The following is a 71258-nucleotide window of genomic DNA, read 5'->3' on the forward strand; positions in this document are numbered from 1 at the left end:
CCAACCAGGACTGAGAGACTGGTTGATTGATTGATTGACTGATTGACTGATTTGGTGACTCCTTGAAGCCTTAGGAAAAAGGACCCACTGTCCATCAGAATATACCACAGAACACAGGTACACACCCAGCCCCGCACCTCGTGTCTGCCTCAACATACCAGTGTTTCATCCGCTCGTTCATTCACTATTCACGCATTCATTCATTCATTCATTCATTCAAACAGTGGGCTCTTCATCCCTGCCTGACGGCCACCTTGAGCTCAGATCCAGGCACCCCAAAGTGAGCCTAGCCCAGTTTCTGCTCGGAGGAGTTCTCAGCTGGGCCTGCAGCTCTCATCACAAGCTTTCTGTTCCTTGTAGAATCACAGCTGAGGATGAGACCCCTCCCTGCTCCTCCTTCCTGCTCTTCCTCCTTCTGAGCCCCTTCTGAGACTACCTCAGGTGAGCCCTATTTTATGTTCCCTGGAGGTGTGTCCACCCCTCAGCACAGCACAGCCAGCTTGGCAAAAGGGTTTTTCCTTTGCCCGTAACTGAGCAGATGGGCTCATCAAGCCCTCTGCCATCAGACCATCACCTGCCTTGGAACACAAAACACTCGACTCTCCCCCCAGTCTCTCTGACCCGGGGAGCAGTGGGCTGACTGCCGGTTCTAATGAGTGCACAGTTTCAAGTTCACATTTGGGGAACACTCACCTATTACCAGGTGCTGGGGATAAGCACCGAAATAGGACACAATCCCGGTGGGAAAGGAGAGGAGGGTTGTGAATGAGGTCTGTATAAAGTGCCCTGGGAGCTCAGAAGAGGGAGTGGAGCGTAGAGACAATGAGATCTGGGTGGCTCTGCCAGGGCTCTGCGCACAGGCGAGGAAGGAGAGAGAAGGAAACACACAAGGTGGAACAGCATGGGCAAAGTCCTGAGGCGTGAGGCTGCAGGGCTTCACCACGACCACTCCTGCCAAGCTGATGGCATCGTTTTCCTGCCCCATCCTTGGGTGTCTCACGCTGTGGGGAGGAAGGAAAAGGAAGTCTCATTTGGGGAACCCCTGCTGTGTCCCGACTCAATTACAGCAGGGCAGGAAAGCTCCCTGGGTAAGGAGCTGGGCTCTGGAAACAGAAGCGTTGCTCGGAATTTCCACCCCACCACTGACAAACTCTGATCTCAGAAAGGCTTTCACTCCCAGCCTCTGTTTTCCCATGTGTAAAATGGGCCTAACAGTAGTACCACCCCCGCAGGGTTGTCCTGAGGTTTGAATGAGGAGTCCCAAGGAGAGCTTAGTGCATTAGCAGCAGACACAAAGGCTGTGGTCCTCAAGTGTAACAACACAAACACGTTTCCTGGGGAGCTACAAACACATAAGTCCTGGGATTCTATCACCAGCCATTCTGACCCCATCAGCCTGGAGTGGGGCCCAAGAAATCTGCATATTCACTCCCCCTTTCCCAGGATGGATGGCTTGAAGACCACACTTTGAGAAACAGCCACTCGATAAAGCTTGCTGGTCCTGTCATTTATTTTCATTGTCTCATTTCATCTTCCAAATGGCCTGCAAAGTCTGAACAGATAACTCATTTCACAGGTGAGGAAAGAAGCTCAGAGAGGCAAGTCGGCTGCCCAGGTCATGCAGGCAGCAATGGGTCATGCTAGGATCCAAACCTGGGTCTGCAACCCCCACACCTGTACCTCCCCAAGCAGCGCTCCCTGTCGGGTCAGGCTTCCTCCTGCCAGAGGCCAGGTGGGCGTCCCCAGGCCTTGTCGTCCCACCCGCCATCCCACCCCCACTGCCTCCACTGTTGCTTCCTCCTCTGCTACTAATCTGGTCTCACAGACCATCCCATTTCCTGCTAGCCCACCGGCCGCCTTCCTTGCTCCCAATGACACTTCCTGGCCTTGTGCCCTCCTGTTACCTCCTTTGCCTCCAGAGAGGTTGGAGCAGAGGCTGGGCAGTGCCAGAAATCAGGCATGAAATCCTCAGGGGGACCAAGGAGGCACCAGCCTCCCTCCCACAGTCTCAGCTACCTCTGCTATGGTGACCCCCAGCCCCACCCCTGGGGCCCACAGCTCATGCCTGGCTCACCATTCCTTTGTTTATGGACCACAGGAGCAGTCGTTTTCAGGGCAGAGTCAACTTCCTCATGGACTGGGAGTACAAAGAGAATTGGCAGATGGTGCCAGGACAGGCCCTGTCCCCATCTGCCACAGCCCCGAGTCTGAGACCCAGCAGGAAGCAATGCGCAGGCCAGTGTATCCCCATGGGCACGTAGACCATGAGGACAGGCGGGGGTGAGGGGGATGTGGACTGGAACACAGGGGACAGAGCACTGTCCTGGCTCCTCTGCGGCCAACCCACCCTCTGGGCAGGAGAAAGCAGAGTTAATCCCATTGGAGAAGGAAGCGCTGACCTGTTGTTTGTTCATTCCACAATCGGCTGTTGAATGTGTTGGATCCCACTCAGAATTCCGCCCCAAGGACTGTTCTCCTTCCAGCAGGTCGCTCCTCCGTCTCCAGCATCATCTGTCTTCCTGTCTGCTGGATGCTCCCTGGGGACATGAGCGTGCTGCCATAGTTAAAAAAAAAAAACCCTCCCACTTCTCTGCTCCCATTCACTGTAAGACTTGGGGAAGGAGCTACAGTCACTCGTGACTCCACATCCCCGTCCCCCTTTCTCTAGCCCCTCCAATCTGTCTTGTCTACCTTTTCCTGTTTAACCTGTTCTGGTCACAGTCATTGATGACCTCATCTTCCAAATCCAAAGTCAAGTCTCAGCCCTCATGCTCCCCAGGCTGACCCACTGACTACTCCCCTGCCCTCCTCCTCTGCCCTCTCCTGGCATTCCTCCTTCATCGTGGGACCCTCTTCTAATGGATCCCCAAATGTCAGAGGGTCCGAGTCCTCCCTCCCTCCAAGCTCATCCATGCCCATGGCCTCAGATGCCAGCCATAAGCTGATTGGTTCCAAACCTCGACTCCAGGCTGGACTCACCCTTGTCTCCCCCACCAGCCTGACACCTCCACCTGGGTATCTAACGAGCATCTCAAACTCAACCTGCCTGAGACAGAGGAATCACTATCCCCTCCTCCTCCAAAAATATCCTTCCATCACACTCCCCATCTTGTGCTCTGATTTACTAAACGGCCCTGGGCCCTCTCTTTCTCAGGGTGTCTGCTTGCCCAGCTATATAATAAAACAAGTTTGGGACTTCCCAACCATTCACCCATGGAAAAACAGAAGCAACTCTTCAAAGGACAGATTCCCAGGATCTGCCCTAGGAGATTCCAAATCAGTTGATCTGGGGTGAGCCCAGTCCTCTGTAGTTTTTAGAAGCTCCTCCTATGTCTCTCCTGGTCAGCAGAATCTTGGCCCCTCCCTTCCCCCCAGCCTCTTGGTTCTTCTGGGCTCTGATCCAGCCTCAGCGTCACTGTCTTCCACGCCCCTGTTTGATTCTCGTTTATGTCAAAAGCCTTGTGAGGATGAGGCTTTTGTAAATTTATCCCCATTTTACAGATGAGGAAACTGTGGCTCCAGGATGACACAACTGGCCAGAGGTCACATCAGAAGCAGAGCTGGGTCACTTGACTCCACCCAATATCTCTAAATGCAAACATCCCCTACAGACCGAGGTTGGCGCCTTAGAGCTGGAGTCCATGCCCGCTCCAACCAGGAGAAGCCAACCTGGTCCTCCAGAGCCAAGAGCTGCTGTCCCTTTCCCATCTCCTGAAGCCTCCCTGTCACCTTTAAAGTCCATTCCCACAAAGACATCATGGGATCACCACAGAAAATCAAGCTCTGGGGCTAGGCTGACCCCAGCTAGATTTTTGGCTCTGTTATACCCCAGCTGGGTGGACAAGCACCTTAAACCCGCTGAGCCTCAGCTTCCCGGGCTATAAAATGGGGGTGATGACACCTGCCTGTAGCATTCCAAGGAGGGTTAAATGTGATGCTGCAGCCAAGGGTCCCCACAGCCAGGCTCTTTGCAGGTGCTGGGTTCAGAGTCCCAGAGCTGAGGCCGGGAGTAGGGGTTCAAGTGGGGTGCCCCAGGCAGGGTCCAGTGCCAGCCCTCTGTGGAGACAGCCATCCGGGGCCGAGGCAGCCGCCCACCGCGGGGCCTGCCTATCTGCAGCCAGCCCAGCCCTCACAAAGGAACAATAACAGGAAACCATCCCGGGGGGAAGTGGGCCAGGGCCAGCTGGAAAACCTGAAGGGGAGGCAGCCAGGCCTCCCTCGCCAGCGGGGTGTGGCTCCCCTCCAGAGACGGTCGGCTGACAGGCTCCACAGAGCTCCACTCACGCTCAGCCCTGGACGGACAGGCAGTCCAACGGAACAGAAACATCCCTCAGCCCACAGGCACGGTGAGTGGGGGCTCCCACACTCCCCTCCACCCCAAACCCGCCACCCTGCGCCCAAGATGGGAGTGTCCTCAGCTTCCCCATCTGTAGAATGGGCATCGTCCCACTCCCATGACAGAGAGGCTCCTCGAGGGCACGCTGGGCCTCCTCGTGGCTCAGAGCAGGGTCGGGGAAGGTGCACCCAGAGGTAGTGCCAAGGGCACAAATGGGCATCTCGGGGCTGAGGGGGGCAGGGCAAGGGCTTGGCTCTCCCAGAAGTGTATTCTCCAACTCAAAAAGGCCCACTGGCCTTCATCAGTGCCAGGCTCAGAGAGGGCAGGATTCTGCCCCAGTTGCCCAGCATGCCGGGGCAGAGGACTGGCACCCAGGCCTTGGCCTCCCCTCGGTGCCCTTACCCTTACTGGAGAGGATTTACCAAGGCCTGACACCAGCCTCCTCAGCCCCCTACCCATACGCCACTAAAGCTCTATGCTGGGATCTGGGGAGGGGCCCTGAAAAGGGAGCTCCGAGCCTTGGCCCCTCTCAGTCAGCCAGTGCCCCCATTTCAGGATAGGCAAGCTGAGGCTTGGCTCTGGGCACTTGAGGTCTTGCCTTTCCCTCTGGGCCTTTCCCTGCCCAAACACCATCGGGGCCCACTATGTGTCAAGGGAGCTGTAGTCTGGACAGTGGTCCACCATTCCTCCCGCCAGCGCCCTTTCAAAGGCTACAGCATAAGAGCCCCAAGGCCCCCACAGCCCAGGAAGTCCCCCAGAAGCAGGAGGTCTGGGCCAAGAGCCTGGCCTGGAGACAGCTGCCCTGGGTACAGATCCCAGCTCTCCCATTTGCTCTGGGGTGACCTTGGGAAAGTTACCCAGAGTTTCCAAACCACAGTGGGGAACAAGGGATGGTGTGGGGCTCATTATTTTACCATTAACAACTCCACAAGGTAGATACATTCTTTCTTTACATCTCAGTGAAAGCAACTGAGCTTTGGAAACATATGAGCTGGTGTGGAGATTTGAACCAGGATCTCGTACTCCAAAGCCCCAGCTCTCCCCAGGTCTCAAGTGTCTCGTCTGTGAAATGCGGAAACAGTGTTTCCTCAGTCAATTGAGTGAGGTGAGCTACATCCCTGGTGCTGGGAATGGCACATAACATGAGATCTTTAAGGAATAGTGGCTGGATTTACCAGCTAGCACAGAGCCGATCCTGGCTGTGAATGTCATAAAGATTTTGACCCTTGAGGTATGGTCAAACCCCATCATGGAGGGGTCCTCAGGTGCCCAGCAGGTACGAGGAAGGGGGTGCAAGTGAGAGGACACCATGAGCACCTCTGGGCCCCTGCTCCATGTCAGGCTCCCTCCCCAGCGTGGACGTTTCTCATGTGTGATGGGCAGATAGGATTCTGACAAGAGAGGAAGGGCATTCCCAGGGAGGCAGTTTTGAGGAGTCAAGGGTGTACCTGGAAGGCTCTTTTGCCACAGGCCACTGGAGCCAGGGCCAGAAGCCCTGGTCCATCCTCAGGTGGTGGGAAGCCTGGGACTCTCCTCTGCCTGCCCTAGAGAGCAGTAGGTATCCACCAAGGGGCCCAAGAGCTGCTGAGCCCCTGAGCAGCCCTACCAATTTCAGCTTATGGTGGTGAGGGGTAGGGGAGGTGTATACTGGCCTGGAAGGGGTTAAGCTGCCTGCCTGCAGCCTCAGCCTGAGCTATTGTGTTGCCAAACAAGGGCCGGACATGAGGGCAGGAAGCCAGAGGGGGCCACACATTTTCTGCAAAGTTGGATGATTCACTGCTGACTTGGGGACACCCAGGGGACAGAGGGGACACCATCCCAGGAAGAATCTTAGGCCCATTTTGCCCACATGGACCCATGACTGTTCCCTGCATCCTCTCTCTGCACCCCCTCAGTCACACTGAAGTGACTATGAGAATTCCCATTTGACAGATGGGACCATCAAGGAATGAGGGAAGCTGTGCAGCCAGTCCAAGGTCACACAACCAACACAAGGTAGAAGCAGGGTGAGTGTGGTCCCTTCTGACCCACAGTCCATGCCACACTCCACAGTGAAGCTCAGAGAGGGGGAAAGCAGAGCAGTCCAGGCCACAGAGGTAGGCACAGGGACAAGCCAGGAGCCCAGTGATACCAGGGAAAGGAATGTTCTAGGAGGCAGGGCCTCAGGAGCTTCACCTCTGGCTGAGGAGATACTAAAAAGTCTGTCCTGATCCAGGTTCAAGCTGGTGTTAAGTGGGTAAATCATGGAGGGCTTGCTGGAGGAAGAGTGGGAATCCCAGATGCTAGGAGGCCTTGGGCAGCCCCTCTGCAGCCTGCACCTCAGTCTTCCCATCTCTTGAGAGGAGGGGATGGTCCCTAAACTAATTCAGGGATTTCCAGGTTGTCTGCCTTGGACCATAGCAAAACAGTCAGATCCTGGCAGGTCCAGATACTAGAAGGAGGAGGAAGTGGGACCCAGGGGCAGGCCGGGCTGGTGGTGAATAAGATTTCCTTCTGCAGAGGAACAGAAAGAGTAGGAGGTGGGCCCAGAGTAGAGCCAGGAAATGAGGTCAAGCGTAAGTTGGCCAGTCAAAGCCACACCCACCAGGCTGGAGAGGGCGGGTAGATAGGAGTCAAGACACCTGCACCCTTACTGAGCACCTACTGTGTGCCAGGCTTTGCACCCATGATCTCATTTAATCCTCCTGCCCAGGGAGGCAGCTATTGTTGCCTCCATTACAGATAAGGAAGCTGAGGCTCAGCAAGCAAGAGATGAACCCAAGGTCACACAGCTCCCGAGCAGCTGGGCAGGCTCAAATAGGCAGGTGCAAGGGCCTCATTCTGTTCCCCGCACTGCCCTGACAGTCCCAGACAAAGTCAGGAAGCCCAGAGGAGTCTGGAAGCCTCCTTAGCATGGGTGTTCTCTCCTTGAAGTTTGGAGCTGTCCCTTTAGAAGGCAAGGGGATAGACTAGATGACCCGGAGCCCAGAGATTCCAGCACAAATTTGTTTCACATCACAAAATAGGTCTGGTCAGTTGGTACCCTCTACCTTCATTCAGTGGGAATGAACTTGAACTCAGCCCCTGAATCCTCAGTACAGTCTATGAGGATCCTCAATACAGTCTTTGAGTGATTGATTCGTGATGTCTGCCATAGGTGTGGAAAGGGGCATGTGGCAAGCTGAGTTCTGTTTTGCCAGCCCTCTCTTAAGAGGTGCCCTGCTCAGGGGTGTTTGCATATTCATTGGAGACTCTTTTTTTGTTGTTGTTTTTTGTTTTTGAGACAGAGTTTTGCTCTTGTTGTCCAGGCTGGAGTGCAATGGCGCAATCTTGGCTCACTGCAACCTCCACCTCCCAGATTCAAGCGATTCTCCTGCCTCAATCTCCCAAGTAGCTAGGATTACAGGCATGTGCTACCATGCCTAGCTAATTTTGTATTTTTAGTAGAGACAGGGTTTCACCATGTTGGCCAGGCTGGTTTCGAACTCCTGACCTCAGGTGATCCACTGGTCTCGGCCTCCCAAAGTGTTGGGATTTACAGGTGTGAGCCACCACGCCTGGCCAGGGACTCTTAAGAAGGATAATTTTGTTGTCAGTAAAGGATCAAAATCCTATCGGTGGTCTTTTGGGCAGTCCCATGGCAGCCTATCCCATAAGCCATCAGAGGAGCTATTTGGGAACAACGAGGAGCTTCTTTAAGTTATACCAACAATTGTACCTACTCTGACCACCCTACGTGTTGTCTGAAAATATACAGATTTGTTTCTAAATCCTGTGAGTGGGGAAGGAGTGGGTGACAAGACCAGAACTGGAGCTGGCACCAGGCTGACAGGCAGCACGTCCAGGTCTAGGGCCTTGAGTTCATGCACCCAGGTATGGCATGAAGTGAACTCTTAGGCCCAGAACCTGCCTGGGCAGATAGGCCAGGAGGCAGAGGCTGTGCTGGTGGCAGGTGGCAATCAGAAGACCTCATGGAGTAGGCAGTGTGGGCCTTGAGAAGAAGTAAAGCGTTAACCCAGGAAACACAGCAAAGAAGGGCATTCCAGGCAGAAGGAACAGCCTGGGCAAAAAGCCTGCTGCTGAGAGGAAGGGCATTGTGCATTTCAGAAACTCCTAGCTCTCCTCGAGGCTGGAAGGGGCAGGGAAGTGGAGGAGAGGAGAGCTGGCAGGGTGGGCAGGGGACAACCATGCTAGGCCTTAAGGGCTGGCTGAGGAGCTAGACTTCCTCCAGCAGGGAGTGGGGAGGCTGTTGGCAGAACCTGCAGGGAGAGGAACAGGTCTGGAACCCACAGGAGCCTATCCCAGGGCCAAACTGAGCCACAAACCAGGAGGAAGCAGAAGGGGCCAGGTCATAGCTGCCTGGCCAAACCCCATTCCCGAGCTCCCAGGGCCTCACCCTTCATCCTCCCAAAGTCTGTGGCCGCCAATACGCAGCTTTAAATGCCTGAGCTCAAGTAGACCATCTGAGAGTCCCCACAGAGTTTGGGGGTCACTGGGTCCCAGCCCCAACCTGGACTGAGATTTGAGCTGTGGAATGGGAAGGCGGTGGGGAGAGCTGCCCAGGGCCACACACGGAGCTGGGTCTTCAGTGCCCCCACTCCAGCAGGCACACCTCCTGCATGTTCTAGGCCGGCTCCTCCCAGCGCCCTGCCCCTCATCCCTGACCCCAGGCCTCTGGGCTGGAGTCCAGAGCCTGCAGGAGGCTGGGCTGGGATCCTAGCTGAAAGCGGGTGTGCTGGGGGTCAGGGAGGAGAGCAGCCAGGCCTGCAAAGAGGAGCCCTGCAGGAGTTGGCCTGGGCAGGTGCCTGTGGTCAGGGGTGTGCACTTGTGAAGGCATGTTTGAGGGTGTCACAGGTCCATGAGGCCTGCAGATGTCATGTGTGTGTCCTGGACCTGGAGCCTTCCTCTGCCCCACCCCTGAGGCCCTCCAGCCTATTGAAAACCCCCTATACTGCAAAGCCCAGACTTGGCCCCTGGAATCTAAGGCTTGAGTGGGGCTCTGGTCAGGTCGAGGGGCAGGGGTCTTCCTGGTGCTCAGGGGCAGGACCAGCCCAGGGGCTGAGGGGCTGGACCAGCCCACTGAGGGGCCCCCAGCTGGGTCCAGACTTCCTATGTCTTATTTAGCTACAAAGCCAGGGGTCCCAGGCAGTCCCAAGAAGAGCAGCTCTAGCCCTTCCCCTCCCCGCCCTTCCCTTCCCTTCCTCTTCTCTTGTATCCCTAGCCTCTCTTTTTGACACTGTAACTCAGCACAGAGCTGAGCCGATCTCACAGCCCCTTGGAGGCAGAACCCCAGAGAGATGGACGCCCACAAAGGGAAAGGGACCAAAGGGAGCTTTGTGTGATGTCCCACAGTGGCTCAGTGAGAGGCAGGACTCACTCCTGGGACTGTGGTCCTCAGACCCATCAGGGCCCTCCCAGTCTGTATGCTCCCACAGCCTCCTCGATTTGTCCATCAAAGCACATGTCACAATTTCAAACTGCATTTTTCACCACATGACCGGCATCCCTCTCTCCCATGGAAGTGGAGCCTGTGTTTATTCCTGCATGGAATTAAGTGCCTGGCACATAGTAGATGCTCAATAAATGTTTGCTGCATGACTGTATAACCCCAGGACTCTAGAGAGAGCTTCAGAGAAGTGGTGACATGTGTCCTAAATCCAGGCAGAGGAGAGAGGACAGCAAGTGCACGGGCAGGGAGGATGCAACCAAACCTGGTGGGGTGGGGAGCTTCCCAGAGAGTTAATGTCCTGTGGGCCGGAGCTATGCCTGAAGGCTCACCAGGCACCTGCAGACCCAGACAGGCAGCTGGAGAGGAGCAGAAAGAGCCGCAGGAGCCCCAACCTTTTCTCAGGCTGCCCAGGTGACTCAGCCTTCGGAGGACCCCTCGGTCACCAGGCTTGGCCTAGGTGTCTAGGTTCTGATCCCAGTGGCCCCACCCACGGTAGATACAGACCTGGACCCCAGAGGCCTCTGCGGTCCCAACCTCCCATGGGAGCATGGTGGAGCCCAGTCGTCCCCCTTATTTTCCAAGGCTCCCCTGCTGTTTAATCCTGGGCTCCACGCCCACTCACCAGGGGATTCAGGCCACTGACTCCGTCCTCTCATTTTGGGCCCTCCAGACCTCCCCAGACTGAGGGAGGGTACAGAGGGCCCATCCTCCTCCATTTGGAACTGCCCCCAAACCCTCTCACATGGCTCTGGGGACAGCAGCATCGACAAGCATCCTGGATGCCTGGGACACGGCAGGTACCTGGCCTCGGCGTGCTCAGAACCTACATCTGAGTTGCCAAGCGTGGCCCCTCCCTGCTCACCACTGTGATCAGGCAGTTGCTGGGCTGCTCAGCTGGGAATTTCTGAACTGGGAATTTCTGAACATGGAAATCACTTCCAAAATCCTCAGACCCTCTGAATGTCTGGGGTGCCCCAAATCTACCTGGCAACAGCTTGAGTCTCTCTGGAAACTGCTGAGAACGACCGAGAGATGTGACTCTTACCTGCCGAAAGGAAACAGGCTAAAATGAAAAAAGGGCTATGACCACATCTCCAGAGGCTGCAGCAAAGAGAAATTCAGTTTTCAGCTGTGGCTGCAGCAGATCTGACTGGCCCGGTTTCCTCTGCATCATGGTGGGGAGGAACATCTGTCCAACAAGACCCTTCCCTGCAGCCCCCATTTTGGTTAGCCAATTTTTTGTTTGTTTGTTTGTTTTGAGATGAAGTCTTGCTCTGTCACCTGTTGCCCAGGCTGGAGTGCAATGGCAGGATCTCAACTCACTGCAACCCCCGCCTCCCAGGTTCAAGCGATTCTCGTGCCTCAGCCTCCCGAGTAGCTGGGACTATAGGCATGCGCCACCATGCCAGGCTAATTTTTGTATTTTTTAGTATTGACAGGATTTCACCATGTTTCCCAGGCTGGTCTCGAACTCCTGACCTCAAGTGATCCACCCGCCACAGCTTCCCAAAGTTAGTGGCCAAATTTCTAACCTATAGGGCGAAAGACACAAATGAATGTGGCTTTTCAGATGGGAAGGTCCCACAGGTGTCTCTGAGATTGAGTATAGAAGGAGCCTAGGATTTAGAAAAAGATCGATCTGGTGACAACCATTCATGAGTTGTTTGTCTCTGAGCCTCAGTTTCCTAATCTGTGAAATGGGAATGATAAGTCTTACATCCTGGGGATAGTGTGAAAATTAAATGCGCTGGCATGGATGAAGACCAAGCACTGAGAATAGTTCATTATTATTACATGTGAATGTCACCACAGAGATAGAGAGAGTGGCATGATGCAAAAAGCACTAATTTAGGGGAAAGACAGCCTAAGTTCAAATCCTGGCTCCACTTCCTCCGGCTATGTGACCTGAGATGACTTACGCTACCTCTCTGAGCCCCCATTTCTTTACCTGCAAAATGGGAACACAGACAACTACCTAGAAGGGTTGTTGCAAGGTTTAAATAAAATAACGTGTGCCTCGGGGGAGTGCTCAGGGATGTCACCCCTCCTCCACCGTCCCAGGCGAGAAAGAGCTGTCTTGGGAGGGTGCTCAAGGCTCTGGCATGCGGGTGCAAATGGGATTGTGTGATCCCCAGCTCCCAAATGCCGCCAACCCAAGGTCCTGCCCCTCACCAACAGCTGACTGATGAGAGCTGAGCACCCAGACCTCCCTCTGCCCTGGCAAATGACACACAAGTGCTGTGGGGTGACTCTGCGAGAGCCAGTCCCAGCCCTGTCAGAGGGCAGGAGCTTGAGGGTGGCCCATGTGCTCCAAGGGACTTCTCTCCAGAGCTATTAGCAGGGCCCCTGCTGGCCACAGAACAGAATCCAAGGGGCTTTTCTGCACCTTCAGAGAACACTTTGTTACGTGGGCCAGGCAAAGCCCACTGAGGAGTTAATGTCCCCCCAGGAGCCATGTGGTCCGAGCCTGTGATTGGTGGACTCTGCTTTGCTGAAGTCTGGTGTAGGTATAGCCGTGCATCTTTTTTTTTTTTTTTTTCAAATCAAGGAAGGAACCTCATTTTATTCTGAATGTGTTAGTTTTGACCCTCTTCACCCTGAAATTTTCTCTTTGTTTAATTTTATTTATTTATTTTTTATTAGTATACTTTAAGTTCTAGGGTACATGTGCACAACATGCAGGTTTGTTACATATGTACACATGTGCCATGTTGGTGTGCTGCACCCATTAACTCATCATTTACATTAGGTGTATCTCCTAATGCTATCCCTCCCCCCTCCCCCAACCCCACAACAGGCCCCGGTGTGTGATGTGCATCTTAATGACTGGGATACATTCTGAAAAACGAGTTCAGGTGATTTCGCTGTTGTGCAAACATCAGAGAATGTGCTTACACAAACAAATCTGGATCATATAGCCTGCCGCACACCTAGGCCGTATGGTACAGTCTATTGCTCTTAGGCTCCATACCTGTGCAGCATGGTACTGTACTGAATGCTGTAGCCAATTTTAACACGACAGCAAGTATTGATGTATCTAAACATATCTAAATACAGACAAGATACAATAAAATTCCCATGTAAAAGATAAAAAAGGAGCCTGTAATCCCAGCACTTTGGGAGGCCAATGCAGGAGGATCACTTGAGGCAGGAGTCCAAGACCAGCTTGGGCGACATAGTCAAACCCCTCCACCCCAACTATCTCTTCAAAAAAATTTAAAAATTAGCCAGATGTGCTGGCACATACCTCCTTGTGGGGCTGAGGTGGGAGGATTGCTTGAGCCCAGGAGTTTGAGGCTGCAGTGAGCCGCATTCACACCACACTCCAGCCTGGGCGACAGAGGGAGACTCAATCTCAAAAAAATTAAAAAGTTAAAAATAAAAATAAAAATAAAAAAATAAAAAATGGTACACCTCTCTATGGTACTTACCATGAGTAGAGCTTCCAGGACTAGAAGTTGGTCTGGGTGAGTCAGGGAGTGAGTGGTGAGTGGCCTAGGACGTCACTGTACCCTACTGTAGACTTAATAAACACCGTACACTTAGCTTCACTACATTTACTTAAAAATATTTTTCTTTTGTCAATAAGAAATTAGTTTACTATTAGGGTAGTGCAAAAGTAATTGCTGTTGTTGCCATCTAAAAAAAAAAAAAAAAAAGCCACCAGCTATGGTGGCTCATGCCTGTAATCCCAGCACTTTGGGAGGCTGATGCGGGTGGATCACCTGAGGTCAGGAGTTTGAGACCAACCTGGCCAACATGGTGAAACCCCGCCTCTACTAAAAATACAAAAAAAAATTGGCTGGGCATGGTGTCATGAGCCTGTAATCCCAGCTACTTGGGAGGCTGAGCCAGGAGAATGACTTGAACCTGGAAGGCGGAGGTTGCAGTGAGCTGAGATCGCACCACTGCACTCCAGAACGAAACTCTGTCTCAAAGGAAGAAATAATTAATAAATAAATAAATAAAACACAATTACTTTTGCACCAACCTAATATAACATTTTTTATAAAGTTGGTCTACACTACCATCACCCCAAACACACGAGTAATGGCTTGTGCTGTGACGTCACAATGGCTGCAGTGTTACTAGGGCAGAGGAATTTTTAGCTCCATTAAAACCTCAGGGGACCACATTCGTATGTGCAGTCCATTGTTGACCAAAAAGTCATTTTGCAGCACATGACTCTATTTATCCATTTGACCGCTGGCTGCGGTCAGCCCTAGGGATCACTAACCCATCCCAATAGGCCCCAGGAAAGAGAAAACCACATTCCCGCTCACTGTATTAGAGATGGGGTTCCCAGCAGGAAACAGAGCGAACCCTGGGAGGCCAATTGAAGAGATTTTATGAAGGGACTGCTTCAGAGAGGTGGGCTCCTTTAAGGAAACCAACCACTGCCTGCACAGAGGTGGGCTCAGATGTTGAGGTACCCAGAGACCGGCAACGGCACTTCTGCCTGGAATTCCCTTCCCTCTCCTGGCAGTCCTGTGGCTGGCACTCAGATGTGGGCTGAAACGTCCACTCTCCCAGAGGCCTTCCTGGCCTCACAGGCTCAGCCAGCTGCCCCCTCACTCTCTGCAGCACCTCCCATTGTAATTCCCTGAACATCTCTGATTGCCAGCTGATACATTTCCTCATTGACTTATTTATTTTCCTGTTGTTCCCATTACTGCACACTCCCTAAGGGAGTGTGTCTTACTTACTGCGGCACCCCCATTGCCTAGCATGGAGCCCATCATGCAGTAGGCACCCAGCACCTATCTATCAGCTCAGAGCCTGGGTGCTCACCCTGTCCTGCCCAGAGCCCTGAGAACTCTCCCTCTCCCTGTTTCTCGTTTTCACTTCTGTCCATTTTACTTTGTCATCTTTGAGTCACTTCTCACTTGGGGCAGGAAGAAAGAATCAAGACTAGCACTTCCTATCTGGACAAAGAAGGAAATGAGCCACAGGGTCTGGGCCCAGTGAGGCTGGGGCAGGGGTCATGCCTGCCACCTCCCCTGAGTCAGGGACCAGCTTCCTGGCCATGACTCCCAACCTGCCCCCTTTCTTCTCCAAGCCTTTGCTCACCGCCTTCCTCCTGCCTAGAGCATCCCTTCAAGGGCCTCAAGTCTCTTCCAGGTTGACCCCCTCATTTATGGCTGAGGAGACTGAGGCCCAGAGGGGTCAGGGCCCCTCCCAGGCATATGGCACTTGCATTCTGGGGCCTATCCCCACCCTGGGAGTCCACTTCCTCCAGGGCCAGAGGCAGGAACCAGAAGGCAGGGGCCGTCGATACTAAAATCCGTGGGCCCAGAGGTCAGCTGGCCCAGCACAGACACCCTCAGCCCTCCCTGAGGTCAGCCTGGCGCCAGCAAATCAGGGGAAATGTTACCAGAGTTTACAAACCTCTTGTGATGTACAGAGTCCAGCCTCTCCCTCTGGCCAGGCAGGGGACAGTCAAGGGAGGAGGCCATCCCATCCAGCACCTTGTAGACCCTTGTCTGTCTCCATATGTGAGTCCTGGTTCCCTCTCCCACCCACCTGTTCTTCCTCTACATCATCCCAGGAGTTGCAGGTCAGTAACACAGGGACCCCAGAGGGTGGAGAGATAGAGTCAGGGCTGAGAGAACATGCTAATGGCCAAGGTCACAGCCTGCACTCCTCGTGGGGCTGTAGAGAAAACCCCTGTTCCTGGAATTCAGAATGAAGCCAGGCCTTGATCTCTGGGTGATCCACATCCCTACCCCACAGACCTGCCTTCGAGAGCGTGCAACCTGTGCAACTGTACAGGGCTTGCACTTCAAAGGACATCATGCTTGGTTTAATGTTCTATCGCCTTCTTAAAATTCTTTTGCACTGGGCCACACAAATTACGAAGCCATTCCTGTGAACCCAGACGCTCAACTCACCACCCCACCCACCCCTGCTCTTCTGACAGCAAAGCTGACCACTCACTTTAAGATCTGGAGTGAAGGGGTGGCCCTCAGGGTTAAGACAGTTGGATTTTCCTAAGAGCCTTCTGAAGACAGAATCAATGCAAAGTTGTCAAAGGGGCTTTCAGGCAGGAGGATGTTTGCCGAGAGAAGGCTTTAAATCTTACCCCATAGCAGCTGCTGGGACAAGGGAAGTCAGGAGGAAAGGATTTGAACTTCCGGGCCAGACAACCTTGGTTCAAATCCTGGCTGTACTCCTTACAGTTTGGGTGATTTCAGGAATGTTCTGAAACCTCTCTGTTCCTCTTCTGCAAAATGAGGGTTATAATTACACCAACCTGGAAGATGATGGGGAAGATTAAATAGATAAGATATATAAAGTGCTTGATACAGTGCCAGGCAAAAAATAAATGCTGGATAAAGATTAGCTATCAGATACCTGGGTTCCCGTCTGAGTCCCACCACTTACTCCAATGTGAACTTAACATCTGTGTGCCTCAGTTTCCTCATTTGAACAATGAGGATAACCTGAGCACCCAATGCCTGGGGACTTAGGAGCTGCCATTGGCATCAGCCTCACACCCTCTTCCTGGAGACCTTCCCCACAGGCCCTCCTCTGGGCTCCCATATCCCCTGCACTTGCTTCTGTCCTAGCACATGTGACTCGCAAGTAGAAATGGTTTCCACATCTGTTTTCACCCTCCCCAGTCTGGAGTTCATCAAGGCATGAAGGGGGTCTGGTTCTGTGGTGTCAGCAGACAGCAAAGGATGAAGGAGTGAACAGATAAAGGGAGTTTGGTTCCCTATGGAAGCTGCTCACACCCTTAGGCAGTGGCCACCATATATGGGCGATCGGTCAGAGTGGTGGAAGAAATTTTAGGGAAAGGACGCAAACCTTCTTGAAAGGTCAGAAGGTTTTGCATAGCTTCGGGGAAGAATAAGCAGAAGGCAGCTGTTCTACCCTGAGGCAGAGGGTGAGGAGTAGGTACAAGGAAGTGTAGGGAAATTTATCTTAAATGCGCTTGTTTACTCATGTTGTCCTAAAACCGACCTTTCATCCGAATGCATGACTGCTCCCTGAAAGGGGGAACGATAATGTTAATTACCCGCAGATTGTGTTTGCCCCAGGCTTTTGGCATTATATCTAGCTGCTCTTATGCAAAATACCTGTGTCTAAGTACTCCTTTCATCGTCACTGGCCAGAGTCTGAAGGTGTCTCCTCTTTCCCCAGATCTGTTCCTCCTGGGAAGATGCAGAGGCTCATGATGCTCCTCGCCACATCGGGCACCTGCCTGGGCCTGCTGGCAGTGGCAGCAGTGGCAGCAGCAGGTGCTAACTCTGCCCAACGGGACAGCCACAGCCTGCTGCCCACCCACCGGCGCCAAAAGAGAGATTGGATTTGGAACCAGATGCACATTGATGAAGAGAAAAACACCTCACTGCCCCATCATGTAGGCAAGGTAAGGCTCAAGCCCCAGGACAGGAGAAGCCATCAGCAGCTGGCCCATAGTGACAAGTGGTGGTGGTGATGGCGATGGTGGCAAAGGTGGTAATAGATATTGTGGTGGTTGTAGGAGTGGAGATGATAAGGGTGAAGCTGGTAGCAATAGTGGTAGAAGTCGTGGTGGTAGAAGTAGTGGTGGTAATGGTAGCAATGGTGGTGGTAGTGATAGTGATGGTGGTTAGGATGGGAAAGGCCAAGGTGGTGGTGGGAGTGGTGAGAATGGTGGTGGTGGTAGTGATGATAAAGGGGTAGGTGGTGGTTGTGATGGTGGTGATGGTGGTGGTGGCTGTGATGGTGGTGATCATGGTGATGGTGGTGATAATAAAGGGATGGGTAGTGGTTGTGATGGTGGTGATCACGGTGATGGTGGTGATGATAAAGGGGTAGGTGGTGGTGGTGATCATGGTGATGGTGGTGATGATAAAGGGGTAGGTGGTGGTGGTGATCATGGTGATGGTGGTGATGATAAAGGGGTAGGTGGTGGTGGTGATCATGGTGATGGTGGTGATGATAAAGGGGTAGGTGGTGGTTGTGATAATGGTGATGACAGTGATGATAAAGGGGTAGGTGGTGATTGTGATGGTGGGTGATGGTGGTGATGATAAAGGGGTAGGCGGTGGTGGTGATCATGGTGATGGTGGTGATGATAAAGGGGTAGGTGGTGGTGGTGATCACGGTGATGGTGGTGATGATAAAGGGGTAGGTGGTGGTGGTGATCATGGTGATGGTGGTGATGATAAAGGGGTAGGTGGTGGTTGTGATAATGGTGATGACAGTGATGATAAAGGAGTAGGTGGTGATTGTGATGGTGGGTGATGGTGGTGATGATAAAGGGGTAGGCGGTGGTGGTGATCATGGTGATGGTGGTGATGATAAAGGGGTAGGTGGTGGTGGTGATCACGGTGATGGTGGTGATGATAAAGGGGTAGGTGGTGGTGGTGATCATGGTGATGGTGGTGATGATAAAGGGGTAGGTGGTGGTTGTGATAATGGTGATGACAGTGATGATAAAGGGGTAGGTGGTGATTGTGATGGTGGGTGATGGTGGTGATGATAAAGGGGTAGGCGGTGGTGGTGATCATGGTGATGGTGGTGATGATAAAGGGGTAGGTGGTGGTGGTGATCACGGTGATGGTGGTGATGATAAAGGGGTAGGTGGTGGTGGTGATCATGGTGATGGTGGTGATGATAAAGGGGTAGGTGGTGGTGGTGATCACGGTGATGGTGGTGATGATAAAGGGGTAGGCAGTGGTCTGACGATGGTGATGATGGTGGTGCTGATAAAGGGTAGGTGGTGGTTGTGATGATGGTGATGATGGTGATGATAAAGGGATGGGTAGTGGTTGTGATGGTGGTGATCACGGTGATGGCAAAGGGGTAGGTGGTGGCTGTGATGGTGGTGATCATGGTGATGGTGGTGATGATAAAGGGGTAGGTGGTGGTTGTAATGGTGATGATGATGGTGGTGATGAAAGATAAATGATGATGATGGTGATGAAAGATAAATGTTGATGGTGGTGATGATGGAAGTGATGATGATAGTGATGGTGATGGTGGTGAGGATGGGGAAGGACAAGGTGGTGGTGGTGGTGGTAGTGATGGTAAAGGGGAAGGTGGTGGTTGTGATGGTGGTTGTGATGGTGGTGATGATGGTGGTGGTAATGGTGAAGGATAAGTGTTGATGGAGATGGTGGTGGTGATGATGGTAGTGATGAAAGATAAGTGTTGATAGTGGTGATAATGGAGGTGATGATGATGGTGGTGGAGGTTGTGGTGAACTCTATGGTTCAATTTCTCCCAGACCTTGGTCTGTAAACTAGATATCACTAACAGAAGGGCCATCCAGTGCCCAAGCTGATGAGGCTCACCTGGCCTGGGGGTTCAAGGTTTAGGACAGGACCAGCCAACCCTGCCGTGAAATTTTCCCATTTGAAAGATCGGAAAAGAACTGTGCAGCCTTCCACAAAATTGTGCTGAAGATGAAGTTAATCATCCAGGCCATATTTTTGCCAACTCCAGTCTAGGCCTTTGAACCTCCTCAAAAACCCCTTCTCTCAGGCTATCCCTGGTTCCCTGTGACCCCACACAGCTCCCCATATTCCACAACAGCCGTAATGAGGTACCTGACCCAAGCCTGCCCTCCAGGGCAGGACCTCAGACTCTGACCCTCACTTTGTCCTCCTTTAAAACATGTCTATCCTAAGCCCATCCTCCTAGAGCTCAGAGCATATCTGAGTGACTGCTGACTTGCCTTACCATGTCAAATTGTCATTGATGTCAAAGCTATCCAGTCTAATTGAAAGGAATGTCCCTAGTAGTGGAATTTCACACACAATAACAGGCATATGGACCGTGTGCTTTCAGAGTTTTCAATGAGGAAGAAAGTTTATTCTGAGTGCGTTAAAATCTCACTTTGTCAGCTTCTTGGAATCTAAATGACAGGTGCAAAAAAGAACATGTCAATGTGCTAGAGAAAGGAAGGACCATTCCAAGCACTGGACTGGGTGCCGGAAAGATAACAACAGTGGGCTAAGACAGACATGGTCCCCACCCTCATGGAGAGGGTGGTCTAGAGCAAGGATCAGCAAACTACCCTCTGCGGGCCCAATCCAGCCCACTGCCTGGACTTGCAAATAAAGTTTTATTGGAACACAGCCACACTCATTCATCTACAGATTGCCCGCAGCTGCTTTCATGCTACAATGGCAAAGTTGAGTGGTGGTGACAAAGACCAAATGACCCATAAGGCTGCAAATATTTGCTCCCCGCCCTTTACAGAAACAGTTTACCCATCCTGGTCTAGAGGGGCAGCATATGTCAGACAAAGAACCCCACAAATGGTGTGGGGGTGCCCTCTGGCTATAGAGAAACAGGCTGGAGAGGAACTTTTGATGGGAAGGCCCAGTCTGGCCATGGCACAGAAATGCCCCAGCAGACCTTGGTCTGTGGACTGGCTATAGGGCCATCCCATGCTCAGACTGAGAAGGCTGGTGTGGCCCCAGGGTTCAGGGTTTAGGGCAGGGCCAACCATGGCTGCCATGAAATTTTCCCATTTGGGAAATTAGGAAAGATCTGTGTAGCATCTGACAAAATTGGATGGGAATGGGGCCAGCTGGGGAATCTCCACTCGGAGCCCCACCCACAACCAGCTGGCTGTGCCCATGGCTCCCAACAATAACTGGGATCTTGAAGTCCTCCAGCATGGCCACTCATAGGGGAAGACACTTGCCCAGGGTCACACTAGGAGACCAGGACAGAGCCCCAGGAGAATGCCGCCCTAGGAAAACCAGCATTCCTGACTCTCAACACAAATGCGAGCTCTGTGTCATACAGGAAAATGTCGTCAGTCCACCTGCATCCTTCCCGGTGGGATAATTGTGCCTTGAATCAGCCTCTAAAAAGAATGTCTGACCTCAAGGAAAATCTATGGAGTGAGTCAGGGAAAGTCTGTAGAAAGTGGGGGCTACCTTTCAAGAGCTCGCCCAAGGGTCTCTAGCAGCAGGAAGAACGCCAGGCCTGCTGTCATTTGCCAACAGCATTCACTTGGCCCCTGGCATGGGGCTGGGTCTCCGAGGAACCACAAGGGGTCATCACACTGGGAAGAAACAAGGGTGCATGGAAAAGACAAGGACAGGGCTCCAAGGATCACCTCCAGCTCCTGAGGATGTAATCTGAGGGAAGGAAGTCCCTGTTTATCAAGGTCAGAGCCTGGAGCCTTTGTTTACAGACCTGGCTGGACAATGGGAGCAAGTCCTGAGCCGCCTTCTGAACCCACAAATATGGGTTTTTGGCATTAAGATGTTATGTTTAAATACAGTGATCTTAGAAAACAGGGGTAGGGAGAGTGGAGGCTCCCAGAAACCCATAACCCTCATCTAATCATGAGAGAAACATCAGACAAATTCCAACAGAGGGGCATCCTGCAAAATACGTGACTCATACTCCTCAAACCTGTCAAGGTCATCAGAAACCAATGAAAGTCTAAGAAACTATCACAGCCATGAGGTGCTTAAAGAAACATGACATCTCAGTGGAATGTGGTATCCAGCGTGGGATCCTGGAATAGAAAAAAGACATTAGGTAAAAAAAAAACTAAGGAACTCTGCATAAACTATGCCCTCTGGTAAATAATAATGCATCCGTATTGGTCCATTAATTATAACAAATGCACCACATTCATGTAAGATGTTCATACTCCGGGAAAAAGAGGAGCAGGCATCTGGAAACTCTCTGCCCTAGTTTCTCAATTTTTCTGTAAATCTGGAACTGTTCTAAAAAATAAAGTCTAGGGAAGAAAAATTGAAGGGAAGGAAAACAGAAACTGGATATTCACATGAAATTGTATGCAGAACTCCAATCACACAGATCCAAGCTGATTTCCTCCCTCCATCCTCCCTGCCCTGGTGGGTCCTAACACACTCACCGAGAGCCCAGTTGGAAGGCCACCATCTTATCCTCACCTTGAGCAACTCACACAGGGCCCCAAACTGTCCCCTTCTCTTTGAGTCTCCACTGTCCTCGCAGGTCACAGGTTACAGAGCTGAGGCATGGTTTCTTGCCTCTAGTCCAGCTGTTCATCATGCATCCTGGCCACTGGGCCTTAGTACCTCCTCATGAACCCACCTGCCCCCTGCACACCACAGCCTTGCTCCAAGAGGCTTGTTGCTGCCCACCTCTCTCCCACCCTGCCCGACTAAGGGGGCGATCCTCACTCCCTGTCTCCACTTCCTCCCCTTCTAGACTCTTCCCTAGGCTGCATCATCTAACTTCCCACCCCATCAACCCCTGTCAGTGCCCTCACTGAGGGCTCCAATGACTGCACTGCTGCTAAACCCTGGGGACACTTTCCAGACCTCATAGGATGTGGCCATACCCTCTGGAATCTCCCTCTTCTTTCTTGAGACCCCAGCCTCTCTGAGTTCTCTGGAGGAGTCCAGCCTTTTTTTTTTTTTTTTTTTTTTTTTGAGTCAGAGTCTCGCTCTGTCACCCAGGCTGGAGTGCAGTGGCGTGATCTTGGCTCACTGCAACCTCTGCCTCCCAGGCTCAAATGACCCTCCTCCCTCAGCCTCCCAAGTAGCTGAGACTACAGGCGTGTGCCACCACACCCAGCTAATTTTTTTTTTTTTTTTGATAGAGATGGGGTTTCACCATGTTGGCCAGGCTGGTCTCAAACTTCTGACCTCAAGTGATCCACCCACCCTGGACTCCCAAAGTGCTGGGATTACAGGCATGAGCCACCATGCCCCCACCCCGAGTCCAGCCTTTCTAAAGAGTCCTCACCAGATGCCTTCACACAAAAGCCCTTGCTCTATTTGACTTTAAATGATGTGAGGCAGACTCAGTAGCTCATGCCTGTAATCCCAGCATTCTGAGAGGCCAAGGCAGGAGAATTGCTTGAGCCCAGGAGTTTGACAACAGCCTGGACAACATAGTGAGACCCCATCTCTACAAAAAAATACAAAAATTAGCCAAGCTTGGTGGTGCACACTTGTAGTCCCAGCTACTCCGGAGGCTGAGGCAGAAGGATTGATTGAGCTCAGGACGGGGAGGTTGTAGTGAGCCAACACTGAGCCACTGTACTCCAACCTGGGCTACAGAGCGAGACCCTGTCTCAAAAAAAAAAAAAAAAAAAAGAGGCTGGGCGTGGTGGCTCACACCTGTAATCACAGCACTTTGGGAGGCCAAGGCAGGCAGATCACTTGAGGTCAGGAGTTTGAGACCAGCCTGGCCAACATGGTGAAACCCTGTCTCTACTAAAAATAGAAAAATTAGCCAGGCGCGGTGGCACATGCCTATAATCCCAGCTACTCAGGAGGCTGAGGCAGAATAATCGCTTGAACCCAGGAGGCGGAGGTTGCAGTGAGCCAAGATCGTGCCACTGCACTCCAGCCTGGGCAACAGAGCTAAACTCTGTCTCAAAAAACAAACAAACAAACAAACAAAAAAGCAATGTTGCACTTCCTCAGCATGCCAGCCTCTGAGGCTGCAAACCTAGATCCTGAGAGCCACAGTGGGATCTGTACCCTCTGTACTCCTAGTGGGGGCCTGGCACCTCCCAGGCACCAAGTTCTATTTTTTAATTGAATAGAATTCTATTTTGGGGACATACTAACCTTCTATGAGAGTATCATTGTATATGCATAGAACACTATTCTATAGGAACTATACTGTTCCTAGTATTTTCTGTTTCTATGATTCTTTAAATGGAGATCCTCTAAACTGTGGCTCTGTTATTGATAATTATTAACTAGCATTTATAGAACCCTGTTTGGCGTAAGATGCTTTACATATATTATTTTCCAAATCTTACTCCTTGGGACATGAACAGTACATGTTACACAGAAAAATGGTTCTGTGGTCTAAGAAGTATGGAAAATCCTGAGTTACACAAAGCTCGCTGGAGTTCTTTTCTGCAGAGCTGTACATTGTAAATCTCCAAGAAGAGAATATTTTATGCACCATTTTCTGTACTGGGCCCAGGGGTGTGCTGATAAATGTTTGACAACTGGCTGTCCAGGGGAAAAGTTCTGATTCGTAGCACTTGCCAATTTCCATGGTGTAAATATTCTCACCATGTCTCATTTCAAGCTATCAACGTGATGTCATCGAAGGCCAAGACAAGATGGGAGAAGATCCTCGTGAGCACATCATTATGTAGCATTTCCAGCATACAGATACCATAAACACAGATAACCTCAAAACATAGCCAAAGGTAGCAAAATAATTAGGAAGCGATGAATTCTGAGAATTCATCGTTTTTCATATGATTTATTTAATTGTAAGTTTACATAATTTAATTTGTAATAATGGCTGTATTTAACAATCAGCTCACAAATATTCCTGAAAATTTAAGCTGGTTCTTGAAAGCCAAGCTGATACAATCCAGCGCCAGCACACCACTGGCTAGGACCCCATCTTTGCGTGGAACAGCAGAAGAGTTCAGTGTTTCCCAGAACTCATCTTCAAAAGTGCTGTTCTACTCCTCAGAGCAAAGCAACATCAGAAGCAATATTTCCATTTTACAAATGAGGCAACTAAAACTTAGAGAGGTTAAGTGACTTCTACGGGGCAAAAATATCCTTTGCCTTCCAATGGCACCAGGTATATTTTTTCCACTCAAAAAATGTTTTCTAAGCACCTACTCTGTTCAGGCACCATTCTAGGCATATTGGGGCTCTGCCAGGCAACTCACACCATGAGAACAACTCATTGGTGACTAGTCAGAGGTTCTTTTTTTTTTTGGCTTTTTAAAAATTTTATTTTCAGGGGTACATGTCCATGTTTGTTACATGTATATTGCATATTGGTGGGGATTGGGCTTCTAGCATACCCATTACCCAAATAGTGAATTATAGCCAATAGGTTATTTGTCCACCCTCGCCCTCATCCCAACCTCCCCTCTTTTGGAGTCACCAGTGTCTATTATTTCCATTTTTATGGCCATATGTACCGATTGTTTAGCTCCTACTTATAAGTGAGAATATGTGGTATTGGATTTGTTGCTTCTGGGTTAGTTCGCTTAGGTTCATTTAGGATTACGGCCTGCAGCTCTATCCATGTTGCTGCAAAGGACATGATTTTATTCTTTTTCTATGGCTGCCAGAGGTTCTTGATAAAAAATCTCAGTATCATATTTAGGGACCCTGGCCAGCACCACACACACCACATGCACACACATGCACATGCACACCTGTGTACACACACTCTCACTCACACACAGCCACTGCTGCCCATTCCCAGCTCATGTCACTTCTTCTTTTCTAGATCAAGTCAAGTGTGAGTCGCAAGAATGCCAAGTACCTGCTCAAAGGAGAATATGTGGGCAAGGTCTTCCGGGTCGACGCAGAGACAGGAGACGTGTTCGCCATTGAGAGGCTGGACAGGGAGAATATCTCAGAGTACCACCTCACTGCTGTCATTGTGGACAAGGACACCGGCGAAAACCTGGAGACTCCTTCCAGCTTCACCATCAAAGTTCATGACGTGAACGACAACTGGCCTGTGTTCACGCATCGGTTGTTCAATGCGTCCGTGCCTGAGTCGTCGGCTGTGGGTACGTTGCATGCCCACTCTGTCCTCCTCCCTCCCTCATCCCCCGCCTGGGGGCACCTCTCACATCAGCCACTTCACTGCCTGGGGTAGGAATCCAGTGAGTTCAGGGCAGTGATTGTAATGCCTGTGTTGCCACTTTACATGATTTGAAAGAAACTCTAGTTCCTAACAAGCTCTGATCTGGCCACAGGCTGAGCTCTGACCCTAGTCATAGACCAAGCCCTGATCCTAATCATGGACTGAGCTCTGACTACAGTCATAAACTTGGCCCTGATCCTGATCCTGGACTGAGCCCTGATCCTGATCATGGGTTGAACCCTGACACTGGTCACAGACCAAGCCCTGATCCTGATCGTGGGTTGAACCCTGACACTGGTCACAGACCAAGCCCTGATCCTGATCGTGGACTGAGCCCTGACCCTAGTCATAAACTTAGCCCTGATCCTGATCATGGACTGAGCCCTGCCCCTAGTCATGGACTGAGCCCTGACCCTAGTCATAGACCAAGCCCTGATCCTGATCATTGAATGAGCCCTGACCCTAGTCTAAGACTGAGCCCTGATTCTGATCATGGACTGAGTCCTGCCCCTAGTCATAGACTGTGCCCTGATTTTGATCATGAACTCACCCCTGGCCATCAGAGGCATATCTCACTACTCTTTGGAACAAACCCCACTCACTTCCTCTGACTGTCAGGACTAGCACACCAAGAGTGTAGCCTTTATACGTGAAGACTGTCATGGCCTGCCACTAAGGCAAAAGGATTCATCTCTAGGGGCCATACAGGAGTGGTGTGGGGGACAGAGCACTAGCCCTAAGGTATGTCACCAGCCTGGGCTCTGGGCTCAGGAGGTTACTACTCCACCTCTTCAGTACCCCTCAGACTCCAGAGCGTGCCAGAAAAGAGCTTCCCTCTTCAGTCCAGAGTCTCCAGCCAGGGCCCTGGGACCAGACCTTCGGGTTGAGTGTGAGATCCTGGAGTTCAAGGGGGTGCAAGAAATGACACCACCCCTTTGGGGGCACCTTTCCAGGAGAGGGAGAAGCAGCTCATTGCTGTCCTCAGTTTCTCTCCCTGACCCCAACCCTCCGTCTCCTCCCTCATTTCCCCAGGAAGCACACAAACCACCTGATCTCTTTGACCCCTTCAAGGTTGACCTGGCTGGGCCCCCACTGCCACCAGCACTTTGCCCCCATGCAGGCTCCTCAGAAAACAAAACAGCCTTTTATTCCCAGGACGTGGGGGAGGCGGGGACAGAGCACAGCCTGAGCCCCATCTGCTCTGTTCCAGGAATGGGGTAAGGGGCCTTGCAGTCACAAGTCAGCAACCCCAGGATTCTCTCTCTGCAGGGACCTCAGTCATCTCTGTGACAGCAGTGGATGCAGACGACCCCACTGTGGGAGACCACGCCTCTGTCATGTACCAAATCCTGAAGGGGAAAGAGTATTTTGCCATCGATAATTCTGGTCTGTGTGACTAACACTCCTGGACAGTCACTGACTTGGAGGGACAAGGGGAGGTGGATATTCCAGGTGCATGTGCTAAGGGAAGTCCAGTCTGACAGGTGTCACTAGCTACTGAACCACACTGTACCATGGAAGTAGTCAGTATCATATGTAAAGACAAGGCGGCTGGTCAAGGGAGAAGGAAGCAGGCAGGTGCCCAAGACGTGGACTCAAGTCCAGGGAACAAAATCAGGATCTTGTTACCCAAGAAGTGGCCAAGGGGCAGCAGAGGATGCTGGCTAGCCGCTCTGGGTGCAGGTTCAGACAGATCTGGTTTCCAAAGCCAGCTTTGCCACTCACCCCCTCTAGAGACCTTGGACAAATCAACTAACTTCTGCAAGCCTTAGTTCCCTCATCTAGGAGGTAGGAATGCTTATATTTATATTTTATGGTAGCTGTAAAGTTTGAGTTAGATCATGTATAAAGGCAGCAAGGCCCATAGTAATTGCTTATGTGGTGACTTAACAAAAAATATAAGGACTGACTCTTGGGAGCAAGAAAGAAGTCCAGTGGAACTATCTTTCAGAGAGATGGCAAATACATAGCACAGATGCCACTACTATGCTACAGTGCACCCACCAAGGCAGACATCACTAATCTATCACAGCACTCTTTCCGTCTGAGCCTAGATATGGCCTCATGGTCTTTGTCAACACAATATTTCAGGTGGCGAGGACCAATACCAAACCCAACTATTGGGCCAGCTTTGGCCTCACAGTATAGGCTATGGAGGTAGTGGGTTGTAGACTCACAGTTCTCAGCCCCAGTTGCACAGTGGAATCACCTGGGAAGCTCTTAAGTCAGGTTCTCTCTGGGCAGGCCCTAGGCATCGGTATTTTCTAGAAGCTGGTAACATGGCTCCTGCTGGGAATCTTTTTGCAGGACGTATTATCACAATAACGAAAAGCTTGGACCGAGAGAAGCAGGCCAGGTATGAGATCGTGGTGGAAGCGCGAGATGCCCAGGGCCTCCGGGGGGACTCGGGCACGGCCACCGTGCTGGTCACTCTGCAAGACATCAATGACAACTTCCCCTTCTTCACCCAGAGTGAGCCCCTCCTCTAGGGCCCTGGGAAGGGGGGCTGGGATACCCCAGACTCAGTGACTTGGGGCTCTGGGAAAAGAGTTACAAATCCCTTTACCTCTCCCTCTATCCCAGGGTAGGCCTGATGCCCAAAGGAGTCCTTTGGGTGAAGGGAGGGGCCCTGCTTCCATCCCAATACCACATTCCCAAGGCCATCCTGCTGCCCCCTGCCACAATCCTCTCATAGGCCAGAGGGAAATCCCACTCCCTGCTGGATGCCACCACTGTACTGTGTCCCACCATGAGACACAAGCAGTTTCACCCAGATCCCATGGGCTTGGGAAAATCAAAGCCCTGAGACTCAGGTCCCAGCTAGAAATTCCCACAAGCCAGTGAACATGGGGACAGCAAAGTTCTATATCCAGAGCCAGGGCTGGGCCCTGACCCCACCTACACACTGATCCACCCCACAAAGAATGTCTAATGAGAGCTTTTCCCATGCCCTGGGGCAGATGGCTCTCCACTTGCAACTCCCAGTGCTGATACTGTCATTCAGTTGTTCAGCCACCCTAGAGACAGGCCAGTTGTCCTGAAGTGGCTTCCTCGTACATGGCATAAGCTCCCTGAAGGCAGGACTTGTCTCTCTTGTCCATTGATAGGTCCCCTAGCAAAGTGCTTGGCATACCATAGGTGCTCAATAGCTATTTATTGGATGGAGGGAGGATGGATGGACATACAGATAGGGAAGACCCTCTTTACCTTGAGAATCCCAGGGGTATTATTATTTATGATTATTTTATTATGCCCATTTCTTTTATCAAAATATGTTAGAATAGCTGAAAGAGGCAATCGCCTTGTCTATCTCATTAACCCAAGGCCCTTTGGGGTGCTCTGTTTGCATCAGCCAAGTACACATTTGTTGTGCCTGAAGACACCCGTGTGGGCACCTCTGTGGGCTCTCTGTTTGTTGAGGACCCAGATGAGCCCCAGAACCGGATGACCAAGTACAGCATCTTGCGGGGTGACTACCAGGACGCTTTCACCATTGAGACAAACCCCGCCCACAACGAGGGCATCATCAAGCCCATGAAGGTTTGTAGGCCAATGGCAACAATGTCAAACGTGAGGCTTGGGGCTCTTGGCACCCACAGGTCCTGTTTGGGGATTGCTCCTGGGCCAGAGACCATCAAAGGACCATCAAAGCTCCAAGGTGGTCATGTGTTCATGGAGACTGTGATCCAGTGTCTTAGGCCGAGTTACTCGGGAAGCAAATCTTAAGGCCATGACGGAGTGTAAATTGTTTATCTGGGAGGTGATCCCAGGAAGCCCCAGGAGCAATGACCCATTGGGGGGTAAGTGTGGAACACATCTCAGAGTTGGAGAAGCTGAGGGTGAAGGAGCTGGGGTATTTATACACCCGTTGTCTGTGGTGTTGACTGGGGGCTGCCCCCGGAGTTATTACCTCTCTGGCACTTTCTGGCCTGCCATGTGTCCTGGCCAGTAGAAATCCATCAGCATGAAGAAAACAGTGAGTAATTGTGGTGACATGGATGGCCACTGACACTGGACGCTGCTGACAGCCAGAGAAGCCAGATTAACTGAATCTGGAAGAGGAGGGAGAGGTCCCGTGAGGGGCATAAAAAATGTCTCTGGAATGGCCATGCGGAGGATTGCAAGTCCTGGGCCTGAGTCCTTCTCTGAAGCAGCCCCATGCTGGGGCTTGGAAACACCAAGGAGAGGCAGACACAGCCTCCAGTGTCAGCAAAGGTCTCAGCGAATGGGGAAGACATATGCATGAACAAAAAAACTACAGCCGGGTGTAAGTGATACACAGCAGCTCTGAACAGGGAGCAATTACCTCTGCTGGGAGGGGTTTCTGAGAGAGCATCTGATTACCTTCTGCTTGGCTTCCTGAGGGATGAGTAGGAGTTTTCTAGGCAGGCAAGGGCAGGAGAAGAATCTTGAGCAAAGGCATAAAGAAAAAGCATGTCCGGCCGGGCCTGGTCGTTCACGCCTCTAATCCCAGCACTTTGGGAGGCCGAGGCAGGTGGATCACCTGAGGTCAGGAGTTTGAGACCAGCCTGGCCAATATGGTGAAACCCCGTCTCTACTAAAAATACCAAAATTAGCCGGGCGTGGTGGCAGGTGCCTGTAATCCCAGCTACTTGGAAGGCTGAGGCAGGAGAATCACTTGAACCTGGGAGGTAGAAGGTGCAGTGAGCGGAGATGGCGCCATTGCACTCCAATCTGGGCACCAAGAGCAATATTCTGTATCAAAAACAAAGAAAAAGCCTGTCCTTAAGGACCTGTGGGTAGAACCACTAGTGGCGCCCTTAAGAGCAGGACCATAGTTGATCCATTCCATGCCCCAAACGCTGGAAATAGGGCCAGGCACAGAGCCAGTGTTGTGGGTGTGGCCATGAGGCTGCTGAGATGAAATGGGGAGCAGCTGAAGACAGACACCAGGCCCAGCCGCTGTCTTGATGACCTCAGAAATATCACTTGTCAAGACCATGGGCCCCTCATCTATAAAATGGGTGTCATCCTGGTACTACCTTGCATGGTTGCTGTGCAGATCATGTGCCACACACATGCTTGGCCCAGAGCAGGCACTCACCATCCTTTTTTCTTACGCAGCCTCTGGATTATGAATACATCCAGCAATACAGCTTCATCGTCGAGGCCACAGACCCCACCATCGACCTCCGATACATGAGCCCTCCCGCGGGAAACAGAGCCCAGGTCATTATCAACATCACAGATGTGGACGAGCCCCCCATTTTCCAGCAGCCTTTCTACCACTTCCAGCTGAAGGAAAACCAGAAGAAGCCTCTGATTGGCACAGTGCTGGCCATGGACCCTGACGCGGCTAGGCATAGCATTGGGTAAGGGGGCGTGTGTCGATGAGGATGATAAGGACAATCCGGCCTGGATGTTCCTATGCCTACTGGTCTGAGGCCAGGACTCAGAGAGGGGAACTGGCTTCTCCTAGCACTTACTGGGAAAGTGACAGAGGCAAGACCAGAAGCCCAAGCTCTTGCACTTGGCAGCCTGGCATCTTGACCTGCCCAGGCTCCCCCACCTAGCATGGTCCTGGGCATCCAGAGCTACTTGTCCTCTGTCCAGCCTTGAAGGCTTATTCTCTGCACCACAGCTCTCACCAGTCCTATGTGGTAAGATCTGACAGTCAAGAAAGCAACCAATCATATGACACACCAGAGGCCCCTTCACTAAAACTGTGTTCTTGAATCTATCTTCCCCAAACCACAAAAGTAAGAAGTGTTCATTTTATACAGTGAAACAACACAGAGATCTACCAAGAAAACACTGATAACCCCCACTCTCAGATAACTCATGTTCGTGGCCTAACCTGGTCCTATTGCTCCTTTCTTTTCGTGACCACACAAACATGTGGATGCATTTATGGTGGGTTTGTTGTTGTCTGTTTGCTTTTGATGTTTGATTGTTTTAAAATTTTTTTGGATCATGCCATGCTCGTTTCATCGATATTTGCTCTTCCATCTTAACTAAATTTCTCTTTTACAATCTTTAGAAAAAAATGATATAGTTCCAACAGATACTTTTTAGAGCCATATAATATGCAATAGTAAGTATAAATTCAATTCAATCTTATTTTATTGCAGATGCATAGCTGATTTTGCCAGCACCATTTACTAAATATTATAATAATAAGTCATCGTTTTCCCACCTTCATTATATACTGTTTTCTGTATATACTTGTATCTACTTCTAATTCTCTGTCCTATCCATCATTCTATAGCAAAGCTATTCTGTTTTATTCTACTAGCTTGTATAAGTCCATTCTCCTATAAAGAAATAGTTAAGACTGGGTAATTTATAAAGAAAAGAGGTTTAACAGGAAGTATAGTGGCTTCTCCTTCTGGGGAGACCTCAGGAAACTTACAGTCCTGGGGAAGCAGGCACGTCTTACACGGCCAGAACAGGAGTGGGAAGGGAGTTGTTACACACTTTTCAACAACCTGATCTCATGATAACTCACTATCTTGAGAACAGAACCTAGGGGATGGTGCTAACCCATTCATGAGAACTCTGTCCCATGGTCTATCCACCTCCCACCAGGGCCCACCTCCAACACTGGGGATTACATTTCAACATGAGATTCGGTGGGGACACAGATCCAAACCATATAGCTTTACACTAGGTCTTAGATATACATAAAAGTCCTTCCCATGTTACTTTTTTATTTGATATAATTTTTTGTCAACTCTCATTTTTTCTTTTGTGAAATATAAAATTTTGTACCCAGGTTTTTTAAACATTAGAATTCTAGTGTTTATATATTATAAACATTAGTGTTTATATATTATAAACATTAGTGTTTATATATTATAAACATTAGTGTTTATATATTATAAACATTAGTGTTTATATATTATAAACATTAGTGTTTATATATTATAAACATTAGTGTTTATATATTAATTTTGGTGTAGCTAATGTTTCAAGGGTATTAAGTCTTCTTATTAAGGACAAAATATGTTCTTCCATTTTGGCCTCATATCCTAAGTTTTGGGACTACTCTTCATTGCCATTCTTTTCTAAATAGCCTGTAATTATAATTTTTGTTTCTCCTTTGATCCAAGGGTTTATTTAAGAGATTGATTTGATTTCTTTATTTTCATTTATAAGTCATATGGTTTTTTTTTGTTTTACTTTAGCTTGTTCTGTGATGTGATACAATTGTATTTGTGTCCACTTCTTCCTAGAATATCTAAGTTTTGACTTTATGTATTTAAATTTTTCTATTCAGTTAACAAAGGTTTGCAACTATTTTACCTTCATTATGGTTCGTAACTTTCATCCAAATGTAATTAGCCAATTTGTTCTGCTTAAATATTTTGCCTTTAATTCTGTTTCCTGATGTTACATTTGTTAGTCCTGTTTTCATGTTATTCATATTCGCCTAATGCAAATTTTCCAACCTTTACTTTTAACTTTTCCAGGTCATTTGGCATTAAGTTGTCTCTTGAAAACAAGAATGCATTTGGCTTTGCTTTTTAATCTAAACTGAAATGCTTTGTGTTTAACCTATTTACATTTTTCATCATAATTGATATGTTTGATGTTACTTCTTTTATCTTGTTTTACATTTCTCATTTATCAAACTTAATGGCTTTTTTTCTTTTTCCTCATCTTTGCTATACAGTCTATGTTTCTTTATTTTTTTTTCTCCTAGATATTTGGATGAGGTGCATCCATTTTTATTTCTACCAGTGAGATTTACTTCTATCTGCAAAATTTAAAATGTTTTCTTGGACCTATATTTTCTAGTTAAAACTATTATACACGTACACACACCCGTTGCTTTTCTATGTATGATAAACAAATCAATAGTTTTGTTTTAATTCTTCCCATGCCAGGTTTTTACTTTATATTGAGATGTTTAGTTAGATACAGTAAGTTTTCAAAAAAAAATTCAGGACACAAATATATTAGTTCTTTGCCTTTTTTGGGGGGTGGGGGGGACAGGTTCTTCCTCTGTCACCCAGGCTAGAGTGCAGTGGCACAACCATAGCTCACTACAGCCTTGAACATCTAGGCTGAAGCAACCCTCCCACCTCAGCCTCTGAGTATCTGGGACTACAGGCACACACCACCACAGCAGGCTAATTTTTTTTTTTTTTGGTGAGACAGGGTCTCACTCTGTCACCTGGGCTGGTCTTGAACTCCTGGCCTCAAGCAAACCTCCAGCTTCAGCCCCTCCCAAAGCACTCAAATTACAGATGTGAGCCACCATGCCCAACCTTGCCTTCTAATAACACCTAGATGTATTCATATAGTCCTCAGATTATAAACACTTCCCTTCAAAAATACTATCAATGTATTCTAGTATTTAATTTTGTGGGGGCATCTGAGGCAAATCTGATTTTTCTTTCTTCATAAGGAAATTATTTCTTTCTGTCTGGACTCTTTTCAGTTTCTTCACACAGCCTTGAAATCCGTAAGTGTCATTAGGATTTGCCTAAATATTGGGGTTTTTTTCAATGATGCCTGATGTCAATGACATCTTATAATCTGTAGACTCAAGCCTTTCTTCAGATCAGGAAAGTTTTCTTTTCTTTTTTTTTTTTTCTTTTTTTTTTTTTTTTGTTATTTCTTCTGTTCTGTTTGTTCTGGGATTTTCCTCATTAATAGCAACTATTATTCCTATATACACAAAATATATATATTTATCTTTCCATAGATTTTTCCTGATTTCTGAAAGAACTTTTTAAGTTTTTTATTTCACAAAGTTAATTTCTTTGTAATTACCTCTTATCTCTTCCAGCTCTTTTTGTATTCCTTCCTGGCTCTTGCCCAATGATCTTTTCATTAATCACTAAAACAAGTCCCAGCTATGGTGTGATGTCACCTGTTCAGCTCTGAAAGTGCATCTGATGGTCTCAGGTACCACCTCCAGTCCAGTGATGGCAATGTAACTAAGATCAAAGACATTATCTTGCTATCCTGAATCCCTCTGTGTAGGTCCGCTCTTGTCTGAGTGGCAGAGTGCAATGAGCAGTGAGAGAGGGGCATGGAGTGGGATGCAGGGGACAGATGCAGAAGGGCCTTGTCCATCATGCTGAGGAGTGTAGACTCAGCAAAGAACAATGGAAAGCCATGAAACTCTCTCCCCTGGGCAGATACTCCATCCGCAGGACCAGTGACAAGGGCCAGTTCTTCCGAGTCACAAAAAAGGGGGACATTTACAATGAGAAAGAACTGGACAGAGAAGTCTACCCCTGGTATAACCTGACTGTGGAGGCCAAAGAACTGGATTCCACTGGTGAGTGGCCACATCTGCCAGGGCACCTGGATTCTTTTCCTTTTCCCTCATTCTTCCAAAACTGGCATAATCAACAATTTGGGGTCTCTAGACGTATTAGAAGTGCCTGCTGAAGCACCCGCTGGTTGGGATGCTATAGAGCTTCCATGCCCAAGTGTGGTCCTTGAACCAGCAGTATCAACATCCCCTGAGACCTTGTTGGAAGTGCATCTCGGGCCTCACCCCCACACTGAATCGGAATCTCATGCATGTCACAGTTTGAAAACCACTGTCACGAAACAGGCTGCGCAGATGTCTCTGTGACGAGAATCACCCAAGTCACCTATTAAGCATAAAGCTCTACTCCACCCTGCAGGTTCTGGTCCAGTGAGCCAGAGATGTGCATTTAACAAGGGTCCCATGATTCTTAGTATCATGACTGTTTGGGAAATGTTCCTTCAGAGGGTGTTTATGCACCAGTTAATAGGTAGAATTCAAAATGTGAAGCAGCTTCCAACTTTGAGATTGTGAGGTTCTCCAGAAATTGTGTAATTTTTGCCAGAGGGAGGGGCAAGAGTTGGAGTTTTGCATCCTCTATCTATATTAGAAAATCACAATCACCCTCCAGGAGAACTATTAATACTCCCACTTTACCCAGGAGCCCGCTAGGCCAAGGATCCCTTGGCCTGCCGGGCCCACCCAGACTCACTTCTGCCAACACAGCTGCTGCCCCAAACTGTAATGGACTCCTGCATGTTTGGCCAGATCAGTCTTTGCTTCTGTCTCCTCCACATAATCCCATTCATAGACTCTTTACATTTAAATGGCTTAAAATACGGAAAATACAGAAAAGGAGAAGAAAATACTCCTCCCACCAATGCCACCATGCAGAGACAGTTACTATTAGCACATTCATGTATTTTTATTTTTATACATATTTTTATACTTACATGAGATTGTAATGTTTGTGTAAGATATTATATTCCACATTTTTACTTAACCTTTACTTAACCTTATTCCAGAACCACTTTCTCATGGTACTAATTTTTTTTTTAAGAGAGAAACAGGGTCTCACTCTGTTGTCCAGGATGAAGTGCAGTGGCACGATCACAGCTCACTGCAGCCTCTAATTCCTGAGTTCAAATGATCCTCCCACCTCAGCCTCCTGAGCAGCTGGGACTACAGGCGTGCACCACATTGCCCAGCAAATGTCTTAATTTTTTTTGTACAGATGAGGTCTCACCATGTTTCCCAGGCTTGTCTCCAACTCTGGGCCCCAGGCAATCCTCCCTTCTGGGCCTTTCAAAGTATGAAATTACAGGGGTGAGCCACAGCACCCGGCCTTAAATTTTTTTTTAATTATATGTTTAAGATGTAATTGACATAGGCATTGTCAGTGGCCATCCATTTCAGTCTTTTCCAGTAGCCTAGTTTACTAACCCAATCTCACTTAGGTTGTTTACCTTTTCAATTCTTTTATGATTAATTTATTATGTTTTATGTATTTAATCAAATAATTAAATTTTTAATTTTAGGAATTTAATTACAATAGTTTTTTAATGCACTTAGGTGGTTTACCTTTTGGATTCTCATAATCAAAGTAATACCTCAGTAAACCTTATGGATGAGATTTAACACCTCCCCCCACCAAACTCCTTTTATCCAGAACACCATCCTGGGCCTCTGTTCCACAGCCTCCTCCTACAAAAAGTGGCCTCCATAGGGCAGCCCTCCTTCCACACATCTTCCACCCCCCAGGGCCAGCATCAGCTGAGCCCATAATGGCAACAGTCTTCTCCCCTGCAGGAACCCCCACAGGAAAAGAATCCATTGTGCAAGTCCACATTGAAGTTTTGGATGAGAATGACAATGCCCCGGAGTTTGCCCACCCCTACCAGCCCAAAGTGTGTGAGAACGCTGCCCATGGCCAGGTGAGTCTGGTTCAGGTGGGAGGGGAAGGCAGCACCACCCTGGGGCAGGCTGGGGGGCAGAACTGCTCAACAGAGTCAGCAGGAGTTCCCCTGTACAATAGCCTTGAGGAAAATAACATTATGCCCATTTTACAGATGGAGAAACTGAGGCTCAGAGAGAATATGTGGGGAGTAGATTGGCGGGGCAGGGAAGTAGAAAGAGTGGCTTTATGAAGAACTAAATAGGTGAGTGTTGCAGGTGGGAAACAGCCATGGTCAGGACTAAACCCAAAGGCTCCATCGCTAAACCTCAGACCACCCCACCACCATCACTGACTATCTCCTGTCTTCCACACTCCAGCTGGTCCTGCAGATCTCCGCAATAGACAAGGACATAACACCACGAAACGTGAAGTTCAAATTCACCTTGAATACTGAGAACAACTTTACCCTCACGGATAATCACGGTAGGCATCAAAGTAATCAGTTCAGCCAGGCGTGATGACCCATGCCTGTAGTCTCAGCTACTCAGGAGGCTGAGGCAGGAAGATCGCTTGAGCCCAGGAGTTTGAGGCTGCAGTGAGCTATGATCACATCACTGCACTCCAGCCCAGGTGACAGAGCGAGACCCTGTCTCCAAAAAAAGAACAAACGCAGTCAGTTGGATCTAACAGGGTCGGGGTGAGGTTATTTGAGTCTCGAGGCACCAAGGTCAAAGACCAGGCCAACAAATTGAGGGCAGGCTCCCACTGGGATTTTCAAATCATTAGATATTTTGTACAATTTCTGCCGCATACATTGTACAATTGGTCTATGCAATGGTCAGAGACACTCCATCCAAACTCCCAAGTCCACATCGCCTGCAAGGAGCCAGCGAGGAGTGCAGAACAGATGTGAGGATGCAGGCAGTCAGCTCAGTTCAAGAACTAGCCAAGGAGTCCCCTCCCACACTGGAGGCTCTATGGGTCAGCAAAACTGCAAATTAAACATGGAACTTTGAGGTCATTCCCAAAGAGTCAAAACTGGAAATGTGAAATCCTAAATCCCAAGGATACAGTGAGCTTTGTTTTAATCCAGCTACAATGATTACTCACGATTAGCAGGGTGGCCCGTGTGATGTCATTAGCAGCCAATCAGAGCTTCTGAGGAGCAGGTGCTGACTTGAGTGATGATGCTGAATTGACTTCATTCCAGCCACAAGTAGGCAATCTTCCATGGCCTCTGAAATTTCCTCAGAAAAATAGAGAAAATTCCCCTTGGGTTTAAATAGAGTGATCCTTCACCTAGCATGGGATGGAATTCCTGCCTGCCCCTAATGGGCAAAACTATGGTGGATGAGGATGGCTGTATTGCAGCAGCCCATTGCTACATTTGAGGAAGACTGGGAGCGGGGTCCCTGAAAGTTGGAGGCAGACTTGAGGGATCAACCACAGACGAGTCCTTAAGGAGACTCCTGTGGGATGGAGAAGGTGGCCCTGATGTGTTGACAGTCAATGACAGACCATTCAACACCCAGTTGTCATTAGAAGTAAATAATGTGGCAAAAATGTCACCCCCTCCCCAATGTCCACCTCAGTCCCATCTCAGAGTGGGGATCTGCAATACAGTAGAAAGATTCAGTGCCACCCCAAAGACACCCATATACAATAGGAGGCAAGTCTGTTGGTGTCAAATTCACTTATATCATGAACATCCTGCATGTCAAAATCTCTAGTTTCTCCCATAAGTGTCAATGACATATAGTTTATTTTGAAATATAATAGACTTAATGCTGAAATGTAATTATGAATAATGAAATATAATTGGCTTTCATTCAAAATCGAAAAGATGGATTCCTGGGTTTTTCAATCCAGTGTGTGGAGCCTGTGTAGCTAAGTAAATCCTGGAGTAGGGAGTTCCTGGATCCTTCTCTGATCGTTGACATTACAACCTCCTGGGACCCTGCAAAAGGCAGATTATCTGGCCTCTGCCCAGAACCACTGAATAAGAAGTGTGTGTGAGCATAAGGGTCTGAAAATCAGCATGTTTTAAAAGCTCCCTGGGGGATTCTTGGGTACAGGAAACCACTGATTGGATCTGGGAAGGTGGGCGGGGCCAATATTTGGACAAAAGCATTTCCCAGTTCCAAACTGCCTGGGAAACCCGCAATTCTATATGTAATCATTTTCTCTGTGCCCCAAGGGACATGCCCATTGTTTTTACTGTTTTCAACAATGTAACAATGGATTTTCAGAGAGAGCAGAAGCTGCCTTAGAAGTTAGCCTAATGCTAAAAGACTTTTTAAAACTTTATTTTTCCCCACTGCTTGTCAAAGCTTGAAACGGAGCATTAATTAATTGAGCTGAAAGAGAAAACCTCCTGTTACTGGAGTGGGGTTAGGGAAGAGGAAGGGGAGAGGCATCGGTTGCCCACAAATACAGAAAGCAAAGGATTTGACCTTCTTTCACCAAGGCATTCTTGGAGATTGGGTCAAAGCAGCTGCCCCAAAATATCCCCTCTGTGGAGGAACAGACCTGCACTCAGATGGCTGAAACAAGAGGTGCTGGGTGCAAAGGGCAGAAAAGCAGCCCAGGGAGCACGCAGGCTGGTGCAGTCAGAGAGGGCTTCCTGGAGGAGCCAGGTTTCCCCATCTGTGCAGATGGCAAAGCCTGACTCCGAGGCCTTGGTGTTTCCAGATAACACGGCCAACATCACAGTCAAGTATGGGCAGTTTGACCGGGAGCATACCAAGGTCCACTTCCTACCCGTGGTCATCTCAGACAATGGGATGCCAAGTCGCACGGGCACCAGCACGCTGACCGTGGCCGTGTGCAAGTGCAACGAGCAGGGCGAGTTCACCTTCTGCGAGGATATGGCTGCCCAGGTGGGCGTGAGCATCCAGGCAGTGGTAGCCATCTTACTCTGCATCCTCACCATCATAGGTCAGTGCTGGGCAGGGTGGGGAGGAGACACAGTGGGTGGAAGGGGATGGAAGGTGTTGGGAGGCGGGGAAGCTTCACAGGAAAAGTAGAGGCCAGAGGTTCAGGCCCAACCCTGCCTCCAATCTGCAATGCAGCCCTTAGCCAGTTCATGTGCAGGATGCAGGATGTGAGCTCCATCCACCTGGGTGCTCACAGTGGGGGATGAGCCAGGGAGGAGGAGGGAGTGGGACTCAGGACTCCTCCCCCACGCATCAGGCCAGTATCACTTTAAAATAACTTATACATAACAGTCACTCCTTCCACTTAGATATTTTCAGCATTTACTGTGTGCCAGGCATTGTTCTGGGCATGTATTTACATAAAACCTATTTTTGAAAAAGGAAAAAGGATCCAGTTCTAAAATGGAAAGTTTAAAAACTTCTAGTTTAGATTGTCTCCACGTGCTTTCTTTCTTTTTATAGAATTCCTCCGGCCTTGATACATATTTTTTTTCTTGTTTGGGCCTCAGAAATTTTAGGAGCATTGTAGGCCTTAGTTTGGATTTCCCAGGGAGCAGCCCTGGGATGAGGATTGGGGTGGAAGTGGTTTATTTGGGAGGTGGTTTCTTTCCCTGGATACCTCCTAAGGCAGAGGGGGAGTGAAGCTGGGAAGGGAGGAGGCCAGCGAAGGTGGAATGTTCCCATCGTGAGGAACTGGAGCCTCCTCCCACAGGGTTGCCGGGAGGCAGCGTGGGGCCACCCCCCAGCATCATCCCACCGGGGGAGCACAGTGATGTACTGTATCCTGCATTTCACTCGCCATGAGACGCAGCAGGGGCTGATCCTCCAGAGGAAGCCCTCAGGTGATTAGAGATCACCCCGGCACTCATGGCAAGGCCTGGATACAGCCACGGGGCACCTGCAATACAGACTCCAGGCCTCTCCTGCCTGTAGCCCTCCTGAGAGTGGCCTCGGTATGCCCCACTTCTGGGATTTCTCCAGCAGAGATTTCTCCTTTATTAATAATTAATGATGATGATGGCATCCCCACCACAAATAGAATTGCATTTGACCTCACAACCATCCTCCCAAATATAAACAGAGCAGGGAGGTCATCATTTCCATTTTACAGACAAGGAAACTGAGGCTGGGGGGCAGGGCTGCCTTCCAGGGCATCCTAGCTTTACTTATGTATATAGTAGTTTGTTCAGTAACTCAAAGCTAGAAGGCCTGAGCCTAATTTTAGAAGCTCTCTGCACTTCAAGGTCTACCCCTCCTTAGGGATCCAAGACCCTCACATAGCCACACCCCTCAGAGATTCCCACAGGCTGAGCATCCGCACCTGCCCATGGGTGTGGGGGAACGGCAGGGGTGGGAGTGTCGGGCGAGGTGGGGATGAATGTGCGGGGGAGCGGCAGGGACGGGGTGTAGGGGGATGGCGGGGATGGGGGTATGGGGGAACGGCGAGGATGGGGTTGCAGGGGAAGGGGGGCCAAAAGGATGGGGTTGCAGGGGAAGGGGGGCCAAAAGGATGGGGTTGCAGGGGAAGGGGGGGCCAAAGGGATGGGCATGCTGGGAGGGCGTGGGGGTGGGGTTGCAGGGGGCAGTGGGGATGGGGGCATGGGGGGCCGCCCAGGCCCCCAGCCTTGTCTGACTCTGCTGCTCGGCTCCCTGGCCGCAGTGATCACCCTGCTCATCTTCCTGCGGCGGCGGCTCCGGAAGCAGGCCCGCGCGCACGGCAAGAGCGTGCCGGAGATCCACGAGCAGCTGGTCACCTACGACGAGGAGGGCGGCGGCGAGATGGACACCACCAGCTACGATGTGTCGGTGCTCAACTCGGTGCGCCGCGGCGGGGCCAAGCCCCCGCGGCCCGCGCTGGACGCCCGGCCGTCCCTCTATGCGCAGGTGCAGAAGCCACCGCGGCACGCGCCTGGGGCACACGGAGGGCCCGGGGAGATGGCAGCCATGATCGAGGTGAAGAAGGACGAGGCGGACCACGACGGCGACGGCCCCCCCTACGACACGCTGCACATCTACGGCTACGAGGGCTCCGAGTCCATAGCCGAGTCCCTCAGCTCCCTGGGCACCGACTCATCCGACTCTGACGTGGATTACGACTTCCTTAACGACTGGGGACCCAGGTTTAAGATGCTGGCTGAGCTGTACGGCTCGGACCCCCGGGAGGAGCTGCTGTATTAGGCGGCCGAGGTCACTCTGGGCCTGGGGGCCCAAACCCCCTGCAGCCCAGGCCAGTCAGACGCCAGGCACCACAGCCTCCAAAAATGGCAGTGACTCCCCAGCCCAGCACCCCTTCCTCGTGGGTCCCAGAGACCTCATCAGCCTTGGGATAGCAAACTCCAGGTTCCTGAAATGTCCAGGAATATATGTCAGTGATGACTATTCTCAAATGCTGGCAAATCCAGGCTGGTGTTCTGTCTGGGCTCAGACATCCACATAACCCTGTCACCCACAGACCGCCGTCTAACTCAAAGACTTCCTCTGGCTCCCCAAGGCTGCAAAGCAAAACAGACTGTGTTTAACTGCTGCAGGGTCTTTTTCTAGGGTCCCTGAAGGCGCTTGTAAGGCTGGTGAGGTCCTGGTGCCTATCTGCCTGGAGGCAAAGGCCTGGACAGCTTGACTTGTGGGGCAGGATTCTCTGCAGCCCATTCCCAAGGGAGACTGACCATCATGCCCTCTCTCGGGAGCCCTAGCCCTGCTCCAACTCCATACTCCACTCCAAGTGCCCCACCACTCCCCAACCCCTCTCCAGGCCTGTCAAGAGGGAGGAAGGGGCCCCATGGCAGCTCCTGACCTTGGGTCCTGAAGTGACCTCACTGGCCTGCCATGCCAGTAACTGTGCTGTACTGAGCACTGAACCACATTCAGGGAAATGGCTTATTAAACTTTGAAGCAACTGTGAATTCATTCTGGAGGGGCAGTGGGGATCAGGAGTGACAGATCACAGGGTGAGGGCCACCTCCACACCCACCCCCTCTGGAGAAGGCCTGGAAGAGCTGAGACCTTGCTTTGAGACTCCTCAGCACCCCTCCAGTTTTGCCTGAGAAGGGGCAGATGTTCCCAGAGCAGAAGACCTCTCCCCTTCTCTGCCTCACCTGGTCGCCAATCCATGCTCTCTTTCTTTTCTCTGTCTACTCCTTATCCCTTGGTTTAGAGGAACCCAGGATGTGGCCTTTAGCAAGACTGGACAATGTCCAAACCCACTCATGACTGCATGACGGAGCCGAGCCATGTGCCTTTACACCTTGCTGTTGTCACATCTCAGGGAACTGACCCTCAGGCACACCTTGCAGAAGGCAAGGCCCTGCCCTGCCCATGACCTCTGTGGTCACCCATGCGTCTTCCACTGGAACGTTTCACTGCAAACACACCTTGGAGAAGTGGCATCAGTCAACAGAGGGGCAGGGAAGGAGACACCCAGCTCACCCTTCGTCATGGACCGAGGTTCCCACTCTGGGCAAAGCCCCTTACACTGCAAGCGATTGTAGATAACACTGACTTGTTTGTTTTAACCGATAACTAGCTTCTTATAATGATTTTTTTTACTAATGATACTTACAAGTTTCTAGCTCTCACAGACATATAGAATAAGGGTTTTTGCATAATAAGCAGGTTGTTATTTAGGTTAACAATATTAATTCAGGTTTTTTAGTTGGAAAAACAATTCCTGTAACCTTCTATTTTCTATAATTGAAGTAATTGCTCTACAGATAATGTCTATATATTGGCCAAACTGGTGCATGATAAGTACTGTATTTTTTTATACCTAAATAAAGAAAAATCTTTAGCCTGGGCAAATAGGGAGACCCTATCTCTACCAAAAAAAAATTAATTAGCCAGGCATGGTGGCAGGCACCTGTGGTCCCAGCTACTTGGGAGGCTGAGATAGGAGAATCACTTCAGCCTGGGAGATCAAGGCTTCAGTGAGCTCTGAACGCACCACTACACTCCAGCCTGGGTGACAGAGTGAGATCCTGTCTCAAAAAAAGAGAAAGAAAACCTTTGAGATTCTTCCATTTTTAGAGCTGAGAGAGCACTTGTGAAACACACACACATGCACAAACATATAAACATGCATACGAGCATGCACAAATACACATACACACACACATGCACACACACACCACCACCATCATCAGAGGAACTTACAGAAAAGGGGACATTTATAGATTCCTAGGAATATGCCAAAGCTTTTCAAAGCCTCTATGGACAGCTCATTCCTTAACTCTTCCTTTTAAAATTTTTTTTAGCTTCTTATTTGCCCCAGCCACTATCACTGCCTCAGGCAGCTGCAACGTTAAACAATTGCCACTGATTACTTTCAACAAATAACCTCAGAGAAAAGGCTGTGTGTATTGAATGGGTATCAAGTCAGGTCAAAAGAACACAGCCTTGCAAGTGGAGTTTCTTCCAGGGAACTACCAGACAAGTTGAATAATGACAGTTATCTGGGAACTGGACTTTGCAGAAGCTCCAACCCTGTTCTGATCTGTTTGTCTCTAGAATGCTGGTTTTCACCATGATTATGAATCCACTGGGTTTCAAGGCTACCACAGGTCTCGGGAGAAGGGGATGGGACTAGAGCAAGTTAAAATGCCATCAAGCTCTGCCAGGTGTGGTGGCTCATGCCTGTAATCCCAACACTTTAGGAGGCTGAGGAGGGAGGATTGCTTGAATATAGGAGTTTGAGACCAGCCTGGGCAACGTAGTGAGACCCAGTCTCTATTAAAAAAAAAAAAAAAAGGACAATGCCATCAAGCTCACTGTTCTTACCAATATTTAGCTGTTTTTTAAAAAAATAGGTACACCCTGGATTATTGCAAGTTTTTAATTAGTTTTCAGAGTTCTGAAAAAGTTGGTTTTGACAATTTTGCCCAGTATTCTCATTGCTTTTCTCGGGGAGAAGTGCTCCTTACTCAGCCATTCCTGCCAATGCCACCCCTTCCAGCTGGTTTTTAAGCTGTTTTCCCACCTGTCTGAAGTACCTGCTCCTTGAACTCACGGTTGTTCAATCCCTGGGGCCCATGAGATCTGTTCACTACTTCCTTCTCCAAGAAGCCTCCCCATCCCCAAGACACCTCCAGATGAGACAATCTCTGTCGCTCCAACCTTCAAGAGGGCCTGGCTCTGAGCTCTTGGCCACCCTGGTCACCTCCTCTGCTTGGAACTTGTTTACCCTAAGGTAGGAAGAGTGATCTTCGTAGTGGAGGAGGGCCTGCCTCTGAATTTGTACATTTTATCGTACCCCAAACCCAGTGGCCTGGAATCTTCTGACCACACTGCACATGCCTGCTCCAGCCAACCCTGGGTCCCAAGCCTACAGAAAGTGGGCAAGGGGAGCAGAGGCTCAGAGCCCTTCCCCTCCCCCAGGCCAAACCTGTGAAGCCAGCATGACCTTCCTCATTTCACAGATGTCCAAGGTGGGACCCAGATGGGGATGAGATGTGGCCAGAGCCACACAGGCAAGTTAGGGACAGAGTTGGGCCTAGACACTCTCCCATTCCCCTAGACCACCTTCAACCGTTGCCTCCTGGGTCCCAGGACAACGCGAATCTACAGACTTCCCAGACCTGGGGGGCTAGAGGCTGAACCAAGGAGCATCGTCCGCGGCTGTTGGGTTGGTAATGGGAAATGACCACTAGGGGGCGCGCTGTGTCAATAAATGCTCAGCCAGGGCCGGTGTCTGCGAGCTCCGCAGCCAGGCATCCTGGCAATCAATGGACCGCAGGTTCTGGGGGTTCTGGACCTTGACAGAGAACCTGGTCTGGCCCTACAACCTGCCTGGGCTCTCGCTACGCTCCTCCGTCGCACCAGGCTCTGATGGGGTAGAGAGAGCCAGGGACCTAGTCCCCCACCTTCCCGAAGGAACGGGGTACCCGCTGTCTCCAGCAGCCCAGCCAGCACCAAGAATCTCGGCTCTCCGAGAGCGGCTGACCTTGGCCGCCGGATCTTTGGATTTGTGAGGGTCACAGGGCACCACACCATCCCTCCCTGCACCGGGTGGCCCTGCCGCAGTGTCCACGCCTCGTCCTCCTGCTCGGCCCCGCCCTGTTTTCGCCAAGCCAATCCTGGAAGGTTGACTCTGGGCCAGGAACGGAGCTGCAGTCCCTGAGCGCCCTGGTTTCAAGGCGCCTCCCAGGTCAAGAATCCTTCGAATAAATCCTACTGTCTTCAAGGTGACTGGTAGAGTCTCTGATGTTCACAATCAAAACCTCAGACCACCCAGCAATCCCCCTTCTAGGGATTGCTAAGGACCTCCTAGGGACCTAAGATGCACTGGGTGTATCTGCCTCAGTAAACTCAGTGTTACAAGCAAAAGATTCGAAACAATGTAAATGTCCAACAATAAGAGATTGGTTAGGTAAATTATGGCAAATCCACAAAACACTACCGGGCAACCATTAAAAGTCATGTTGGGACGTGGTGATCTTGAGCTAAATTCAAGGTCAAGGCTAAAAAGCAAAACCCAATGAATTATTTACAGTCAGATCTCAATTTTTTCTAGTAGATATCCATCTTCAGGTTATGAAATTATGAAAAATTTTTATTTTCTTCTCTATTCTGTTTTCCAAATTTCCTATAAGTAGTATATATTCTTTTTATAATCAGAAAAAAAAAGTTATCTTAATGTTGATTTCTAAGCACTTTTTTGTCACTGGAAAACAGTGAATTGATAAGCAAAATTTATCCCCAAATATCATTTTTTAACACTAAAACTTTCTGTTTTTTAAAAAAGCTGAGTTCACTATTAATGCAACAGAGACTTTTAAGAATTACCAGCCTGACCAACATAGCGAAACCCTGTCTCTACTAAAAATACAAAAATTAGCCGGGCATGGTGGCAGCTGCCTATAATCCCAGCTACTCAGGAGGCTGAGGCAGGAGAATCGCTTGAACCTCAGAGGGAGAGGTTGCAGTGAGCCAAGATCGCACCACTGCTCTCCAGCCTGGGCGACAGAGTGAGACTGTCAAAAAAAAAAAAAAAAAAAAAGAATTAACTGAATTGTTTTTGAAGTCATCACCCTTGAATCCAGAAAATCTGTTGTTAAAGGGTTGATTAATTTTGTTTGTCTGTTTGCTTACTTCTGAAAGCATTTCTTTGAATTTCGTCGGTGGGAGTCTAATCCTGTTAACCTTTGGAGTTAACAGCAAATTTCCAGCCACTTTCTGGATCAGAGCAGTTACAGTCTATGAGATGAGGGAAACCCGGTTTTTCAGCCAAGTGACTTCCATAGGATTCTGCAGTGCATAGAAATATCCAACATTCCTCTTCCTCAAAGATAAGAGAAACAGCTGGGGCCTATTTCTCTCAGCCCATCCAGAGGTTATTTGGGATGTTTAGGAAATCTGTGTATGCCCCAACACTTAAGGAGACTTCACAAAACTTTGCAATGTGGTCTTGTAGCCTAGGGCATAGAAAGCACAGTTATCTTATAATATTCCTGTATAATGGTTGCCAAGGGGATGTTTAATGTTGTTACGCAGGAAGCTGTGCTGAACAAGAGTCTTTTGTTTTCAGATCAGACTCTGCGCAGGAAGTGAATCTTCACAGGGAAGGAAGCAACAAAACTCTGCCTTTGGCTTTTGCTGGCTGAGCAGGGAAAGGCCTGTAGACACAGGGCATTGGGCAGGAGCTAGAACAGCCCTCCCTAGAGCACTACATAAAGCAGCCAATATTTTGCAAAGCATAGGGAATAGTGAAAGTCATCCAGGGCATTTGCAGACACAGCACTAAGAACTTGGTGACAATAGCCCTGAAGCAAAACAGCAGCATGTACTGGGCAGGGCTTGGGAGATAAGACAGGACATCTGAAGCTAAACATGGTGAGTCCATTTCCTGGGCTTTCTGGAGCTATGCAGGGTGATAGGCTCATCCTGGCTTGCCCAGGACTCTCGTCGTTTTAGTACTAAAAGTCCTGTGTCCTGGAAACTCCTCAGTCCCAGGCCAGGTGGTTCAGAGTCAGCAGTCCTGGGTGAGTCAGTGCTCTCCTACAAGCAGAGTTAGTTTCTTAACCTCCCTGAGTCACAATTTTCTCATTTGTAAATAAAATAAGGTAATATACTGCCTACTCTAAGTTTTCGTGAAAGTCAAAAGAAATAAATCTTGAAAAGGTAATAGAACAAAATTTGGCACATAGTAATTATTCAATGTTAACAGGAAGGAAGGAAGGGAAGGAGGTAGAAAATGTTAAAAGATCGTTTTTTAAGGTAAAAATCATAACTCTTTACTCATATAAAATGAATATGTATCAAAGATTTTATTTAACTCGTTAGTTTATGATAGAACCTGTCCAATGTTACAACCCACTGAAAGGAGTATTCAGAGAATCCCACAATAAAGCCAATAAGGAATGCTGAAATCAACTTACATACAGAAATAAAACTGGTCTATCCACAGGGTAAAGATAGACTGCATTCCATTGGACATAATCATTTGTACTCCCATGGGCAAGAATAATTTGCATTAATCTAAGTTTTCTTCAACTTACAGAGTTGTAAAATAGCTCAAAGACGATGAAAGGCAATAACCTAGAAAAGTGTATCAGACAAAAAACCCAGTAATTTTTTTTTTTTTTTTTTTTGCCTATTTGAAAGTCTTTCATAATCTTTCCTAACAGAAGAAAAGAAAGAAGGAAGGGAGGGAGGGAGGGAGGGAAGGAGGGAGGGAAAGAAGTGTGGGTCTAATAGGGTTTGGATATGGTTTGGCTCTGTGTCCCCACCCAAATCTCATGTTGAATTGTAATTTCCAATGTTGGGGGAGGGACCTGGTAGGAGGTGACTGGATCATGGAGGTGGATTTCCCCCTTGCTATTCTCATGATAGTGAGTGAGTTCTCAGGAGATCTGGTTGATTAAATGTGTGTAGCACTACCCCCTTCACTCTTGCTCTCCCGCTTTGCCATGTGAAGAAGGTGCTTGCTTCCACTTCACCCTTCCGCCATGATTGTGAGCTTCCTGAGGCCTCCCCAGCCATGCTTCCTGCACAGCCTGCGGAACTGTGAGGCAATTAAACCTCTTTTCTTCAGAAATTACCCAGTATCAAGTAGTTATTTATAGCAGTGTGAGAACGGACTGATACAGGGTCTTTAGTGAGAAGTTTATACTGGAACTAAATGAATCATATGTACGGTGGGTTTATGTAAGAATGGCTAAATGGCTAAATGCAGCAGGGTGTATTCCTTATCCACTGCTCTGTAACAAATTTCACAGCTTAGAAAAACATGCATTTATCACCTCATAGTTTCTGTGGGCTGGGCATCCAGGAATAACATTGCTGGGTTCTCTGCTTCAGGATCCCCTCTGAAAGCTACAATCAAAGTGTCATCCATAAAATCTTATCTCAAGCCTTGACTAGAGAAGGACCCACTTCCAAGACCACAGAGTTGAATGAATTCAGTCCTTGCAGCCCGTTGAACTGAGGGCCTCCCCAACATGCTCACCTGCTTCATCAAAGCCTGCGAGAGAGAGAGTCCACTAGGAAGAGGACATTGCAGTCTTATCTAATGCAATCACTGAAGTGACATCCTGTCACCTTGGTCACCTTTTCTATTCTATTCATTATAAATGAGTCCCAAGTCCTGCCACACTCAAGTGGAGGGGATTACACAGGGCTGGAGTACCAGCGGTGGGGATAATTCGGGGTCATCTTAGAGTTCTTCCATCACACAGGAATTCTCAGGTCACCAAATGTGGGATTCCGCATCTGGCCATTCCTGAAGCTGAAAGCCTGGCATATTTTTGAGTGTCCATTTGGATCAGCTAATAAACCCAGGGTTTGTCTACTGGCTGGAGGAGTAAGAACTATAAGGCTAATTGAAATGAATCTACTTAAAATAGCGACCTGATTTTTCTAATAATTACTGGAAGGTAAGGGTTGATTGAGACTTTAAAATAAAACCAAAAATTATTCTAAATTTTTCATATTTTATATAAGAAAGTTTTGATTTTTACTGCAACCATTTTCTAACTCTTAAAATAAAGAAAGGATAATTCAAGTGTTGATATTTTCCCAACATAAATATACAGGAACATAATGTAGCTTACTTGTATTTTATCTTTGATTTACACAAGAGAATTTTTATACAAATATTCCAGGCTCATTAGTTTTCCCAAAGGCTTCTCATAATCCTTTGATATTTAAATCATTTCCTCTTTCAAGTCATTTTTTATCTGCCTTGTCGATAGTCTTTTTATTAATTTGCCCAACTCATCTGGATCTTCCTTTGTCACTGGCTCTGTAAATTTGAGTATTTCTCCAATAATGCTCCTGTCAACTTTATGAAATCCTTTGTCTTTTGCAAGATTTAAAAATTCCCTTTATAATAAGCATTCTACAGTAAGTGAAGACTCACTAGCAAATATATGAGTGATGGATCAAGAGAGACAAAGTGTTAAAAATTGACAGATGCAACTTTTAAATATGAAATTCTTGGTTACAATCTAACAAAGTAAGTACAGGACCTGTATGCTGAAAACTACAAAACACTAATGAAGGAATCAAAGAAGGTGTAAATAAATGGAGAGATATACCATGTTCATGAATTGGAAGTCTCAGAATTATTAAAATGTAAATTCTATCCAAATTGATCTATAGATTCAACCCAATCACAATCAAAATCCTAACTGGCTACATAAATTGACAAGCTGATTCCAACATTCATATAAAAATCCAAAGAAATGTAGAAGAGCCAAACAGCTTTGAGAAGAGGAGAAAAAAGTTAAGGGATTCACGTTATCTGATTCCAAGGCTTCTTATAAAGCTACAGTCATCGAGTCAGTATGGTACTGGCAAAAGGAGAGACACATTCTATGTATCTATCTGTCTATATATCTATGTGGAATATAATAAAGAGTTCAGAAATAGATCCACAAATAAGATCAATTGAATTTTGGCAAAGATGAAAAAATAATTCAATGGAGAAAGGACAGAATTTTCAATAAATGATGCTGAAACAATTAGACATCCATATGCAGGAAAAAAATGTTTGACCTATATGTTCATTTTACACAAAAAATTAATTCAAAAAGAATCATAGACCTAAATGTAAAATATAAAAACTTTTAAACTTTTAAAATAAAATATAGGTAAAATCTTCATGACCTACAGTTAGGCAGAGTTCTTGGAGATGACATCAAGAATTTAATTCATAAAAAGAAAAAATTTATAAGTTGGATTTCGTTAAAACTAGAAACTTTTGCTCTAAAAAGAGCAAAATTAAAATTATAAGAATAAAAAGAAAAGCCATGGACTGTCATATGCCTGACAAAGGATATACAGACTATAGGAAGTACTCTCAAACTCAACAGTAAGAAAATAAGCAACCCAAGTTAAAAATGGGAAAAATATTTGAACAGACACTTCACTAAAGAAGATATACGGATGTCAGATAAGCATAAATAAAGAAGATATATGGATGGCAAATAAGCATAAGATTCTCAGCATCATTACTCAGTAGGGAAATGCACATTGAAACCACAATGACATGCCACTACGTACCTACTATAATGGGGAAAAAACTGACAATACCAACTGCAGAGCCACTGGAGCACTCATACATTGCTAATGGGAATGCAAAATGGTAAAACCACTTTACAAAAGTTTAGCAGTTTCTTATAAAGTTATAACACCAAAACCAGAAACAATAAAATGTCCCTCAACTGGTGAGGGGTGCTATGGTCTGAATGTTTCTGTCCTTCCAAAATTTATATGTTGAAACCTAATTCCCAATGCATGGGTATTTGGAAGTGGGGACTTTAGGGTGGGATTAAATTATGAAGGCAGACCGCTCATGAACGGGGTCAGTGCCTGATATGGTTAGAATATGTGACTCTTCCAAATCTCATGTTGAAATATAGTCTCCAGTGCTGGAAGTGGGGCCTGGTGTGAGGTGTTTGGTCATGGAGGTGGATCCCTCATTAATGGCTTGGCACATCCCCTTGGTGATAAGTGAGCTCTCACTCTGAGTTCATGTGAGATCTGGTTGTTTAAAAGTATGTGGCATTCCCCCACACACAATTTTGCCATGTGATGTGCCTTCTCCTGCTTTATCTTCCACCATGAGTAAAAGCTTCCTGAGGCCTCCCCAGAAGTCGAGGAGATGCCAGCACCATGCTTCCTGTACAGTCTGCAGAATTATGAGCCAATAAAACCTCTTTTCTTTATAAATCGTTCAATCGCAAGTATTTCTTTATAGCAATGCAACCATGGACAAAGGCCAAGCACAGTGGCTCACGCCTGTAATCCCAGCAGTTTGGGAGGTGGGTGGATCACTTGAGGCCAGGAGTTCGAGACCAGCCTGGCCAACATGGTGAGACCCTATCTCTACTAAAATACAAAAATTAGCAGGCATGGTGGTGCACGCCTGTAATCCCAGCTACTCAGTAGGCTGAGGTAGGAGAATTGCTTGAACCAGGGAAGCAGAGGTTGCAGTGAGCCGAGATCACACCACTGCACTCTAGCCTGGGTGGCAGAGTGAGACTCCGCCTCAGAAAAAAAAAAAAAAGAAAAGAATGGACTAACACAGTGTCCTGACAAAAGAGGCCCCAGAAGATCCCCATCCACCATGTCAGATATAGCTAGAAGGTGCTGTCTATGAACCAATAAGTGGACCCTCACCAGACACTCAATCTACCAAATCTGCTGATGTCTTTATCTTAGATTTGCCAGCCCCTGGAACTGAGATAAATACATTTCTGTTGTTTATAAACCACACAGTTTATGATATTTTGTTATATAGCCCAAATGGACTAAGACAAGTGGATAAACCAGCTCTGGCACAGCCATACAATGAAATATTATCGAGCAGTAAAAAGGAAAGAAACATTGATACATGCAACAACTTGGGTGAATCTCAAGTGCATTACGCCATTTGAAAGAAGTTAGACTCAAAAGACTACATACTGTGTGATCCCATTTATACAATATTCTGCAAAGGCAAAACTGTAGCAACAGAGAACATATCAGGGTTTCCAAGAGTTGGGGAGAAGGGAGGATTGGACTAACAAAGAGAAGCTGAATTAGAGAGACTTTCAGGGTGATGGAACTGTTGAATATCTTAATTGTGGTAGTGGTTACACAAGTCCATGCATTTGTCAAAATCATAAAGCTGTACTCCAAAAAAAAAGTTACCATATGTAAATTAAAAGTAAACTTTTGAAAGTCATCAACAAAATTTGAAAATACTGAAAAAAATTTGATCAGGGTCTGTCTCATTTTATAAGGGATCAATTTATTGGTCACTTTATTGATGTACAAGGTTCAGGGGCACTCTGTTACTTATTCATTTATTCTTTTTTTTTTTTTTTTTTTTTTTTTTGAGACAGAGTCTCACTCCATCACCCAGGCTGGAGTGCAGTAGCATGATCTTGGCTCATTGCAGCCTCCACCTCCCAGGTTCAAGGGATTCTTGTGCCTCAGCCTCCTGAGTAGCTGGAATTACAGGCATGCACCACCATGACTGGCTAATTTTTATATTTTTAGTAGAGACGGGGTTTCACCATGTTTGGCCAGGCTAGTCTCGAACTCCTGGCCTCAAGTGATCTACCTGCCTTGGTCTCCCAAATTGCTGGGATTACAGGCGTGAGCCACCACACCTGGTCTCGTTCATTCTTTGTTTCTAAAATACCTGTTGAACAATGTACTAATGAAATTCCCTTGATTCTGTTCCTAACAGCTCTAGAAGCCCTCTCCTTCTCTACTGTTCCAACCTTAGTTTGAGCATTCACTCTACTATGGTATTCCCACAACTTTTCAATTGGTTTTCTTATTTCTAGCCTCAATCCCCCCACCCCCAGGCCTTTTCCTGAAGCTACTGAAATGATTTTTCTAAAGCATAAATAAAATCTTACTCTCCCTTGCTCAAAACTCAACAGAACTTTTCATATCTTCAGTGGCTCTCCATTGACAATCAATGGAACCCAAACTCTTTAGCCTGGTACCCAAGGCCCTACATGATATAGCTTCTCCTTGACTTCTTAATCTCTTTATTTTTGTAGCCACCCTCATGCCATACATTCTAGTCAGACTGAGTTATTAGCCTTTACTCAGACATATGGTAGAGTGTGTTATTGGTCAAAATGTTCACTGCCCTTCTCTGTGGGAGGATTGGTATCCCTGATGCACTGATGTCAAGCTTGGCCATGTGACTCATCCTGTCAAATAAAATGTAAGTGGAAGAGACTTATGCCACCCCAGAGCAGAAACTTTAAGAACCAATGTATGGTTCTACTATCTCTCTTCTCTCTGCCACCAGCAATGAACATATAACATGAGCTAAAAATAAACCTTCATTGTCATAAGCTACCAATATTTGGGGTTTGTTTGTCACCACAACATAACTTAGCCTAAGCTGACTGAAACACTCTTAGGTTGAGAGCGCCCCAATTATTCACTTTGTAGTCTCTGTGCATAGTATAGACACTTAACTGCATAACTGGCATTCACTACCTACTTGTTGAATAAATGAATACAATGAGTGAGTGAATAAACAAGTGACCAACGAACGAACAAATGATCTGGGCCTTTGCACATGCTAGTCTCCCTGTAAAGAGTGGCCATCCCTGCTTCTTCACTTGCCCAAGTCTTTCTCAAGTCAAACCTTGAAGATCTCCTCTAAGAAGACTTCCCTGCCCATCTGTCTTAGGCCTTTTGTGCTGCTATAACAAAACATAGACTGGGTAACTTATAAACAACAGAAATGTATTCCTCACAGTTCTGGAGGCTGGGAAATACAAGATCAAGGCACAGCATTCAGTGTCTGGTGAGGGCCTCCTTGCTGCATCCTCACATGGCAGAAAGCAAAAATGCAAAAATGCAAAAAGGGCCTAAGCTGGTTCCTTCCAGTCCTTCAATAAAGCACTAATTCATTCATAAGGGTGGAGCTCTTTTGAGTTAATCACTTTCCAGAAGGCCTACCTCTTAATGACAACAAATGAATTTGGGGAGACATTTAGACCATAGTACCATCCTCCCTCCTCTGCAAGGCATCCATGTATATTTCTGCTCTTGTAATAATTGTCTGTCTCCCTGCTCTGACTTTGAGACCCTAAGGCAGAGCTAGGTTGGCCTCACCTTAGTGGCTCCTGTGCCCAGCACAGTGCCTGGCCCACAGCAAGTGGATGGATGAATGAACAAAGGAGTGAGACAGTGGGGAGTCTGCAGCTCTTCCAAGCAGCCACAGGCCCTCTCCACTCCAGGCCTTTGCAAATGCTCTTCCCTCTTCCTGGAGCACCAGTCCCCTCCCTACTTGCCTGCCTAACCCTTCTAAATCCTTTAGCACCACCTGCCCCATCCACTGCCCATCCCTGTCACAACTAAGTCACTCCCTCTCCCAGTTACCACAAACTTAACATATCCCTCCAACAGAGCCCTTGTCACATGGTTGAGATCCTCTGTGGTCTGTCTCTCTCTGAGCACCCTGAGGGCACGGATTGCATCTGATTCATCCTATTTCCGCATACCTAACAACAACAAAATCATGATAGCAAAAACAAAAACAATAATAATAATAACAACCAACCAGGGCTTGTTGCAGTCAAATTAATGATGAATTAATATTTGATTGAATTAATGAATTAATTTGAATTGGTTCTCACCTCTTCTTCCATTGTCCCTCAGAAAGGCCCAGGCTCATTGGAGGATGACTTTCTGAATGTGATGGGACTCAGCTGATGGACCTTCTTTACCACAGCTGACTTCTCTCTCAGTCCCTTGCACTTGTCCCTAACCTCATGGGCCACATGACCCCATAAGCGCATGCAACAGGGCCGTAAGACTCAGCACACAGACCCTCTTCCCAAATCCACTTCCCATGTCCCCCATCAGGCTGGCCAGAGATGTTTCAGAGCACATGACTCCAAGGAATTGTGCACACCAGGCCTAACTGGCTTGAAGCCTCCTCTAACCTGCAACCAAAGGAGATGACTTTGGGAGAGGGAGGAATGGAGAAAGGTAGGCAGTGAAGGAGGAGCAAGAAGGAGTCAACATCTATCCTGAGGTCAACATGCATGGCTAATTGCATAATCAACTGCAGATGGGAGCCAGAACTCTGACAGTGAGACGAACACCCAAGGTCAAGACACACTAATCACCTCCTCACCATGCATTCGTCTCTAACTGACTCTTCCTCTGGAGAATCACAAGGGAAGAAAGGAGAACGAGAGGAGGAAAGAAAAAGAAGCACTCATTCCGAACCCATCCTAGGAAGGCCTCCAGGAACTTCAATCACCCAGAAGCCAACCAGGAACTAGAAACAGAAAGCTTCTGCGGAACTGATCACGACTCATCAGAGGCCGTGAGAGCAAGGAAAGAATCAGGAACTGCCACAAATTGGAAGAGTCTGAGGAAACACAACAGCTATGAGCAATGTGGGATCCTGAATCAGATCCTGAAACAGAAAAAGAACACTAGAGAGAAACTGGTGAAATTTGCATAAGGTACAATAACAGCATTGTACCAGTGTTAATTTCCTGGTTTTGACCATTGTGCCGTGGTTCCGTAAGTTGTGAACATTAGGGGAAGCTGGGTGAAGGGTATGCATGAACTTTCTAAAATATTTTTGTAATTTTTCTGTGAGTCTAAAATTATCTTTAAAACGGTGTTTTATTTTGTCTTTTAAAGGACTTCCAGGCGGCCAGCAACATCCTGGTAAGAATGAAGTCATTCCCACCAAACCTGGTTTTGCTGAATTGGCCATGAATGTGGCTTATTTATTTAGCAATCATGGATATTGTTTTCTCTAGAAAACTTCAATTCTTCCGTGAAGCTTGGATATCTCAAACGGAAGGAGGAGGAGAGCTGGAAGCAACAGGAAGAGAGAAAGGATTAATGCAGGCAGGTTGGAGCCATTTAGCACAAGGGCAGACAGGCCTACACACCTGAAGGACCTCTGGAGGCAGCCTCCTGTTCCAGCACAATCACTGATATCTTTATGATCCAGCTCCATTTTTGCAGCAAATGTTCCTGGAGCCCTGAACCACACATCAAGCTAGGGACACAGTATTGAAGTCCACAGTCCTTTGGAGGGCAGGACTCAGTTTCTGCCCTCCAAAGGCTCACAAACAGGGAGGCAAGTATGCACAAACACAAAAGAAAATCGTATGTGATTTCCATCATTTTGAAATGTGAGGTGTGCTATGGGACCTCAGACGAGGAAGCTACTCATTTAACCTGCAGGGAGTCAAGGTCAGAAAACCCTCCAGAGAAGGAGGTATGGGCATTAGAGGTGCTAGAGCCCAGGAGTTGAGGTGGAGAGTGGCTAGAATAGAACCCAGAGACTGGGCAGGAACCAGATCAGAAAGGACCTTGACTATCTTGCTACAAGGCCACATGGACTTGATTCTGCAGCAATGGAAAGTCCCTAAAGGGTTCTAGCAAGGGTGTGGCTTGATTTAAGGAAGCTCAGAGGCTGCAGTGTGGAGAGGTGTCTTTTTTTCAAGAGTCTGAGTTGAGGAGAGGTTATAGTGAGGCCAGTCTGTGCCCTGCTTTTGGGGGCAGAATGTACATTGTGTGACAGTGAAAATGAACACAGCAATAATCCAAGCAGAGAGGCTGAGAAAACAACTTCTTCCCCACAGGACCTAATTCATGAGCCTCCACCGCCCATCAGGCCGCCCTGCCTTTCCCCGTGTGCAAAAACTCAGCTGCTCCAGGCCAGGAGGGTTGCTTGTTCATGTGCTAGACCGCCTTAAGGTGACACGATTAATGTTCTCCTTGGAATGACTTCCCCACAGCATTTCAGGTCCATCATGGCCAGCTCAAAATGAATAGCAGAGAGACTCAGACAGCCTCCTGGTGCCTGCCTAAGAGAAACAGATGCAAGGGGAACTGGAGCCCCCTCCCCGCAGCCGTCACATTGGGTTCAGGGATTCCCTGTTCCTCTGAGTGTTGTGGATGTGTGCAGGTGACATGGAGACATTCTTGAATTCCCAAGAGTCACCAGGAACTCTGGGAGAGAGCACCAGGACAGAAAGGAGAGGCACGAGCTGGGCAGGTGGCTCACGCCTGTAATCCCAGCACTTTGGGAGGCTGAGGTGGGTGGATCACTTAAGGTCAGGAGTTTGAGAGCACCCTGGCCAACATAGTGAAATACTAAAAATACAAAAATTAGCCAGGTGTAGTGCTGTGCTCCTGTAATCCCAGCTATCCAGGAGGCTGAGGCAGGAGAATGGCTTGAATGCGGGAGGTGGAGTTGCAGTGAGCCCAGATCACGCCGCTGCACTCCAGGATTCCAGCATGGCCAACAGAGCAAGACTCTGTCTCAAAAACAGAGGGGAGGGAAGGGGAAGGAGGAAGGGGGAGGAGGAGGGGAGGGGAGGGAAGGTGAGGGGGGGTGTGGAGGGGAGGGGAGGGAAGGTGAGGGGAAGGGAAGGAGGGAGGGAGGAAGGAAGAAAGGGAGGGGAGGGAAGGTGAGGGAGGGAGGGAGGGAGGGAGGCAGGCATGGTTGAAAGTCCCCAGTTACACTGCACTGGCCACTTCAGCAGCAGGGACCGCAGGCTGGAGATGCTGTCAAGAAGACCCAGGTACCAGGAAATGCATGAGGGTGACCTCGTCTGCTGGAATGACATTCTGGAAGGACAAATGATTTGTTCCAGAACACACAGCAAGTAAATGGCAGAAGGGGGATTTGAACTCAGGTCTTCAAATCCTCTAGACCCAGAGCCCAAGCCAGTCCAGAACATCTCCATGCTTTCTGGAACTTAAAGGAGGCAGAGGCCTCACATGACTCCCTGCGTTCCCTCCCTATCCCCCTGCTGGCCAATGCTTCACAAGAGTATTGGGTATCTACTAGGGGCCAGGCCAGTCACTACCCCTCCTGAACCATGGCCTTTTCCCCTTTGTCCTCTGAAATGAACTGTGGAAATGTCTCTCACACACACAGGTTTTCTACAAATGCTTTTTGCACCATTTTTGTTCATGTATACACCATCTTCTTCCAAAAATGCATACATAGTATAATGTTTTCTTTAACAAGTGAGTAAACAGAGGCAAAGGAAACATACATTCATCTCCATTTTTTTTTTAAATCAGGGAGTGATTCAAGCAATAGTTTAAAATAAACAAAAAGAATAAAAACTGTTTTTGGAAGAAATGAAACTAATTTTGTTACTAAGCCTGGAAAGAAAGTTCTCCCATAGGCTGAATAAATATTAGTTCCTTTCCCTTTGCCCCTTCTGCCTGGAACCCCAAATTCCTCCTCCATCTTCAAGCCGGAAGCCTAACTCTCTTGCCTCGGCTGGGCAAATGCATAAAGATAAGACACTCTTTTTAGAAAATTAAAGTATAACATACTTACATTAAAATGCACAGAAGTGTACTGTTCTGTCAATTTTCACAAATAAAATACACCTGTGTACCCAGCACCCAGATCAAGAAACAGCATTACCAGCAAGTCCCCCACTTCTAGTCACTACCTTGCCCCAAAGGTAAATACTGCTTGGGCTCCAATACCATGGATCTGCTTTTCCTGCTTTGGAACTTTATATAAATGGAATCATACAGCATTTGGCTTCTTTAGCTCAACCCTGTAAGTTATTCATATGTTTGCTTATAGTTGTAATGTGTTCACTTTCATTGCTGTGGAATGTTCTCATCCTGTGACTGTACCACAATTTACTCTCCAGTAGATGTTCAGGTTCATTCATTCTTGGTCAGGAAAATAAAGATGATCACAGGTTGCACGTGGGTATTTTTATCTGCATTAACTCTTGTTAATAATTCATGTAAGTGCTTGAGTTCAGGAGATGCCAACATTATTTTTCTAAACTTTTAAATTAGACTCATATGCAACATCCAAAAACTGTCAGTCTGACAGCTGACATTATTCTGAACACTGAAATCTATTTTTGTAACCAAAGATGTCTTAGTCCTGTGGCCAGGGGAGCAACAAACAAATAGAAAAGGCATAAGAAATGTTTTTTCTTTGCTCTTGTACAAATAGACATTCAACATGTGTAGGCAACATTTATTGAGACGTTATTGTGTGTCAGGAACTGTACTAAACACTTTGCATGTATTATTACATTCGATCCTGACAACAACCCTCTGAAATAGCTTTACTTGAATTACTCTCATTTTTCAAGCTCTGTCTGTGTCATCCCGTCTTTCTCATCCTCAGGACTTACTGTAGGATCCAGTATAACCAGGCACTCAATAAATGCTTATTAAATAGAGCAATGAATGAATAACAGCAGCTACCATTTATTGAGCCCTTAGTATATACAAGGCACTGTGCCAAATGTTTACATCCGTTATCCTGTTTAATCTTACCAACAAACCTGTGAGGACATAGGGAACATCTTCAGGGTTTTTGCCAGGCTCATGAGTTCTACCTTCTCTGAGAACAATGAATGCACATGAAAACAAGCTGCCATATTTGTGCTACATGATCCCACCCTTTGGTCACAGTTGATTGGACCAGGGGTGCAGTTCCACCAATTAGATTCTTTCTTGGGAATTTGGACTTGTGGTTGAAAGATGGCCAGTTAGTCCTGCCTGTGGCTAGAATTGAGGAGCTGTAAACTCATTCTCAAGCTGCAGTGAGGGCTTTTTTTACAAAATAATGGAAAAAGAAGGTCTGCAGGGAGAAAAAAATTAAGTGATTAAGCAGAGAGGCACAGAGACAAGAGGCAGAGTCTTACCTAGGTTCCTGTCTGTTTCTCTGGTTCTCACTCCAAGGCCTCAGAGAGCCCAGATGTGAGTTCTAGTAAATTCTCCAGGTTTTGTTAAAATGGCCCAAGTTGGTTCCTACTAGTTACTACCAAAAAATAAAAATCTAAGCCAGGGACAGTGGCTTACACCTATAATCCCAGCAACTTGGGAGGCTGAGGCAGGAGGATTGCTTGAGACAAGGAGTTCAAGACCAGACAAGGAGTTCAAGACATCGCAAGACCCTGTCTCTAAAAAATAAATAAATCTAAACGAAGATAGGTCAATATTATTTTTTCCATTCCACAGATGAAAAAATGGAGGCTCTGAAGAGGTAAAGTGACTTGCCCAAGGTCACACGTTCAGTGTGGCAGAGCAAAGACTTGAGCCCAAACTCACCCAACTCTCTGCAGCCTGAGCAGCCTCCCCTTCCACACACCAGTGTTCCTTGGGACATCTGTCCAAGCCAACAGGACATCTGTCTTTCCCTGACGCACCGCCCCCACCAACCCCGCCGCTAGCTTTTTGAGGGCTGGGGTCATGTCTGACTCACTGTTGCAGCTCCTCCTAGGCTATACACCATCAGGTGTCACTTGCAAACCACCAGGGTGGAGATTTCATAGGGTTAAAAGAAACATCATGGCATGACTGATGGGAAATTAATGGGTTTTGGTGGCTGCAAATTGTAGAGGCAGAAAAGTGGAGCATGGAACTGAGACACTCCGTGGTGACCTTGACAGAGAATCCAGTGAGAAATTGATTAAAGTCTGTGGCAATGGACTTTAGATCCCAGATCAGAAGAGGGACAACCATAGACTAAAGCCCTTGCTGGGAGTACTGCATGTCACTGAAAATGGAGAGCCCCGGAACCTTCCTCATGCCCACAGTCTCAGCCCAGCTGTCCTGACTTCGGCCTTGGCAAAGGAAGTGGTTTTGGGTCCAGGCTAAATGTGGGGGCCTGGGCTGACCCAAGAGGCTGGACCCAGAGAATCCTAAGTCCTCACTCTGCAGAAGCTGGACCGTTTGATCCCCCTTGCACCCACATACCCCAACTCATCCTCCATGCAGCAGAGAGATCTTTCTAAAATAACAACCTGACCAAGCCACCCCTCTTAAAGCCCTTATATGGCTCCCAAGGCCTTCACCCTATCATTCAAGGCCTTTACGACCTGCCTTTCCTCATAACACAACATTCATTCACGCTCAACTTTGCTCCTAATGTTCCGAGTTACCTGTGTCCCTGGAATCACCTTGGTCTCTTGACACCTATTCCATCATTGTACACATAAGCTATTCCCTCTCCTGGAACATCTCGCTCACTGCATCCCATTCATCTGATGAAATCTTGACTGAACTTTAAGCTCAACTCAAGAAGCACACCCTCAAAGAGGCCTTTTCTGACCTCCACAGATTGAGTTAAGTGTTTTTTCTTTGAGCACACATCTGGCACAGAAAATATATTGTTCTGGGATCATTTGTTTATACATCTGCTTCTTTTAACACATTGCCAGCTCCTAGAGGGCAGGGACCTTGTTTTCCACATCCTTCTTTTTTTTTTTTTTCATCAGTTCATAGCAGAGTTCTTGGCCTGTAGTGAGCATCAGTAAGTATGCATGGGACATATGGGTGGATAGATGCAGATGGGGTAAGTGGATGGGTGATGGGAGTTTGAATGGATAGATGAGGAGTGGGTGAATGGGAGGAAGAATAAATGCATGTGTAGGAGGATGGGGAGGTGGTTAGATGAGAGGAAGGAAGGAAGGAAGGATTGAAAGATGGGAGGAGGCCTAGGTGGATAAGTGGGAGGACAGACGGGTGAATGGGTGGATAAACGGATAGATCATAGGAGGATGGAGAAAGGATAAGTGGACCCATAGGAGGATAGATCAGTGGATGGATAGGTGGGTAGATGGATGGATCAATCAGTTCTGCCTAGGCTTAGGGTTCAGTCCTTAGATTGTCTTTGTGACTTAGACTCCTCTCAGAGTTCTGCTGCCTGCCGATGACTCCTGAAACTGAACATGCGTATAATCAAACTCACATTCTCCTTTCTCACATTGGATTCCCTTCTAGCGTTCTGTTCCTTGGTGACTGGCAACACCACCCACCTGGCTGCACCAGGTTGGCCTAACTTGTTTGGGGCAGGTTTAGGTAGAAATCTGGGTTCTGCTCCTAATTAGCTATGTGTCCTTGAGTAAGTTACTTGAGTGCCATAAACCTCACTGCTGCATGTGAAATATAAAGAAAATATTACCCACCTCCTCAGGATGTTGGGAGGATGGAATTAAATGCTGCATGTAGCATAACTAACACATTGTCAGGCCTCTCTAAGGAGATGTCAGGACTGGGCTGGGGGCAGGAGCAGAAAGTTCTATACCCAGTCCCTGCTCAGCGCTCAGCCACTTACCCTGAAATAAGCTCTACCTTGAATACAGATCTTCAAGAAGCCCCAGAAATAAGTTTCCCCAGAAAGGCCCCTGGAGATAGGAGAGGAGAGGCTGTCTTTTATACTTCAGCTCCTGGAGACCTAGTCCAGGGTCCTAGAAGAGAGGCTTCCCTCCTAAAGGAAGACAGAAGGGGCAGCCTGGCTGTGTTAAGCCGTTCTTACATTGCTATAAAGGAATATATGAGACTGGGTAATTTGTAAGGGGGTAAAGCAAAGACATTTCAAAGAAGGAAGGATGGTAGGGAGGTACAAGCTGATCAGGCCCAAGAGACCCTTCCAACATCTCCATGCCATGGGCTCTGTTTGGGATGAATGACATCATGGATCCTGTTCTTTGCAAACAGAAAAGACGTTTTTTGGGATTCCCTGTGAGCCGCTGGGGTGACATGAAGCACACTCTAGGGCAAGCCCCAAAGCCCAGCACTTGGGGACTCTCTGGGCATCTCACTGTCCTGAGATCTCACTTCCTGATTTCCCTCAGACTCTTCCCTCCAGCATCCCTACCTATCCCTAGGCCAAACAAACACTAAACACCACTGTGCCTCCCTGGTACCCAGTAGATGCCCCTTCTGCAAATCTGACCCTACACGGAAAAAAGCCTCAAAACTATGACATACCTAGAGATATAAAGGATAGTCATGGGCATGCACAAGCCTCCCCATGAAGATGTCCGTTGCAGTGTTGTTTAGAAGTATGAAAAATGGAAACACACTAAATGCTCAGAAATAGGGGATTGGTTAAAAAAAATGTGCAATACAACCATCTGATCCTATGCTAGGTAGGCATTAAAAGTGTGACATAGGAGAGGAGATATCAGTCAGCAAGCTCACTCCATTTAAGGACTCTTGTAGAGTTACACAAGTAAAAAGAAAGGAAAACAGGAAACCTCAATATTCACAATGACTGGTTTTTCTTTTCTTCTTTCTCCTTTTGGTGTTTTCCAAGTGCCCTACACTAATATATATTTGTGGATGGATACATAGATACACAGAGATTGGTAGGCACGCCATCATAAGCCAGGTCCCTGAAGCTACACCCAACACCACTGGAAAACAGTCCTGGTTCCAGTCTGAGGAGCAAGCCAGATTTGCCAGGCCAGTGATGCACAAATAGGGGAGTGGACGGGAATTAACTCTTTAGGGCTAGGACCTTCCGCAAGGACTCACTCAAAGTGTGCCACACACACTTATCCCTGGTCCCCCCACCCCCACCACAACACACACACACACAAACACACACAGAGTCTTGCCAAAGGGGGCAGCTTACAGGCAAAACCACTCAACAACTAGAATATCCATCCTGGAAGGGTCAGCAGGTGTCCTCAGAGAGATCAAGGTTATACCGTGGGCACAGCCCTAGCTTGGGAGTTGTAGAGCCTCCAATCCTACCTCTTTGACCCTAGCCTATCCCCTCCTTTCTCTGATCCTTCATTTATTCATTCATAAAATAAATGCATGAGATTGGACAAAGGGTCTCTCAGGTCCCCTTCCTCGGTTCTCTGAGAATTGTTTCCCTTTATTCTAGCCTCATCCCTTACTCAGAGCTGATGTCCCCGTGACAGCCCCAGCCTGCAGGAGGGCGGGGAGTGGGGGTGGGGGGGGGCGGTAAATAGTGCAGGGAGCAGAGCCCAGAATGAACAGTTACCAGAGGAGGCTGGGAGATGTCCTCAAGCACCCAAGCCCTAGACCACGCAGCTTCCCCTGCCTGGCCCCAGGGAAGCCCAAGACGTGATGACTGGCAGGGCTGGGGTCGAGTGAGGTTTGTTTTCTCCACTGGAGCCTGCTCTGCCCCATCCTCCCTGCAAGGCCAGTCCCTGGCCAACTTTCCCTTCCACAACATCCCCACGGCTTCACTGCTTCCCCAAGGTTTAGCATCAACATGTTCAGCCCTTTGTCACCATGCTTTATTTTTGAGAACCACTTTCCCGCCAGTGACAAGCCTTTGGGTTTTGAAACAAACCCAGCTTTTGACTCCCCTTGCCTCCTAAGCCCCAGTTTCCTCATCAACAGTAGTGGTTCAGAGAGTGTTAGCAACAACACATTTCATCAATTCCTGCAGCAAATTCACTGAGTGCCCACTCTGTGCAGACCCCTGCAGCCCTACCCAGACACTGCCCTCCTGGCGCTCCCAGGCAAGTGGCGGAGGTTAAATAAATAACTCCTCCATGCTGGCGAGCATCCCAACACAGTAGGGGTGCAATCATTGGGAGCAATATCCTAATGAGGACAGGGAGGCCTGAGAGATGAGCTGGGATTCGTCCAAGGCCCCAAAGCAGGGTGGGGACAGAGCAGGTCCTGGAAGCCTGGAACCCCGGCCTGAGCCAGGCATCCCCTCGAGGCCGGCTTCCACCTGCCAGGGCTGAGCTCTATGCCCTGACGTTTGGGCAGCGGGGAACGGGGGCACAGGGAGGGTGACGGGGTGAAGGAAACAGGCCTGCTGGTGGCTCCGAAGGAAGGTTTGGGCCAGGCCTAGCTGGAATCCCAAAACTCACCTGCCAGCAACCGCGAGCGGGAAGCCCCGCCAGGCTCGCCTGCCCCTGCCAGCGGCCCAGCCACGCTGGGTCCCCCTCTCCATCCCGCACTTTGCTCTTTGCACGCGACAGGGGTCCCCTGCTCAAATGCCCAGCCTAGCCTCGGTCCAACCTGTCTGGCTGTCCTTCCCTGACACCTCGTTTATCTACCCTTCTCTGCACGTGTCAGTGGCTCCCCGCTCGCGTCCGTGTGTCATTCCCTACACACGCCTGTGTGTCCTCTTCACACGTCTGACTGGAGCGTCGGCCTCCCGCATTTCCCGGCCTCCTCGCCGCCCTGCCCCGCCTGCTGCTGTGTGGGTGTCGGGCTGGCTGTGCGCAAAGGGGCGCGGCTCGGCCCTCCCCCGCACCCGCGCCCCCCCCCCCCCCCCCCCCGCATCTCGGAGTGACCCGGGCCGCGGCGCCGCGGTGCTGAGGCCCGGGAGCCGCGCCGCCGCCGAGGGGGGCCGGGGCCGGTGACGGTGGCGTGGGCGGCGGCGCGGGGACGACGGGCGGCCGGGCGGGGCTGCGGCAGGGCAGGGCCAGGGCCGGGGCCGGGGCCTGGGAAGCCGCTGCCGCCGCTGCCTCGGCCCGGGATCGCGGGCGGCGGGTCGGTCCGGCTCGCCTGGCCCCGCCTGGCCCGCCCCGCCCCGCCCTTGCGCGCCCAGCAGGCCGAAGCGTAGCTGCGCGCCCCCCGCGACGCCCGAGCCCGAGCGCAGTGGCCTCCGAGCGGGAACCGGACTGGGAGCCGGAGCCGGAGCGGGAACCGGAGCTGGAGCCGAAGCTGGAGCCGGCACTGCGGCGCACGGAGCGGAGCGCTGCAGCCAAGCCGAGTAAGGGGCGTGGGGCTGGGCGGCGCGGGGGAGGGGCGGGCGGGGGGTCCCGGCCCCCTTCCCCCGCGCTCTGCGGTGGTACCGGCGAACGACACACCCGGGGGCGCGCCGCGCGGAGCCTAGGTGCGCGGGGCGGGCGGATGCGCGGTCCGGAACGGAACCGCAGCGCGCTCGGAACGGAGCGGGATCCCGGGTCTCCCGCGGACCCTCGACCCTGGGCTGGCCGCTGGGATCTGCGCGAGCCGAGGCTGACCCTGATCGCGCCCTCGGGCCTCGGGGAAGGGGAGGTATCCAGGTTTTCTGCCTGACTCGAGTCCCCGACGAGCATCAACCCCATTTGGGGAACCCAAGACAGCCTCCCCAGCAGCTTGCCCTCGGTTTTGGGGACCCCTGAACAACCCAACCAAGGAGGGAAAACTAGGGCGCACTCTCGGCCGGGGTGGGAGAGGAAAGGGGCTGGGGCTTCGCGGAGTTTGGAGTTTGAACCCACCCGCACCCCTTTGAGCTAGGAAGTTTGACCCTTCGACGAGCAGGTCGCCTGGGGTATGCCCCTGTCTCCGTGCCTCTGTCTCAGCACCGAGCGTGGGAGAGAGAGCGCGCCCTCCGCACCTTCTCCCACTTTGGGGCAGACTTTCCCTTGCGCTGTCAGAGGGACCCGAGGCTGAGTACGAGGCAAGGCGGCAGCTCAGGCTGGCTGCGCAGCGCTGAGTGGCACCGCCGCCGCTCCCCAGGGGCAGGGCCCACCCCACACCCGGCTGACTCTCGCTGCCCTTCCTCCTTCCCTATCGGGCTCTGCGGTCTGGAGGCTGGAGACCGGTGAGGACCAGGGACTGCCCTGTCCATCTCGGGCGGGTGCCGGCGTGGGTGGCCGGGCGCAGGCTGGGAAAGGGAGGACACAAGTAACTGGTGTGAGAGGCAGGGGTTCAGGGATCCTTGCTCTTGGGCCACGATTTCCGATGAGCCCCTGCCGAGAGCATGCCGCTCTGGACTCACTCCTCAAACATAACTGCTCTGCTGGAACGAGAGACTTCACCACCCTGTGCCTCAGTTTCCTCATCTGAAAGTAAGCAGGAGTCTGTTGTGAGCGGGATGTTTAAGGGATTTGGAACCAGAAGGTGGGCTTGGCTGACTTCCTGGCTGTACAACCTTAAGCAAGACACAAACCTCTCTGAGCCTTAGTTTCCCCATCTGGAACATGGGGAAGCTGAATTGGGAGGATTAAATGAGATGATGCTGTGGGGGTATGTAGCCTGGTGCCTGGCACGCAGCCAGTGGTCGATTGTGGTGGGCTACAGGTGTCATGAGGTGTCCAGCACCAGTAGATGCTGAGATTGAGTGCCTCTGAATCTGAAGTGGTGCTCCCAGCCCCCTCCAAGGAGGCCTTTGAATTCCCCAAGCTGTTGACATTTAATTGCAAAGCAAAACTTTCTCCTTAGGGCCCACCCTTTCTCAGACGCTCCCTCCTCCAAGGCTCTCTACCACCCAGCCCAGTTCTCCCCTGCTACCTCCCATCTCTCTCCAGGGTGAAAAGGCTGCATCTGACTGTAAGGTGCACCCTTTTCCTCCTTGCCCTTGGCTGATGTCCGCTGCCCCAGAGAGGGGCACCCACCCATTGCTCGAGCTCTGTACAAGGGAATTTAACACCTCCCTCCACTCCCGGGTGGAGGATTGCTTTCCCTGAGGAGCCATCAGGCTGTCAGGTGGCTTGGACACAGCGATGGTGACGGTTCAGACAGGCAGCAAGAAGCACCAGGGAGACAGCCTAGAGGTCTGAGGGGTCCCAGCCTTGATTCTTCGCAGACTACGATGTATTCGTCCAGGCAACTGGGCCATGAGGCACCAGAAATGAAGGATGTCGGGGAGGAAATGGAGCCAGTGATTGACTGAGAGGTTCAAACTTCAGAGCAGGGTGTCCCCAGGAAGGGATTTGCTCCAGTCTGTGTGGCTGGGACCTTAGACCCAGAGCAGAGCAGGGCATAGGCCCAGGGGATAGGGGAGGATGCTGGGATCCTGGAGGTGGCAAGGAGCGGGTGGGCGGGCAGGAGTGATGGGAAGAAAGCAGTGGTCCAGTTCACACCCATGTTGGTCCCTGGCCACCTGTGGCCCAGCTGCCCAGAACAGGGATGGGGGAGGAATCTCAGATGAGGAAACATGTCCACATGGTGCCAGGGTACACCTGGTGAGACAGGCAGGATGAGCTGCCACCTGGGGCCTCCTACATGGAATCTCCCTCTCTCCTCTTCTTCCTCTGTAGCTTCCCCCTCCCCTTCCCCATTCACCCACTAGGGGTCACGTCGCTGTGTCTTCCAAAATCCTCACTCCTCATCTTCCCAAAGGAGTTAATCAGGAACTAATTAGGTTTGAGTCTCCTGCTTCGCTCAGGATTTGGAACACAGCCAGTGGGGAACGTGACGGGGATGCAGGCATTACTGTCAGGCTTTAGGAATAATCAGCCGGACACCCTCAGAGGACCATTGTCTGAAACTCTTGCCCTGGAAGTACTCAGAGGATAGGGTGAGGGGCATCTGCTGTCAGCCTCCTAAAGGGAGAAACTGAGGCCAGGAGGGCTTCTGCAGTCCATTAGTAAGCAGGCACAAACAAGAGTCACGGCTGAGAGCAGTTTTTTGGAGCTGGACCGCCTGGGTTTATAGCATGTGGTTCTGGGAAGGTGACTTATTTTTCAAAGCCTCAGTTCCCTCTTGAAAATGGGAATAAATGTTACACACCTCCCAGAATAGTGTGAGGATGAAGAAATCATATACAGATAGCACATAGCCATGTCCAGTGGACCTCTGCCAGTGGTCTGCGGTGTCAACATTGTGAACATGCATTGCGCACACGCTGTTTCCTAAACGTATGCATTTTCTCTTTGAATTCTGATAACCAGCTCTCTGATTTAGGAACTATACTTGTTCCCATTTTATTGATGAGAACACTGAGGCTTGAAACGTTTAAGGACTATCTAATTCTGCCAGGTATAGAATAATTAAAACATCACTATGACTCATCCTAATTGTATGAGTTTGTAAAACTGATAATTACCACATTGTAATTTAGATGGCATGTAATCAGTTATTAGAATGATTCTTTCATGTACATCTTCAATCATTTTATGTCTGAGAACTGAAAAAGAATATGTTAATTGTCCACAGGCTATAGAATTTTTAGACACCTTCGTATTTTGTTTTCCTGTTTGAACAGTAATCAAACTGATTTAAAAGAGCAGTTCCCTGTTCATTACCTATCCTTCTTCTCTCCATTTTTCTCTAGAGCACTTATTACCTCCAACATCTATATATCTTATTCATTTGTCTATTGTATGCCCACTTCAATATAATGTGAGCACTGCAAGAACAAGGACTTTTGACTGTTTTGTTCACTATATCCTCAGAGCCTGGACTAGTACCCAGCACTTATTGTGCCTTCCAAAATTATAAAGTGTTTTACAAACATATGGTCTATTATTGTTATTATTTTTGCCAAGTGTATAGATTGATTGAAAATAAAACATTAAGTTAATAGCAGAAACCATTCCCTCAAATATTTGGCAAATAGGACTTTCTCAAGTGCCAAGGATAATTTGATAAAGGTTAAAAACAATGGATATTATTTTTCTAGTATTATAATAAAGCTTATCAGTGAGTTCAATGACAAGTAAATTAAAAAAAATTTTTTCAATAACAAATGACATGTTCAAAGGCAATTAGATTAGCCTTAAAATTTTTCCTTGAGAACACCCTGGCATGGTGGCACATGCCTGTAGTCACCTGCTCCAGAGGCTGAGGCAGGATCTCTTGAGCCCAGGAGTTCAAGACCAGCCTAGGCAACCCTGGCTCTTGACAACAAACAAACAAAAACCCCACAACTTCTAATGAATTAACGATCACTGACTTATTCACTTAATTGCTTTTCATTTTGTTAGCACAAAATGTTTTTTTGAGTCTTCATTTTAATGATTTTTCAGATTGTTATTAAAGTCATACATGTTCATTGTAAGAAATAAATTGTAAAATCATTAAAAATGTAAAACGCATAAAAATCCTCCTTAATCCCACCATCGCCCAGAGAGCACAATGACTATGAACACATTAGTGTTCTTTCTGTCTGTGTTCTGTCCTTTCTAATCTTTTGCTATGTATTAATATATTCCCTAGTTTTTTTTTTCTTTTACAAAATAAGGATCACGGTATATGGTATATGCACAATTCTACAAACTGTTGTGTGTGTGTGTTTTAAAAAATAACAGGGTTTTCCCCCCCTTAACATTATACTGAAAGTCTTTTTTACTTTTTTTTCTTTTTTTCCCCAGAAAGTCATCTTTAGACTGGACTGAAAGTCTTTATGTTATTAATTTTTTTTGTTGTTTGTTTGAGACAGAGCTTCACTCTGTCCCAGGCTGGAGTGCAGTGACACGATCTCGGCTCACTGGAACCTCCGCCTCCTGGGTTTAAGCGATTCTCCTGCCTCAGTCTCCCGAGTAGCTGGGATCACAGGCTCGCACCACCATGCCCAGCTAATTTTTGTATGTTTTGTAGAGACGAGGTGTCATTGTTATCGCACCACTGCACTCCAGCCTGGGTGACAGACTGAGACTTTTTCTGAAAAAACAAACAAAGAAGGCCTCCTCAGTTTGAAGGCTGCCAAACACCTGGATCCCTTTTCTAGTATCAAGACCAAGTTACCTGTTTGCAAACCTCAGTGCCTTCTGCCCACCTCTGCCCACCTCAGTGCCTTCTGCCACTGGCTTCTCATTACTTTTGTCCCCCACTCCTAAATTCTTAGATTCCTTTATTCAATCATATGACAAACATGAGGGTATCCACACTGGCCAAGGTATGTTCTCTATTAGGGAAGTTACTAGCTGGGTTTCACCTCACATGAAGACCTTCCTGGGACAGGAGAAAGGTGTTGCCTGCTGCCTGAGGACCCCCAACTGCAGCTTCACAAGTGAGCCCCTGCCTTGGTGAGGCAGATGCAGTCTTTTCAAGATCAGTGCAACTGACCGAAGTCCCTGGGATTTCTGACTTCCTTCTGGCTCTAGACAATCACATGCACACCCGCAGATCCATGAAACCCCTGTGACATGGCATCATGCCTTCACTCAGCAGTCACGGGCACTTCCTATATGCCAGGCACCATGCTGAGTGCCAGGGACACAGTGATTGTCTGAGCTGTCAAGACCTGGAGTCACCATCTCTCCCATCTCCACCATCTGCCGGTCACCCAGGCAGACAGGGAATCACCTTACACTCCTCCTTCTTCCGCACCCTCTCTATCAGATCCATCTGTCCCTAAAACCCACCAAGGGTGTTCCCGCCCAGGGTCTTTTGCCCTCTCTGCTACCTGTACCCAGAATCCTCTCTCCCCAGGTATCTGCCCACCTAGCTTGCTTCCTCCAGTCTCTGATTACCTGCACCCTCTCACCAAGGCTTTCTGCAGCCGCTGTATCTAA

At 48.7% G+C, this 71258-nt stretch overlaps 2 protein-coding genes across 3 annotated transcripts in view; both read left to right on the plus strand.

The window, feature by feature from the left end:
* Positions 1 to 4213: 4213 nt before the first annotated feature.
* CDH5 (cadherin 5) lies at positions 4214 to 43189 on the plus strand. 2 transcript variants are annotated; one of them, XM_019012756.3, is made up of 13 exons: positions 4216 to 4346; positions 5297 to 5441; positions 16911 to 17139; positions 24948 to 25236; positions 26583 to 26699; positions 27621 to 27785; positions 28666 to 28853; positions 30399 to 30646; positions 34427 to 34569; positions 36355 to 36479; positions 36820 to 36925; positions 39134 to 39379; positions 41039 to 43189. In XM_019012756.3, exons 3-13 carry the CDS (start codon positions 16930 to 16932, stop codon positions 41554 to 41556), a joined length of 2355 nt encoding a protein of 784 aa, XP_018868301.1. In that variant the 5' UTR covers positions 4216 to 4346; positions 5297 to 5441; positions 16911 to 16929; the 3' UTR covers positions 41557 to 43189. The 2 variants fall into 2 exon arrangements, with proteins under 2 accessions (XP_004057800.1, XP_018868301.1); XM_004057752.5 differs by lacking the exon at positions 5297 to 5441 and having other exon boundaries at positions 4214 to 4346.
* Positions 43190 to 65732: 22543 nt separating this feature from the next.
* Positions 65733 to 71258, plus strand: part of BEAN1 (brain expressed associated with NEDD4 1) — a 58363-nt gene continuing 52837 nt past the window's right edge. Inside the window, exon 1 of the mRNA XM_055366087.2 lies at positions 65733 to 65806. The gene's annotated coding sequence lies outside the window, so the exon portion shown is untranslated. The remainder of the gene's footprint in view (positions 65807 to 71258) is intronic.

This window comes from Gorilla gorilla, chromosome 18 (genome assembly GCF_029281585.2).
Source record: "Gorilla gorilla gorilla isolate KB3781 chromosome 18, NHGRI_mGorGor1-v2.1_pri, whole genome shotgun sequence".
NCBI lineage: Eukaryota > Metazoa > Chordata > Mammalia > Primates > Hominidae > Gorilla > Gorilla gorilla.

What these genes read in the sequence shown, in the direction of transcription:
- CDH5 (XM_004057752.5), top strand. Translation starts at nt 16,930, where the DNA reads ATGCAGAGGCTCATGATGCTCCTCGCCACATCGGGCACCTGCCTGGGC. An exon ending in GCCTGAGTCGTCGGCTGTGG is followed by an intron (nt 25,237 to 26,582) that starts GTACGTTGCATG and finishes CTCTCTCTGCAG; the next exon opens with GGACCTCAGTCATCTCTGTG. An exon ending in CTGCATCCTCACCATCATAG is followed by an intron (nt 39,380 to 41,038) that starts GTCAGTGCTGGG and finishes CCCTGGCCGCAG; the next exon opens with TGATCACCCTGCTCATCTTC.